The 61,760-nt window shown below is 42.0% G+C and overlaps 1 protein-coding gene across 2 annotated transcripts; it reads right to left on the reverse strand.

Moving 5' to 3' along the window:
• Positions 1–24,886: 24,886 nt before the first annotated feature.
• On the reverse strand, positions 24,887–57,060 carry ARMC1 (armadillo repeat containing 1). 2 transcript variants are annotated; one of them, XM_005563431.4, is made up of 7 exons: positions 56,884–57,060; positions 46,320–46,537; positions 42,090–42,181; positions 35,687–35,876; positions 27,843–27,959; positions 27,684–27,758; positions 24,887–27,006 (listed from the first exon to the last, which is right to left on the reverse strand). In XM_005563431.4, exons 2-7 carry the CDS (start codon positions 46,500–46,502, stop codon positions 26,815–26,817), a joined length of 849 nt encoding a protein of 282 aa, XP_005563488.1. In that variant the 5' UTR covers positions 46,503–46,537; positions 56,884–57,060; the 3' UTR covers positions 24,887–26,814. The 2 variants fall into 2 exon arrangements, with proteins under 2 accessions (XP_005563488.1, XP_045254270.1); XM_045398335.3 differs by having other exon boundaries at positions 56,606–57,060.
• Positions 57,061–61,760: the final 4,700 nt, after the last annotated feature.

The raw sequence follows: 61,760 nt of genomic DNA on the forward strand, positions 1-61,760 counted from the left end.
TGGGAGGCAGAGGTGGGCGGATCACGAGGTCAGGAGATCAAGACCATCCTGGCTAACACGGAGAAACCCCGTCTCTAACTAAAAATACAAAAAAGAAATAGCCGGGTGTGGTGGCGGGCACCTGTAGTCCAAGCTACTCCGGAGGCTGAGGCAGGAGAATGGCATGAACCTGGAAGGAGGAGCTTGCAGTGAGCTGAGATCGCACCACTGCACTCCAGGCTGGGTGACAGAGCGAGCCTCCGTCTCAAAAAAAAAAAAAAAATCTGCACATCTGGTGTATTAGCCGCTTCTTTCAATTTTTTGAATTTGCTTTCATATGGGGAGGACTTTCTCCTGAGGATGAATCCATGATGACAGTTGGGTAAAACACTTTGACTTTTATTCTGGGTCTGTGCAATAATGTAGTCTCTGTATGATTTCTTTGGCTGTAAACAGTATCGGAGTAGTCAAGATTTCTTTGGTGGCTTATAGTGTGGTATTTGTGGAGGCTGTGTGCAGTTTTATTAGGGACTGGGATGTCAGGTAGCCCAGTTTTTGGGCTCTAGTGGTGGGAGCCATGGGCTGATCATGTCTGTCCTTTGGTGGCATATGCTGGTACCAGTGTTAGCAGTGTTAGCAGGTACATGTGGATCAATTTTTGGGCCTCCACATGGCTTACACAGATGCTGGTAGTGGCATCCATGGACCAGGCAGGTAGGCAGGTTCTCAGGCACCTGGGCAACCAGTGTGGTGTGGGTTGTGGCAGTGACAGGATGACCCTCCATGTCTCATGCCATGCAATGTGCACTGATGTTGGTGGTGGCTGCAATGGGCTGGGCAAGCCAGTCCCCAGGCCCACAGGTGACACATGCAGGTAAGTGCCAGCTGTGGTTTTAGTGGCCAGGTGGGTAGGCCCAATTCAGACCCTCAGGAGAGTGTTCAGGTACCAATGATGGTGGGTTGGGCTGGTTAATAACCTGGCTCTGATTGGGTGCTCTGGTATGAGGTGGGATGAATTGTTCTCAAAACCCCCAATCATGTGTACAGGAGCTGGATGTGGTAGGTAAGGACAAGGCAATCTCCAAGCCACCAGCAGAATGCTCGAGTGGCGGACAGCAGCAGCTCTGCTATTGCTCTGCCACAGAGTGTGAGGGAGTGCTACCTTTGGTGATAGCAGCCTAGGCCAGCAGCTGGGGAGCACACATGCCATTCATGCCTCAGCTCCTGGTGCAGCAGCCCACAGTGGCTTGTACTTAAGCACCAGGGTTAACAGCCAGCTCTTCTCGTACGCCTCAGTCCCAGCACCAGAGGGCTCCAGAACAGTGAGGAGTTTGTTGGAGATGGGGCTCTAGAATGGCACCTCACTTGCACCTCTGTCCTAAAGGCAGCTGCACACCTCAGCCATGCCTTCACCCCCAGTGCAGTAGCTACAGTTGCTTGCACCTAAGCCCCAAAGCCACAGCCTGTGTTTCTCTCGCACTTTAGACCTGGCACCACTGGGTTCCAGGCAGTCTACTGAGGATAGAGTTCTAAAATGGTACCTCGCAAAAAACATCCCATGCTCTGTTCTCACTCACAAGTGGGAGTTGTACAGTGAGAACACGTGGGCATATGGAGGGGAACATCACACACTGGGGCCTGTCAGCAGGTAGGGGGAAAGGGGAGGGGTAGCATTAGGAGAAATACCTAATGTAGATGACGGGTTGATGGGTGCAGCAAACCACCATGGCACATGTATACCTATGTAACAAACCTGCACATTCTGCATATGTATCCCAGAACTTAAGTATAATTTTTAAAATCTCAAATTTTAATTGGAAAGAAAATCCCGTGCTCATAATTAGAATAATTAACATCATTTCAATGACCATACTGCCCAAAGCAATCTATAGGTTCAATGCAATCCCCATCAAAATACCAATGTCATTTTTCTTTTTTTTTTGAGACGTAGTTTTGTTCTTGTCACCCAGGATGGAGCGCATTGGTGCCATCTCAGCTGACTGCAACCTCCACCTCCAGGGTTCAAGTGATTCTCCTGCCTCAGCCTCCCCAGTAGCTGGGATTACAGATGCCCACCATCACACCTGGCTAGTTTTTTTTTTTTTTTTTTTTTTTTTTGTATTTTTATTAAAGATGGGGTTTAACTATGTTGGCCAGGCTTGTCTCGAACTTCTGATCTTAGGTGATCCACCCGCCTTGGCCTCCCAAAGTGCTGGGATTACAGGCATGAGCCACGGTGCCCAGCCCAGTGTCATTTTTCATAGAATTAGAAATAACAATCTTAAAATTCACATGGAATCAGAAAAGAGTCCAAATAGCCAAAGTAATGTTGAACAAAAAGAACAAAGCAAGAGGCATCACATTGCCCAACCTCAAATTATACTCCAAGGATATAGCAACCCAAACAGCATAGTACTGGCATAAAAATAGACACATAGATCAATGGAATAGAATAGAGAACCCAGAAATAAAGCCACATATTTACAGCCAACTGATTTTAGACAAAGGTGCCAAGAACACACACTGGGGAAAGGACACCCTCTTCAATAAATGGTGCTGAGAAAATTGGATATCCATATGCAGAAGAATTAAACTAAATCCCTATCTGTCACCATATACAAAAGTCTACTCAAGATGGATTGAAGACTTAAATGTAAGACCTGAAACTATTTAAAAATACTAAGGGAAAACTTTTCTGGACATTGGTCTAGGCAAAGAATTGCCTTTGGAGGTCTTAGAGTACCTAAGACCTCAAAAGAATAAACAACAAAAACAAGGCACAAATGGGACTTGATTAAACTAAAGAGCTTCTGCACAGCAAAAGAAACCATCAACGGAGTGAACAGACAACATGCAGAATGGAAGAACTTTGCATTCAATAGAGGACTAATATTCAGAATATACTCAACTCGATAACAACAAAAAACAAATAACACCATTATAAGTGGGTAAAGGACATGAATAAACATTTTTCAAAAGAAGACACACAAATAGCCAACATGCATATGAAAAAATATGCAACATCACTAACCATCAGAGGAATGCAAATTTAAACCACAAAGAGATATCATCATACATCAGTGAGAATGACCATTATTAAAAAGTCAAGAAATAACAAATGTTGGCAAGTGTATTAGTCCGTTTTCATGCTGCTGATAATGACATACCCAAGACTGGGAAAAAAAATAAGTTGAATTGGACTTGCAGTTCCACGTGACTGGGAAGGCCTCAGAATCATGGTGGGAGGCGAAAGGCACTTCTTACATGGTGGCAGCAAGAGAAAAATCAGGAAGGAAAAAAAAAGCAGAAACCCCTGATAAACCCATCGGATCTCATAAGACTTATTCACTATCACAAGAATAGCATGGGAAAGAACAGCCCCCATGATTTAATTACCTCCCCCTGGGTCCCTCCCACAACATGTGGGAATTCTGGGAGAAACGATTCAAATTGAGATTTGGGTGGGGACAGAGCCAAACCATATCAGTGAGGATGTTGAGTACAGGGAACGCTTATAGACTGTTGGTGGGAATGTAAATTAGTACAATCTCTATCAAAAGCAGTAGGGAGATTTCTGAAAAAAAAAATAAAAATAGAACTACTATTTGATCCAGCAATCACACTAGCCAATGGAAAATCATTATATCAAAAAGATACCTGTATTTGTATGTGTATCAGTACTATTCACAACAGCAAAGGTATGTAATCCACCTAACAGTTCATCAACAAATTATTGGATAAAGAAATATGCCAGGCAGCTGGGTACAGTGAGTGGCTCATGCCTTTAATCACAGCACTTTGGGAAGCTGAGGCAGGTGGATCACTTGTGATCAGAAGTTCAAAACCAGCCTGGCAAACATGGTGAAACCCTGTAATCCTAGCTACTCAGTTGGCTTAGGCAGAAGGATCACTTGAGCCTAGAAGGCAAAGGCTGCACTCCAGCCTGGGTGACAGAATAAGAGTCTGTGGAGAAGAAGAAGAAGAAGAAGAAGAAGAAGAAGAAGAAGAAGAAGAAGAAGAAGAAGAAGAAGAAGAAGAAGAAGGAGAAGGAGAAGGAGAAGGAGAAGGAGAAGGAGAAGGAGAAGGAGAAGGAGAAGGAGAAGGAGAAGGAGAAGGAGAAGGAGAAGGAGAAGGAGAAGGAGAAGGAGAAGGAGAAGGAGAAGGAGAAGGAGAAGGAGAAGGAGAAGGAGGAAGAAAGAAGAAAGGAGAAAGGAAAAGGAGAAGGAGGAGAAGAAGAAGAAAGAAGAAGAGGAGGAGGAGGAGGAAGAAGGAGAAGAAGAAGGGGGGGAGGAGAGGAGGAGGAGGGGGGAGAGGCAGAGGGAAGGGGGAGGGGGAGGGAGAGAAAGGAGGAGAAGGAGGAGGACAAAGAGGAGGAGGAGAAGGAGGACAAGAAGGGGAAGAGGGGGAAGAAGAAGAGGAGGAGGAGGAGAAGAAGGGGGAGGGGGAGGAGGAGGAAGGTGCAGGGGAAGGGGGAAGAGAGAAGAGAGGAAAGAAGAGGAAGAAGAGGAAGAAGAACTATGCAAAGGTTGCACTTCAGTCTGGGTGACAGAATGAGACAAGAAGAAGAAGAGGAAGAAGAGGAAGAAGAAGAAGAAGGAGACGGAGAATAAGAAGGGGAGGAGGAGGAGGAGGCAGGGGAATGGGAAGAAGAAGAAGGAGGAGGAGGAGATGGAGAAGGAAGTGGAGGGGGAGGGGAGAGGGAGGGAGAGAGGGAGGGGGAGAGGAAAGAAAGAAGAAGAGAAAGAGGAAGAACTATGCTGGGCACACTTGTAATCCCAGCACTTTGGGAGGCCAAGGCAAGAGGATCACTTAAGTCCAGGGATTCGAGATCAGCCTGGGCAACATAGTGGGATCCCTATCTCTACAAAAAATAAAAAATGAAAAAATTATCCAGGTGTGGTGGCACATGCCTGTAGTCCCAGCTACTTGGGAGGCTTGAGGTGGGAGAATTACTCAAGGCCAGGAGGTCGAGGCTGTAGTGAGCTGTGACCACACCACTGCACTCCAGCCTGGGCAATAGAATGAGATCCCCATCTTAAAAAAATAAAAATTAAAAAATTACTAAAAGAAATACACATATATTTATTATACACACATACACACACACAATGAAATACTATTCAGTCATTTAAAAAAATAAATCATGTATTTCGCAGCAACATGGATGGAACTGGAGGCCATTAACTTAAGTGAAAAAAACTCAGAAAGCCAAATACTACATTTTCTCACTTGCAAGTGGGAGCTAAATAATATGTAAACATGGACATAAAGTGTAGAATAATAGACATTGGAGTCTTGGGAGGGTGGAAGGGCAGGAGGAGGTGAGAGATGAAAAGTTAGTTAGTGGGTACAATGTACACTGTTCAAGTGACAGTTATGCTAAAAGCCCAGACTTCACCACTGTGCAGTATATCCATTTAACAAAACTGCACTTGTACTCTGTAAATGTATACACAATTTAACATTTAACCCTTCATTTTAAAAAATTGAGGCTGGGCACAGTGGCTTACACCTGTAATGCCAGCACTTTTGGAGGCCAAGGTAGGTGGATTGCATGAGCTCAGGAGTTTGAGACCGGCCTGGGCAACAAGATGAAACCCTGGCTCTACAAAAAATACAAAACTTAGCCAAGTGTGGTGGTGTGCACCTGTAGTCCCAGCTACTTGGGAGGCTGAGACAGGAGGATGGCTTGAGCCTGGGAGGCGGAGGTTGCAGTGAGCCAAGATCACACCACTGCACTCCAGCCTGGGTGACAGAGTGAGACCCTCTCTCAAAAAAAAAAAAAAAAGAAAGAAAGAGTGGGCAAAAAGTAATCAATTGAGCAATAAAAAATAGATTTAAAAAGGGGGGAATCCCCAAAACAGAAGAATAAAATGACACCTTGCTGTAGCTGTTTAGACCTCAGGCATGTGAAGGACCCATTGCAAGCTTCCTCCCTGAGGAAGGGGCAGTGCAAGTTTTTTAGGGCTCTAGAATCAACTTGGCATTAACTGCCAAATATAGTCAACCCTCTAGAGGGTTTGTTTTTCCAGGCTTCTTTATGGATTATAAGGCTGTCACATTTCACTTTTTTCATGAGCATCATCTAAAACCCACACTAGAAGTTAATTCGCAAAACAGAAGCCTCACTGTGATGATAGGACACAGAGAGTCTAGAATCAGGAACGTACTGTTTGCCATTGAATTATCTGGCTGGGCCACGCATGTGGACAGGATGAGATTCTGACCATAAGAGGACAATTAATCAAAGATGCTCCCAAGGCCAGGCACAGTGGCTCACGCCTGTAGTCCCAACACTTTGGGAAGCCGAGATAGGCGGATCACTTGAGGTTAGGAGTTTGACAGTAGCCTGGCCAACATGATGAAAACCCATCTCTACTAAAAATACAAAAATTAGCCTGGCGTGGTGGTGGGTGCCTGTAATCCTAGGTACTCAGGAGGCTGAAGCAGAAGAAACACTTGAACTCGGAAGGCAGAGGTTGCAGTGAGCTGAGATCATGCCATTGTTTCAAAGAATAGAAATAAAAACTAACAAAGATGCCCCTAAAAAACTATTCTGGGGTCAGCCCACCTAAAAGAGGAAGTTCTTCAAGGCATAGTCACAGCAAAGCACACCTCCAAACAAAGTGATACTACTATAGAAACAAGGGTAGAGAGGCCAATCTAATGCGTCAGTCAGACACATAGCAACTAATTCTAAACCCAGGAAAATTATACAGGCAAGGATCCTTGACTGCAGATATAGACAGGGCCTAAGAATCCCACATTATTCCTAACTAAAGGACGCTTGTCCTTTTACCAGAGAGCAGTGAGGAGCAGTGGCACAGATGCGATCCTGGGTGATTGCTGGCGGCTGGCCCAGTTTGTCCCCAGTGTGTACACACAGGGTCGCATCTGCGTGCTGCTCCTCACTGCTCTCTGGTAAAAAGATCTTGCCTCTCCCTGGCTCCAGAGATGGGTACATGGTTAGGTTAATCCCAGAGCCCCTCTGCATCCCAGCCACATTGCTGGGTAGGGTTGGACAATGGCCAACCTGTAGCTAGGAAGCAGACATCCTATTGCCTCCCAGATTGCAGCCCTAGATGGGGAGTTCTGGAGTGGCCTGAGCATTGGTCCCCATCACTTGGGAAAAGCCCTTCCACAGTAGTCTATGGAGGCAAAAATGAAGCCAACATGTGCACAAGTTCCAATGGCGTTTAAATCTCTAGATCCAGTGGACCCTAGGGCAGGTTCTATGCCTGCCCTTTCTGCAGTTTATCTATAGGAACTGATGCATTCTTTTTGGCTTTAACTAAAGTTGGGTGAAAGAGCACTAATGCCTATCATCTGCTTAACAATTTTATTGAAGATACTCACCTCTTTGGGGAAATAAATGTAACATAATCTTTTTTTTTCTTCAAATGACTGCCTCAAGCACAACATTGAGTATCCCTCTCATCTTTTAAAAATATGCACAGATTAAATGCCTTTCAGTTGTTAAAGGGTCAGCAAAGTTTTTCTGTAAAGAGCTAGATAGTAAATATTTTAAGCTTTTTGGGCCACATATGATCTCTATTGCATATTCTTGTTTATTTTACAATCCTCTAAAAATGTCAGAACCATGAGCTGGGCTGCATCTGGCCCATGGGTTATTAAAACAGCTCAGCTTTGGGCTTCAATCTCATTGTTAGGATAGGCGCTTTGGGCCCTGAGAGCCCCAACATGTTCCTGCTAAGTGGACTGGACTGCCAGGACTACATGTCCTTTGACACTGAGAAAATTCTGTAGCCAGTCCCACAGGCAGCTGAATAAGTCAGTAAGTCAGTGGGAAGTACAGTATGACCAGCAGAGCTAGGAAGAGGGTAGGGCAAGCAAGTCCCCCAGGGCGTAAGATTTAAGGAAGCTCTCCCTCTCAGGTGCCAATTCTGCATTTGCACAAACCTGAGAGTGAGTACCACCTTACATTGTCTGCCTTGGGCACCATCCCTTGCCTCATCCTTATCCCAGAGCGGATGACCACCACCTAAGTGCTCATTCTCAAGGCCAGGAGAACCAGCTTGCCTGCTGTTTGCTACAATGTGTGCTGCTTGATCAAAAAGCACTGGGCTCTTGGCCCTGGCTTCTCCTGGAACAAAACCCACTGACAATGTTTGTGTTATCTCAGCCCATGAAATCACCCTCATGGGACTTGGGAACAAGAAAAACCAACACAAATACACTGAGGCTCATGCTTTCATCGTGCTGTGAGTATGAAAAGCCACTTGTTTCTGACCCAGGAGTCTGACATCTTCTGCTAGCAGATACAAAATCATAGCAGGCTAGTAAGTTGGGTAAAATCATACCCTTCATACGTATCAGCCCTCATATCTGATGCAAAATCTCCACCCATCCCTACTCCTATGACCATCTCAATCACAGGCTGGATGCCAACTACAGGGGCTCGTAGCAGGGTTGTCTGTCTTTGTAACACCTTCTCTCCTTTCATCTTAAGGCTGGAGTTGCGGGAAGGCAGGAAGGATTAGGGAGACCAAAATGTGATGTACTTGCCTGCCTGCCTCATCATGGTAGGAAGGGGCCCTCATGATTGGACTTGGTTCTCCTTGATGCTGGTGGTCTCCAAACAGCTATCTGTTTGTTCTTGGGTTACTGTAAGCTTCACCATGGCTCCTTTCATTGCTGAGAAGCCCCTCAGGGAGGAAAAGCCTAGTCCCCTTTGACCCTGAGAGTGGTAATATCCTAATCCCTTCTTGAGGTGGGTTGCCTTCTCACTTGACCTAGGTGACTCTACAGTTCCTGCCCTTCCTTAAACCTCCAAGCTCCTTCACAAGGAGCCCAAAGAACCTCTGGATACCTCTTCTAGAGCCTCTGAGGACTATGGACACTTAGCATGGGGTGGCAGTTGCCACCTTCTATCCAGGCATGCCACATCAAGGTCCTTTAAAGCTCTCCTGACACAGCCTACTTTTATTGATCATCATCAGAAGCTTCTGGATAGACACACGGGTATTGGTTTCTATGTACACATTAGTGCCCCAGATTCTTTTTTTTTTTTTTTTTTTTTTTTTTTTGAGACGGAGTCTCGCTCTGTCGCCCAGGCTGGAGTGCAGTGGCCGGATCTCAGCTCACTGCAAGCTCCGCCTCCCGGGTTCACGCCATTCTCCTGCCTCAGCCTCCCGAGTAGCTGGGACTACAGGCGCTGCCACCTCGCCCGGCTAGTTTTTTGTATTTTTTAGTAGAGACGGGGTTTCACCGTGTTAGCCAGGATGGTCTCGATCTCCTGACCTCGTGATCCGCCCGTCTCGGCCTCCCAAAGTGCTGGGATTACAGGCTTGAGCCACCGCGCCCGGCCCAGTGCCCCAGATTCTTATGCGATATATTGCAAACTCTCTCTAGGCTCTGTCCAGCTCCACTGAAGTGACAATACAGGAAGGGCCTGTAAGCACTCTTGGTCTCAGATTGATTCTCTTGAAGCCACCCTCCCCACTCCCTGGGTTTGGGGAAAACCCTCACTCTTCTCCCCATGAAGAGAGGAAGTGGCCTTCTGCTACAGAAACTGTTTTCCCGAAAGGCCAAGGTGTCACTCCTCCTTCCCAAGACTTTCCTTATATACACCTGGGGGTGAAGGAAGTGGTTGCTAATGTAAATTTGGAATTTGGCAGAGCTGAGCAACAGAAATGAGAGAATCTAGAGTGCTTTGCTCTCCGCTTTGGGCCTTGCCTGCAATTCCAGGATAGTAAGAAAGGCCCATCTTAGTTCATTTTCTGTAGCTATAACAGAGTACCACAGATTGGGTAATTTATAAAGAAAAGAAATTGATTTCCTACAGTTCTGGAGGTTGGGAAGTCCAAGGTGAAGAAGCTGTATCTGGTGAGGGCCCTCTTACTGTGCCATAACAGGGCACGATATCACATGGTGAGAGAAGAAGCAAGAGCATGCCAGCTCAAGGTCTCTCTTCCTTTCTCATAAAGCCACCAGTACCATCATGGAGACCCAATCTCGATAACTTTACCTAATTCTAGTTACCTCACATAGACTTCACCTCCTAATGCCATCAGTATATAAATTTGAGGATTAAGTTTTCAACACATGAAATTTGGGAGACATATTCCAACCATAGCAGGCCCCATTGAATATCCTGACACAGGTATTTGTAAGACATGTGTCTTTTGTCTTTTTGTTTTTGGTTTTGTTTTTTTTTTTTTTGGAGATGGAGTCTCACTCTGTCACCTAGGCTGGAGTGCAATGGCACAATCTTGAATCACTGCAACCTCCACCTACCGGGTTCAAGCAATTCTCCCACCTCAGCCACCCAAGTAGCTGAGATTACAGGCGTGCACCACCACACCTGGTTAATTTTTGTATTTTTAGTAGAGGTGGAGTTTTGCCATGTTGGCCAGGCTGGTCTTGTACTCCTGACTTCAAGTGATCCACCTGCCTCGGCCTTCCAAAGTGCTGGGATTAGAGGCGTGAGTCACCATGCCCAGCCAGACATAGGTCTTTTAAAACCACACTTGAAATGCTCATAGGCAACAATGCTGCATTGTTAGGTCTCACTCTAACAACAGGAAACCTCACGCTATTTTCTACATTCTCTTTTTTTTTTTTTTTTCCTTTCAAGAGTCTCGCTCTGTCACCCAGGCTAGAGTGCAGTGGTGCAATCTTGGCTTACTGCAACCTCCGCCTCCTGGGTTCAAATGATTCTCCTGCCTCAGCCTCCGAAGTGGCTGGAATTACAGGCATGCACCACAACGCCTGGCTAATTTTTGTAATTTTAGTAGAGACAGGGTTTAGCCATATTGGTTAGGCTGGTCTCAAACTCCTGACCTCAAGTGATCCACCCGCCTCAGCCTCCCAAAGTGCAGGGATTACAGGTGTGAGCCACCATGCCCGGCCACGCTGTTTTCATAGTTTTTAGTATATGTGTTAATAGCACAAATGAAAGCTGGTCTCAAATTTAAGGAGAAATTTTCAAGAGAAATTTAGGATACATTCAAACATAGTAAATGAAAAAGTCAACTTCAGAAATTGGAAAAGCAAACATTTCCTTACTAGAAGTGTTAAAACTATTTTCTGACTCAATAGAGTGCTTACAGCTATTTCATTGCTCAAATTACTATCATGTGCACCAATGGGAACATTGCCAAAAGTAGCTATTTGTATAGTTTGGGGTTGGCCTTAAAGGCGTCTAGATTTTTAGAGCAGCGGTTCTCAAACTTCAGCACTACATACATAAGAGTCCCCTGGGGCACTTGTTAAAACACCAAATGCTGGGTCCTGTCCTGAGTTTCTGACTCAGTAGCAACTGTCAAGTGGGGTCTGACAATTTGCATTGCTAATAAGTTTCCAGTGACGCCATGCTGCTGGTCCGGGAATTACCCTTTGAGAAGAATTGCTTAGGGCATCATTTTCTAGCTCTGAAAAGCCAGTCAACCAAATCCAATCTGTCACATGCTTGTATAAATAAAGTTTTATTGTAACAATGAAATAATAATATGCATATTGGTCTCTTCTCCCAGTTCCTGACAGAGCTCCTAAATCTCTTGGAATTTCCTGGATGATAGGACCATCTTTTGTTCTAATGCAGTGACTCCTGGTGGGCTCCTGGATAGCCTCAAAACGAGGGATTGGTTGCCAGGTGAATTATGTGATCAGAGGTTTTGAACTTTCAGCCCCACTCCCTGACCCTCTGGGGAGGGGAGAGGCACAAAGGTTGAGTTGATCACCAATGGCCTGTACTCAATCATGGCTATGTAATGAAGCCTCCATCAAAACCCTCCAAAAAATGGAATCAGGAGAGCTTTGGATTGATGAACACATCCACATGTTGAAGGGTGAACAACTACATGAGGACAGAAGCTCCTGCTCTTGGGACCCTTCCAAAGCTCACCCTATGCATCTCTTTATCAGGCTGTTGATCTATATCCTTTGTTATATCCAGTATTAATATGATAAGCTGATAAAATGTGTTTCCCTGAGTTCTGTGAGCTGTCCAGGGTAAATTAATCAAATTTGCTAAGAGGGGGTCATGGGAATCCCAACTTATGGCCAGTTGATCAGAAATACAGGCTAAAACCTGGGACTTACAAATGGTATCTAATGTTGGGGCAGTCTTGTGGGCTTGAGGCTTAACCGGTGGGATCCAATACTATCTCTAGGTATAGTGTCAGAACTGAACTGAATTATAGGACACCAAGTTGGTGTCCACTGGAGAACTGGTTGTTGGTGGAAGAAATCCCCGCACATTTTGGTGAGCAAAGGTGAAGTGGTGAGTGATGTTTCTACTGTCTCACACACAGCCACACTTACTTGTTTACATATTGTCTGTGACTGCTTTCTCAGTACAACTATAGAACTGAGTAGCTGCAATAAACTTTACGGCCTGCAAAGCCTTTTTGATCCTTCACAGAAAAAGTGTGCTGATCCCTGCTCCAGAGCATCATCTTCTAGTCCACAGCCAGTCCTGCCAACATAGCCTCCTGGAATGGACAGTTACAGATGATAGCTCTATAAGGCTGCTGCCATGACTAGGGCTTATTTTGTTAATTTTATAAATGACTTTGTATGAGTCATTTATAGTTACATGTAATTTTTTAAATGCTTGCACAAAGCCCTACTTTATATTCAGATCATTTAATTCTCTTAATGAATTTTTTTTTTTTGAGATGGAGTCCCGTTCTGTCACCCAGGCTGGAGTGCAGTGGCATGATCTCGGCTAACTGCAACCTCCGCCTCCCGGGTTCAAGCGATTCTCCTGCCTCAGCCTCCCGAGTCACTGGGATTACAGGTGCCTGCCTCCACGCCCAGCTAATTTTTGTATTTTTGGTAGAGATGGGGTTTCACCATATTGTCCAGGCTGGTCTCGAACTCCTGACCTCATGATCCACTTGCCTTGGCCTCCCAAAGTGCTATGATTACAGGCATGAGTGACTGCACCCGGCCCATGAAAAGGTTTTTTAAAGAGGTTTCCATACACCTTGGAAGATAAAGAGCTTTTGTGATTGTCTATGTTAACTGGTAACAAAGGAAAATTGGAAGGATGCAGCATTTATTATAGTGGTTGCATCTCATAGAGTTGTACACACAAGAAAAAAAAATCTCATGGAGTCCAAATTATGCTTGAAAATCTAAGTCACCTTTAAAATACAGTATACAACATTTACAGACTATGTTGGAGGCAGATTCTCAATATGTCCAACACAGCCAGTTTTTCTTTCAGTGTTCAAACAGATGGCTCATTCTTTGGGTGAGCACCAGATGAAGTAGTTGGCTTGCTTTTGAGGCCATCTTGTATAAAAAATACTTATCTTTAAACACTAGAATCACACTCTGCACAGTGAGAAGCTCATGCTGCAAGCCACAAAGAATCTATGACCATTTGAGGGAACAGCAGATTAATGTCTCCCTTTTAACATTTACGCTGGGGAATACTCTTCAGAGAGATAGGCAGGGAGAAGTGACTGCTTAAAGTCTCAACCTTTCTCTCTGCCCCAGCACATATAGTTGGATTCCAAAACCTTGAATATGCCTCAGATGGGACTACACTATAATCATAAACTAGTAACAAAGATCTTAAAATAGTTTATTATATCCCATTCCTGGTGCCAAATTCCGTCACTGACATGCTCAGATTACAAATAAAAGCCAAGGCAAATTTATAAGCAAAAATATTTATTTTTAAGATATGTCAGGGCCAGGGGCAGCGGCTCATGCCTGTAATCCCAGCACTTTGGGAGGCCAAGGTGGGCAGATCGCTTGAGCCCAGGAGTTTGAGATCAGATTGAGCAACATGGTGAAACCCCGTAACTACAAAAAATACAAAAATTAGCCAGCTACTTGGGAGGCTGAGGGAGGAGGTTCGCTTGAGCCCAGGAGGCACAGGTTGCAATAAGCCAAAATGGTACCACTGCATTCCAGCCTGGGCAACAGAGCCAGACAACATCTCAAAACAAAAAGAGGTAAAATTTTATAAACAACTTTCAAATCTTTAAGTGAAATAGAAACTATTCCTTATAGAGCACACAGGCATCTTTGTTTTATATAAGTTTGTATTGAAAATAAACCAATATTCATTACACTTACATATTTGATAGTGACAAATTAAAATGTACATTATACATACTTGCACCTACATATGCACATAAACTGGCTATAATTTCTTTAACAATGAGATTGCCTCTGTAGAGTAAATGACACAATAAATGTTCAACTATTTTGAATGGTTGCTATTTCCATTTTATGGTCAGTAATATGTCTTCATTGTTTTGAAAATGTAGGCATTTGAAATTAAGTAGTCAACAGCATTCATCTGTAGTAAGTGCTAAGTATGTTATACGTAAACAAAAACACTTATAAAAGCATCTTATGCGTTCCTTTGAAACAGGTGAAAAATAACAGACATAACTTGCTTTAAAAAGTCATAAAATAGCTGCTTTTCTACTGATAACATTTTTGCTTTTAGCATTTCAGATTAGTATTTTTCATTTGGAGAATTTATAAATGTACAGGAAGCATGTACATTTAACCAATATTTATAGGCCAACATAATTTTATTTGTGTAAGTTGTAATTTGTAAGATACCAAGTAGCAATGCAAAGTTATTACGACTATCAATGGCTTCTTCATACTAAAGCATTTATGTTCATGCCTTTTGATTAGTTGCTAGTGCTAAATTTTTTATATTCATTTTGTTAAGTATTTGACTACTCAAGCATTCTGGCCAGGATTGTCTTGAGAAAACTTTGAAGTATATTCTTGCCTTTTTACTCTGATGATGGTTTAGATTCTAGATATCTGGAGAATCTAAACATTTTTGGATATATGTATTGCTAAACCACCTATTTTAAAATAATACTAGTTGGAGCTAAAATAGAGTTTCAAGGTTAAGAAACTTCAAATCTATGGTCCGAGTGCAGTGATGTTTACACCTCACAACCAGTTACGGATTTCTTTGTTCCTTCTGCACTCCCACTGCTTCACTTAACTAGACTTAAAAAAAAAGAAAGATTGAAAGAAATTTCAAATCTAGGAAGAATATCTGTCATCAAATAGCTGATCAGACATAAGCACAAGGGTAAAATGAGCATACTAAAAGCCATACAAAGCCTAGTAAATAATGAAATAGCAAAGATATCCAACTAACAATCAAAGGTTTTGTATACAAGTTTTTGTTCTAATTCATGATTTGTGTAGTTTCTAAAACCAGCTGGCTGGAAGAAGGTGCTTTACTAAACGGAGCAAAAGTTTAAGGTAGCAGGTCTCAGAAGACCTTTAAATCTTAGATGTGCACTGTATGTTAACACAATGTTGAAAAGAATACAAAAAGAAAAAGTCAAAATAAAAATATTTGATGTGCAAGAACTACGTCGTGCTTTTCAACCTGGACTGCGTATAAGCATAACCACAACATGGTTACAAAATACCCAAGCCCTTGCCCCATCCTTAGAAACTCTGGTTCAGTTGTCTTCAGTGGGAACACAGACTGCTGTTTATTAAAAATATGCTGGCCAGGTGTGTTGGCTCATGCTTGTAATCCCAACACTTCTGGAGTCCAAGGCAGGAGGATTGCTTGAGCCCAGGAGTTCAAGACCAGCCTGGGCAATGTAGTGAGATTCTATCTACATAAAAAATACAAAAATTAGCCAGGCATGGCCATTTGCACCTGTAGTTCCAGCCACTCAGGAGGCTAAAGCAAGAGGATTGCTTGAGCCCGGGAGGTTGGGGCTGCAGTAAGCCATGGTTGTGCCACTGCACTCTAGCCTAGGCAACAGAGACAGACCCCGTCTCAAAAAAAAAAAAAAAAAAAAAAAAGCCACACACACGCGCACACACACACAAAGCATTTAGGAAATTCTAATGTATCAACAGGGCTGAGACCCACTGAACTAGATGAAAGGATTAAATGAAAAGATAAGAGAAAGGCCGGGCACTGTGGCTCAAGCCTGTAATCCCAGCACTTTGGGAGACTGAGGTGGGTGGATCACTTGAGGTCAGGAGTTTGAAGTCAGCCTGGCCAACATGGTGAAAACCCATCTCTACTAAAAATAGAAAAATTAGCTAGGTGTGGGGGCGCACACCTGTAATCCCAGCTACTGAGGAGGCTAAGGTGAGAGAATTGCTTGAACCCAGGAGGTGGAGGTTAGTAAGCTGAGATCGCACTACCTGCACTCCAGCCTGGGTGGCAGACCGAGACCCTGTCTCAAAAATTTAAAAAATAAAAAATAAAAAAATTAGCTGGGCATGGTGGCACACACCTGTAATCCCAGCTACTCGCGAGGCTGAGGCAAGAGAACCACTTGAACCTGGAAGGCGAAGATTGCAGTGAGCTGAGATCGCACCATTGCACTCCAGCCTGGGCGACAGAATGAGACTCTGTCTCAAAGAAAAGGTTAAGCAGATGACAATCTAGAAATCTGAAGCTCTATCATGGAAATTACCTCATTCATGCTAATATAAAAAATATTAGTGACTAAATTATTAAGACTGAGCACATTCTCACTGTGCTTAATTTTTTGTTTTTGTTTTTTTTTGAGATAGAGTTTTGCTCCTGTTCCCCAAGCTGGAGTGCAATGGTGTGATGTTGGCTCACTGCAACCTCTGCCTCCCAGGTTCAAGCAATTCTCCTGCCTCAGCCTCTGGAGTAGCTGGGATTACAGGCATGTGCCACCATACCCAGCTAATTTTGTATTTTAAGTAGAGATGGGGTTTCGCCATGTTGGTCAGGCTGGTCTCGAACTCCTGACTTCATGTGATCCACCCACTTCGGCCTCCAAAAGTTCTGGGATTACAGGCATAAGCCACTGTGCCCGGCCAAACATTCTCTTCTATATCTGATCTATCTCCTGAATCCATCCCACCAGCATTTAAATACTTGTCTCTCCCCCATCTTAAAACATGCATCCCTGGACCCCCTATTGGTATCCTTGCCCACAATCCTATCCTAACAGTGTCTCCTTGCTCAGTGCGCAACAAGACCATCAGCGCAGCTACTAAGAATCCTGGGAGTCTTCCCTCACAACAAATCATCACATTCTTCTGCGATACAGCCTTAAAGTATAATCTCCCAAACATGTCACCTCTCTCCATGTTCACTGCTACTTACCATCCAGCATTGCCCCTGTACTGTATGTGTTAGTAAAAGCCTTGTAACTTTGTAGCCTCATATCCACTTTTCTCCTTTCCAATCCACTCTCCACACTGTAACCTGACTAGTCTCATCTTAGGCAAGTACTGAACCATGCTCCATGTTTCCCATATGTGAAGTCCACTTTTTTTTCAAACAGAGCTCATAGGATTGTTAAGATCAAAAACTAGACAAAACCACTTAGCAACTACAAAGCATAATAAATGGTAGCTATTATTAGTTTAACATACAAAGATTTAATACCAGTTGAACTACTGACATTAGGAGAAGAAATACTATAATATTCAGGGACTCAAAGAGCCTGCAAAATCTTGTTCAATCTGGTCTCCACCAACATTTCAATATAATCTTAGATTTGACCCAGCAGCCTCACTCGAAGCTGTCACAATGGGGGTCCCTTTGGCTGGAATGCTCTCCCTGTCCCCCCTGGGCCAACTAACTCCTGCTCATCTTTCAAGTTCTGGCTTAAACCACAATTTATCCAGAAAGCCTACCCTGACTTTCCCACTGCCCAACCCCACAAACACTAGGTCTTCCAAACCTACTGTGCAACTTCCTGATACAACACATTTGTGGTTATCTGTCCTATGACCTTCCTTCCCATAAGACTATGAATCCTGTGAAGATCCTGTCTATAATTCCACCAAGTAGCACCATGAATGGAACAATGTAGGTTTTCAAATATTTGGTAACCGACTTTAATGACATAACTGAAAAAAAAAAGTACCCTTTAAGTGCTATACTCAGGTAGAAGGCTGTGACTCCCTTTAGCATGAGTCGGGAATTGTTGGCATTTCTCTTTCTCTGTGTCTTCCCTGAATTTCACCAACCAGAAAGGCCATACCATATAGCATAAAAAAGTACCTTCATTTTTTGTTTCTAATAAAACTTTGGTGGAGGTGATAAGACATCGCTTGGCCTATTTTTTTTTTTTTGAAACGGAGTGTCAATCTTGTCACCCAGGCTGGACTGCAGTGGCAAAATCTCGGCTCGTTGTAACCTCCATCTCCCAGGTTCAATCGATTCTCCTGCCTCAGCCTCCCAAGTAGCTGGGATTATAGGCATCTGCCACCACGCCCAGCTAATTTTTGTATTTTTAGTAGAGACAGGGTTTCACCATGTTGGCCAGGCTGGTCTCGAATTCCCGACCTTAAGTGATCCACTTGCCTCGGCCTCCCAAAGTGCTGGGATTACAGGCGTGAGCCACTGCGCCCAGCCCTTGGCCTATTTTATTATAACATTAGGAAACTTTATAGTGAAGGAAAAATACTGATTTTCTTTCCTATCTTAGACTGTAATTAATTGATCAGGATCTCAATTTTTCTTTAACTCATTAACTTACAGTTGCCTATACTTGTTATTTACTATTCAATCACAGGAGAAAAATTCCTGTAGATTTCCATCTCCACGAGTTTTACTATATATACTACTTCCATTAAAAGTCAAATAAAAGGGCTGGGGAGCAGTGGCTCATGCCTGTAATCCCAGCACTTTGGGAGGCTGAGGCGGATGGATCACCTGAGGTCAGGAGTTCGAGACTAGCCTGGCCAACATGGTGAAACCCTGTCTCTACTAAAAATATAAAAATTAGCTGGGCGTGGTGGCGGGCGCCTGTAATTCCAGCTACTCAGGAGGACTGAGGCAGGGGAATCGCTTCAACCCGGGAGGTGGAGGTTGCAGTGATCCGAGATCGTGCCATTGCACTCCAGCCTGACCAACAAGAGCAAAACTCTATCTAAAAAAAAAAAAAAAAAAAAGTTAAGTAAAAGATCAGGCCGGGCAGTGGCTCACACCTGTAATCCCAGCACTTTCGGAGGCCAAGGCGAGTGGATCACGAGGTCAGGAGTTAGAGACCAACCTGGCCAACATGGTGAAACCCCATCTCCACTAAAGATACAAATAATTAGCTGGGCATGGTGGCGTGCACCTGCAATCCGAAATACTCGGGACGCTGAGACAGGAGAATCACTTGAACCTAGGAGGCGGAGGTTACAGTGAGCTGAGATCATGCTATTGCACTCCAGGATGGACACAAGGCGAGAGTCTATCTCAAAAAAAAAAAAAAAAAAAAAAGTAAAATCAAAACTAAAAGCGTAAACACCCATATAAGCAAAAGTTTTACTGTATACATCTTTATTTTACATACAAGTTATCTTAAAGCAGTGTACTTTTTCTCTGAGCTTCTGCACTGACAGGTGATGACTCATTTTTCCCTTGAAGTTTATTTCCTAAAACTGAGTCTGGCTTCTGACTCAGCTCTTTCTCAGTCTGCTTTATGGTGTCATCCACATTTGCTTTAACTCTGTTTTAAGGTAGGTAAAGTTGATTTTCCGTGTATTTCTTTTTCCATCTTCTTTTATTCCCTACTATCATCTTCAATTCATTCTATGCCACTTTCTTACCATTCAGTTTTCTAATTCATTTCTAAAGTAAAATTTTTCCTTTTCAACCAATCACATAAATACTTTTCCCCTGAAAGTGCATTTTCCATTGCCCAATTTTGTTCCTTCTGCATAATTGGAATATTTCTATTTGCTACAGATCACACACAGAGTATTAGTGTTAATGTGTCCTAATGTACTATCTTCCACCTGAAATAATTAAACATGAGAAAAATAGTACTTACACAACTTATTAAACTTCTTACCAGAGGAGAATTGGTTAGAAAAGGACTTCAGAGTCAGTAAGGGCCAGAAAGAACCTCAGGATACAGGCTGCTCCTGAAGCCACGAGTAAAGAGGAGGCTTGGGGTTAGGCTTCAATTTGGCTTGATAAGGAAGGGGGCAGTGCAAAAGGGGAAGCACAAGGTTTGAAAGAGATCTCTGCTGTCATAATCTACATAATGAACCCATTAAGGAATGAAGATACAAATGACACAAAATCAGTGGCTAAATATACAGCAGACTGTTTAAGTGCTGAAAAAGTTTGAACAACTGGGAAATAAATCAGCAAGAACCAAAACAAATGTGGACAGCTTCATGGAATAGCCAGTTCTTGAAGAACAGATAGAATTTTTTAAGTTGAGGAGAAGAGAATGAGTGGACTCCCAAGCACACAATGCAAGTTTTACTGAAGTTTAAAGATGTCAATTTAAGTAAAAATAACAGTGTCAGGTCAATTCACAGGAAAGGAGAGCAGGTTATGGTGATTCCTGAAAACATAAGAATTTAGACTTGACACAGTAAGCCATTAAATGCTTATAAGCAGAAGAGTAGAAAAAATCAAATGGCTGATGTTGAAAAATGCTGAAAATGTTGAAAAGAATACAAAAAGAAAAAAAAAACAATAAAAATCTTAAATGTGCAAGAACTAAATCATGCTTCTCAACCTGGGCTCACTCTCATTCACAGCAATTATTTGGGCAATAGACTAAAAGGTCAGTAAGAAGGACCTCTGAGATTTAAATACCAGCCCTGCCACTGATTAGTTTTTAAGTGTACTTAAGACCAGTTACTTTATTTCAGACAAGATCAGGCACATTCAGGGTGATATGACCAGTTACCTTATTTCTAAGCTTTAGTTTCCTGTGTAAAACGGGTAAGAAAAAGCCCAGCTCACTGGACCACTGTAATAATTAAAGGAAATAACACAAGTAAAGGTCCAATAGATAGTGTGGGATATAGTAAGTGCTCAAGTAGTGTTAAAAGTTATTAAGGCTGGGCACAGTGGCTCCCGCCTATAATCCCAGCACTTTGGGAGTCTGAGGCGGGTGGATCACCTGAGGTCAAGAATTTGAGACCAGCCTGGCCAACATGGGATAACACAGTGAGAAGTTGAGGGGAACCACTCTCACACCTTGCTGGAATACTCTCTGAGGAGGCAAGAACTATCAAAATTAAAAACCTAGCCTTTGGCCCATTTCCACATCAAGGAATCATTCCTACAGCTATACTTATACAGCACTATTTTTTTAAGAGTAAAAGATTACAAAGCACTAAATAAATCATGGAACATTAATACAGTGTAATACTTTGAAGCTGTAAAAGAAGGGAGCTGCTTTATACATGAATATACAGTAACTTCTAAGATACACTTTAAGGGAAAAAAAGTAGGTGCAGGATATCACACTACCATTTGCATGGGGAAAAAATATGAAAAAGTTAGTAAATTTGTAGAATCTCTCTGATGGGCATAAAAAATTAGTAAAAATGGCTGTCCCTGGTTAGAGGAACCAATAACTAAGGTTCAAAAGAAGACAAGCAGGACTTTCTGTTGGATGCCTTTTTTTTTTTTTTTTTTTTTTTTTTGAGACAGAGTTTCACTCTTGTTGCCCAGGCTGGAGTGCAATGGCGCAATCTCGGCTCACTGCAACCTCCGCCCCCCTGGGTTCAAGCAATTCTCCTGCCTCAACCTCCCGATAGCTGGGATTACAGGCATGTGCCACCACGCCTGGCTAATTTTGTAGCAGAGATGGAGTTTTACCACGTTGGTCAGGCTGGTCTCGAACTCCTGACCTCAGATGATCTGCCCAATTCAGTCTCCCAAACTGCTGGAATTACAGGTGTGAGCCACCACGCCCGACCCTGGATGCCTATTTTTACAAGATGGAGTCTTGCCATGTTGCCCAGGCTGAACTTGAACTCCTGTACTCAAGCAATCCTTCTGCCTCAGCCTTCTGAGTAGCTAGGACTCCAGGTACATGTCACCACACCCAGTTCTGGATGCCTATTTTGAAAATGTTGCCAATGTAAAAAAAATTGTAAAAAGATAAATGAAAATAAAATGAAACAAGATGTTCACAGTTACCTAGACCATCTATGTTGTGACATGACAGGTGGTTTGTGCTTTCTTATGCATTTCTGTAATATATTGAGCTTATTTTCATAACAAAATATTTTAAAGAAGAGTATAAAGGAGGAAATTCCCGAAAAGATTACAAAAAAGATCTAGAGGGTAGGATGAATATGGAATATTTATGCTATAATAGGCAAGGCTAAATAAAGCAGACTGTTATTCTAACAATGAGATATACAACTGTGCCTTCCATAGTCTGAACTAATCCTAGCAAAACTGTGAAAGGCTAGGCTGGCGACTAAACTCTCAGGGTATTTTTGACGCTGCACAAAGCAGTCTAAACTTCAGTCCATAGGCTTTTGTTGACATTAGAGCTGAAAATGATGAAAATACTATTAAGATGAAACTGATATAACAGAATGGGCGATTCTAGGAGGAAGAGTAGCCTATTTCTGGCCAACAGGCATATCTTATATGGCTCTGGTAGTGTCTGATGGGTCTGGAAGAGCCTTAAAGTCCAAAAGCTGTGCATTCTCAAAGCCAGCCACCCATATGAGGATAATGTGGTTTCCTTTAGACAGGTGCTGTGTTTTCCTGTGCTGTCACCTGACTAGGCTTATTGCTTTTATATACTTAACTTTTCTGGTCTCCAGACACTGAGTTTCTGACTGCTAACAGGTACCTGAATTAAGTCCCCAGACCAGATACAAGCCAAAGGGTCTGGACTAGAAGGGTGGTGGTAAATCTGGAAAGGCACAGAGGGGGAACAGAAGATGCAGGCTGCCTTCTGGGGGAGTACAGACTCAGGAGCCAAAATGCCCAGGTTTGAGTCCTGGCTTCCCCACTTACTAGGTCCATAACCTGGCACCAATGAGTTACTTAATCTGTCTCATTTTTCCCCATCTGTAAAACTGTGATTTAAGAGTACCTACCTCATAGTGGTTTAGGGTTCAGTGAATAAATATTTGTAAAGCATTAGCATAGTACATGGCACAGAATTCATTTTTGTTAAAATTTATTGCATGCCTACCATGAGCTCAGTTCTAACAAAAATTAAAATTCAGACTTTATATTTGATAGGTACTGCAAAGGAAAAAAAGTGCAATCAAAGTTGACAGTACAGTGGAGGTTTAGCAATTATCTACAAAAAGGTAATTAAAATCCTGACAATAAATGAATTATCCAAGGGAGAAAATTTAGATAAAAATCAAAGAGCAGATGCCTAAGCCTAAAAAAAATAAAAATAAGTAAAAATTTCAAAAAACAAAAACTCTCTGATTGGATGTGTGAAGACGGGAAGATGAGGAGTCAGATAAAGCATGATTAGAATAGTGTTTGAAGGCCAGGCGAGGTAGCGCACATCTGTAATCCCAGCACTTTGGAAGGCCAAGGAGGGCAAAGCACTTGAGGCCAGAAGTTCAAGACTAGCCTGGCCAACAGGCTGGAACCCTGTCTCTACTAAAAATACAAAAATTAGCCAGGCTTGGTGGCAGGTGCCTGTAATCCCAGCTACCGGGGAGGCTAAGACATGAGAATCGCTTGAACCCTGGAGGCGGAGGTTGCAGTGAGCCAAAATCACACCACTGCACTCCAGCCTGGGCAACAGAACAAGACTGTCTTAAAAAAAAAAAAAAAAAAAAAAAACCAAAAAAAAAGGGTTACCACTTGAGAAACTTCCAGTAACAATAAATCCACTGCACACCGGTACATTTTTAGTTTTCAAAACACTCATTTCTCACTGGATCCTAATAATGGCCCCATGAGGCAGAGGAATCATCTCCATTTTACTAATGAAAAAAGTTTAGAAGTTAAAATATTGCCTAGGATCACACAGCTTATCAGTTATAAAACAGAAAATAAAAACCACTATTTTATGTATATCATTTTCTCCTGTAAAAATTCTGTAAGAATCAGGATAATTCTAGCTCCATTCAATGCAGCAAATATTATGCCCCCTCCCATTTTTTAAAAATAAAAACCAAATGACAAAATAAATGAAGACATTTGCTTTTTTATTTGAGATAGGGTCTCGCTGTGTCATCCAGGCTGGCATTATCACGGCTCACTGCAGCCTCAATCTTCTAGGCCCAATCAATCCTCCCACCTCAGCCTCCCAAGTAGCTGGGACTACAGGTACTTGTCACCACAGCTAGCTAATTTTTTTTTTTTTTGTACAGTCAAGGTTTCACCATGTTCCCCAGGCTGGTCTCAAACTCCTGGGCTCAAGCAATCCTCCCCACCTTGGCCTCCCAAAATGCAGGGATTACAGGTACGAGCCACTGTGTCTGGCTGAAATGTGTTAAATATTGATGTCAGAAATAAGCATGCCCAGAAAAAAAACATATGACATTTTTCCTTTTGCCCAACAAGTATGTTTATGTTTTACTGATTTTTTAAAAAACTTTGCTCATTTCCCCTAAAAAATATCTGAGCATTTACTATAAGTCAGGCACAGCTACAATGTTAATGTGAAGACTCACATCATTATTGTACCCCATAAATATGCACAAATATTATGTGTCAATGCAAAGCAAAACTTAAAAAAGAAAGATTCTCTTCTCAGAGAGCTTAGTAGGGAAGAGACACTGGTAAATATGCAATTTTGATATAATGTGATAGATGCTACAATGAGTATATGCACAGGAGCAGTGATCCAATCTGGGGAGAGGCAGGTGTGGTGTCAGGAAGGAAACAAATGGAGGATGCGTGGGAATTAGTCAGGTGGCACAACTGCAGGGAACTGGGAAAGTGTGCCAGGCAATGTGTGTACACACAGGCTTAAGAGTAATCAACATAGGGAAACATCACACACCAGGGCCTGTAGGGGGGTGGGGGGAAGGGGAGGGAGAGCATTAGGAAATATACCTAATGTATGAGGGGCTTGAAACATACATGACGGGTTGACAGGTACAGCAAACCACCATGGCACATGTATACCTATGATACATTCTGCACATGTATCCCAGAACTTAAAATAAAATTTAAAAATAATCAATACTTATACCACAAGTATATAATATCCACTCATACCACAAGTATATAATATCCACTCAATTTTAATTATGTTACCTTTTATTATTTTACAATGTATTTCAAAAAATGCTGTTACAGTTGCCTTAACTGCTCTATATGATCTGGAATAAAGAACTCTTAGAATTAGAACACACAAACATCAAGCAGTAATACCTACTTGTCCTGAAACATTACTACCAAAGGGATGTAGTTTTTAAATAAGCAGATGTGTGGCAATGCAAAATAAAATACAAATTTGTTAGAACAGTAAACTTTGCTTTAATGGCTATAGAAAGAAGGTGGTTTTATTTTCTTTTTTCAATACATCTGGTTCTGGCAGCAAGTTATATTATGCATTTAGAGCAATAGGTGCCCTGAAAGTTGTGGGGTTTTTTTTTGGGTTTTTTTGTGTGTTTTTTTTTGTTTGTGCGTGTCACTTGAACAAGAAACCAAATACATGAAAAAAAATATCATCCTCAATGCCTCCAGTAACTCTCTCTCCAGAAGGTGATAATGTTAGTGACCTCAAGACTCTCACTGATGATGGTATTTTACAATGAAAACACAAGGAAACCTTTTGGGGTCCAATTTTCACATCATATTCTCCAAATAGTAAAATAGCAGCTCTACATGTTGATGAAAAGAAATTTCAGTTTCTTCTTGTTTTTAGTCATATCAACATTAATATGTATCTAGATTTATTAATTTCCAAAAAAGAAAATTTTAGTTACCAAATATTTCAGAAATTTAATAAAGTATTACATATATGTAATTAGCACTTAACTACCAAAAAAAGTATTATATGTGTATTATTTATTTATCTTACCTTCACTGAAGTTCTTTTTTTCTGGCTGGACATGAGAAACAGGATTAAGTGATCAATCCTGGCTTTATTTCTTCATAAGCTATAATTTGGGTCTTTTCATTCAACACAACTGCAGCATTTTCATAAAAAATTCACAAAAGGCAATACAAAGAAACACCTACTGAATAGAATTCTGTCGAGCAATTCATGTTTTAAAGTTAGACTCTATACCAAAGTGGCATTAGGGTATTATAGGCATTTGATTTTTGTTTCTTTTTTTCAGTTTGTCAGTTCTTTACTACATTATCTTTTTCTAGCAGGAGATAACGTATAATCACAAAGTAAGGCCTAGAGACCATTTACAGTTGTTTGCAATATCATGATCAGACTTAACTCTCAAGAGCTGATATAAGCCAAAGTGAAAAGAAGTCAACCAGAACCACATTTGGTCACATTTAAATAGTCTCCAAAAACACTTCGCTAATATACATGTTTCCTTCTTCTTGACTGATTTTGTGTTAATTTTATTAAAATTATAATGAATAAGGCTGCAAAATTTTTGTAGAGTTGTTTTTCTAGGGGACTGTGTTCAAATGAATGTTTTTACTTTGCAAAATGTCATTAGTAATGTCCTTTCTATAAACATGGTTGGCAAAATAAAAAGGCACAAAAGAGGGTAACAAGAAATGTTTCCAGCTTTCAGTGAAGAGTACAAAGTATGTATCCTTCATGAAGAAAAGCACAGTAAAATATTCAGTAATTCATGCACAACTTGAGCTACAAGAAAACTTCTCTTCAGGCAGGTCCTGAGGCTTGAGGAGAAAACGAGTTTTCCTAATCACGTGCTTCATGTAAAATAAAATGTAAAGCTGCACATACACGTGTGTTTTAACAGTGGACCCATGGTTTTTAAATATGAGGCAATTAAATGAAAGAAAACAAAACCAAAATACTTTCATAATAAAGCAACTCCATCCGTAGCCTCTGTCCTTTTTACCACTCAGTGGGGTAAAATGTCCAATAAAATGTAAAATGCAGCATACGCAATCATGTAATCTAAAAACTTTTCATGATAACTTATTGCAAATTGCACTTGACAGTTCACCACAACAATGGAAAACTGGCCCCTTGTTGGTTCACACAGTCCTTGAGCCCCAAAGTGAAGTCACCAATAAAATGATCTGGATAAAAAGTTTGCAGCTGTGCTCAGCCAGCTAGCTCCACCTTCTGGGTGTGAGCCAACCCGGGACACCGCTTTGTCCTGTTCCTTTGTGGGACTCTCATCCTCAGGCAGGTAGTCAGGTAGCTCTGTGTTCTGTTCTACTTCCACAGGAGTATCTTGGAATGGGACCAACATCTGATACAGAAAATATTAACAGTTATTACAAAATCAACTTTACTCCTTATTCTAATTACCATGGTTATTCTCAGGGTAAACTTTCCTCTTCCATGACAGTAGGCCCAATTGCTGAGCAGCGTCAATACAGAAAGGAGTAAGCAGAGTACAAGTAAGAACTCAGAAGCTGATCTGCTGAAATTCTAGGAGTAAATGAGCAACCTTTCTCGGTGTAATAATGACTAAAGCAAGTGTCTAGCCACTGCAGGCCACTGGATAGCCATGGAACCTCCCATCTATGAGATGGGAACCCAAATGAGCTCAAGGCATATTTGTTTCCCCCATCACAAAGCTAGTGAAGAGAGTAGCAAGATACAAGGATTTTCACCCTATTTACTTGCTCAGTGGATACACCTTTATTTTTTGGATTGTCAAAATTAGTTAAGGTTATGAAGAAAGTATTTAAAAATAAATGCAAGGAAGACACATATCCTTTATTTCTATGTAAAAATCGGCAAGAGCAGACTCTGATATCCACAAAAGATCTCTCTATATTTCTAAAATAGTTAACTGTTAACCAAGAAACAGCACATCCTTACATACTTGGCACTATTAATTTAGAAATACTGGCAATCTGCTAGCCATAAAAAATAACTGAGAGTGAGTTAGATATAAAGAAAATTAAATACAAGTTTTACCTCTTCTCCACTTTCACTTTTCACAACTTGCTGAGCTTTCATAACCTTGGTTGATGCTATTGCTGATGCCAAAGCCTAAGTCAAGAAAAAAAGGAACGACTTTGAAACTGAATTGTTTACCTGTAATCTCAAACATATTAAGCATTTTAAAATACTTACCTCAGCTTTCAAATCTGAACGGATTCGCACCACACACCTTTGAACAGCCATTTGAAAAGTAAAGCTAATAACACCTTTAATTTTTAACAAAGCCTCTTCACATAGATTTCTCCGAGACTGAAAAAGTAAAAGCAAATTGTTATGAAAATAGGTAAATAAAAGGTAATAAATCAGCTAAAACCAAGTTATATTTTGGAGGCGGGAAGGCAGCAAATGACCTATTTCAGTTTTACCATCTTATTTCAGGGCACAGAGTGGGGGAGTGCTTAGTCAAATTTTTTAAATTTTACAACATCAACAGAATAGTAATTCCTAAATTTTTAAAGCTTCAATACTAATATGCAGTTTTAATAATTTTTTTAATCAGAAAGAAGTTAGCCAAGGTTAATTTACATCTTAAATAAAGCAGAACACAATACAGGGGAAAAAATGCCAAAAAGCAGAAAAGCAGAGGTTCTTCTAGCTCACGGGTGGGGAAAACCATAGTACACCAGCTGTTTTTGTAAATAAAGTTTTATTGGAACACAAGCACACCCATTTGTTTACATATTATCTGAGGCTAGTTTCATGCTAATACAGCATTAGTAGTTATGACAGAGCCCATCGTGGTCTACAAAGCCAAAAATATTTACTTTCTGGTCCTATAAAGAAAAGGTTTGGCCAGGCGTAGTGGCTCACGCCTGTAATCCTAGCACTTTGGGAGGCTGAGGCGGGTAGATTACGAGGTCAGGAGTTAAAGAACAGCCTGGCCAATATGGTAAAACCCCATCTCTACTAAAAATACAAAAATCAGCTGGGCATGGTGATGTGTGCCTGTAGTCCCAGCTGCTCGGGAGGCTGAGGCAGGAGAATCACTTGAATCCGGGAGGCGGAGGTTGCAATGAGCTGAGATTGTGCCACTGCACTCCGGCCTGGGTGACAGAGTGAGACTCCATCTCAAAAAAAAAAAAAAAAAAAAAAAAAAGAAAAGAAAAGGTTTATGATCCACACTCTAGCCTAAAAATCTCCAGGGATAAATTCTAATAGACTGAAGTTAGAATTAGTGAGCATTCACTGTTTAAGTCCCTATTCCTTAAATCACCTGGTATTATAAATATCACTGCATCATTCATTTATGGCATTCTTATGGTTACCATTGCATTCTCAAGGGTTAGACATACTTTATGTGGTTCTCATTTTCCTAATACTCTTCAAAACACAATATAACATGTACCCTTCAATGCTTCAATGCAGGGTACTACATTATCCTGGCCTTCCACTTCCCCACTGATTATTCCAGCTCTGTCTCACCTTAACTCCAAAGTCCAGTGCCTACACTGACTTTCTTTCTGCTTCAACCCTCAGGAGACTATTCTCATCACTTTAGCCATCACTAACATTACTAACTCCAATATGACTTTCTTATTTTCATTTGTCTGTCAGACATATCCACTTGACCATCAAGTGGTCATCTCAACACAAGATCCAAAGAGAAAATGGAAAAAGTAACTGCATTTTCTCCTCATAGCTCCCTCCACCTCTGGCCCACATACACCAAATCACACACTCTACATTTTCTGATTTCTGTATTGAGAACAGGTTTTCATTTATATTTCTGAGGGGTCAATCTGCAATTGACCCATGTGCCAAGTCTGTAGACTATATCCAGTTTTCAAACTTATTTCCACATCCTTCAGAACAACTGCTCACATCATTGCTCATCTCCCTACTTCCGCATTTCAACCCTACTCAGGGAGGCCTGGGACGCGACACTCTGTGGCACAGCACGGACCCACAGTGGGCTCATCTAGAGCACTGTGTCTGGACCCTGCTCTGCAGGGGCCTGCATTTGGTGAAGCCCTCTTACAGGATTGGTGTCAAATAGCACCATGTTTGTCTCATCCACATATTCAACACCAGGTAAACTTAAAAGTGAAGTAAAGCTCGCACAATATATGTAAGTTAGGATATTATTAATCTGATCTCTTCTTTCAAATGTGAGTAAAGTAAAAAGTAGAAAAACAACTTGCCTAATTTACCACAGGTAGAGTCTGGTACTAAATGCCAACCACATGCCACAGTGAGAAACGAGATTCGTAAGTCTAATTTATCTTTATTTCAACATAAATTAACACACTTTTTTAGCAAGCTTATTGTCTGCCTCCTCCAACTATGCTAGCTCCAAGAGAGGAGAAAGTTTTGCTTTTTGGTCATCACTGTATCCCTGGTATCTAAAATAATGCCTAACATTAGGTGCTCCCTTTTATTGTAAAAATTAGTACATTCTACCATGTGAACTTTTAGAGTGGGAAATAAACTTCCAAAATCATCAGACTGATTGGCATTATTTTAAGTCTACAAATTTAGGAAGAACTGACATCCTTACAAACTTTCAGAAACAGGCATTTCATTCCACTTATTCCAGTCTTCTTATAACACTGAGGACATTTAATTTTTTTTATTGAGTCTCTTATGTTCTTATTAAGAATAGCCTTGCTACTATCACACTGATCATTAAGTTTAAAAAAACAAAAAACAAAAAAGAAAAAATACCCCTGCACTCTTCCTAGCTGTTTGTTTTGTTTGGGAGAGTAAAACTACTTTTCTCCTTTTAAGAAGTGACTGATTTCCATATATTTAATAATGTCACTGGATTTTTAAAATATTTTTAAGAAATTTCAGATCATTCTCCTGGATTTTCTGTATTTACAGCAGTATCAATAGCAAATTATCAAATTATTGACTTACTAATATTATACTAAAATATTTCATTATGTTAAATAATATTTACAACTCCAGGATAAAACTAGATTTTTAGGAAATTATAATATTGTGATTAAAAGTTCAATTCTGGGCCAGGAGCAGTGGCTCATGCTTGTAATCCTAGCACTTTGCAAGGACGAGGCAGGTGGATCACCTGAGGTCAGGAGTTCAAGACCAGCCTGACCAACAAGGCAAAACCCTGTCTCTACTAAAAATACAAAAAAATTAGCCGGGTGTGGTGGCGGGTGCCTGTAACCCCAGCTACTTGGGAGGCTGAGGCACGAGAATCACTTGAACCCAGGGGCTGGAGGCTGCAGTGAGCTGAGATCGTGCCACTTCACTCCAGCCTGGGCAAAAGAGCAAAACTCTGTCTGGAAAAAAAAAAAAAAAAAGTTCAATTCTGAAGTCACACTACCTAGTAGTCCAAAAAATGTTGACTAAGCTAAAGTTACATAGGTGGAGCAAACAGTTAAGTTATTGACCATTCTAAACTCAACTTCCCCTTCTATTATAACCTAGCACTTTGGGAGGCCGAGGGAGGCAGATCACTTGAGGTCAGGAGTTCAAAACCAGACTGGGCAACAGAGTGAAACCCCGTCTCTATAAAATACAAAAAAATTGGCGGGCCATGGTGGTGGGCATCTTTAATCCCAGCTACTTGGGAGGTTGAGGGAGGAGAATTGCTTGAACCCGGGAGGTGGAGGTTGCAGTGAGCCAAGATTGTGTCACACTGAACTCCAGCCTGGGCGACAGAGTGAGACTGTCTCAAAAACAAATAAAGAAAGAAAAAAGATATACATCTCTCTGTGCTGCTTGTCAGAACTGAATGAGAGAATCGATGGAATAAACTTATCACTAGTGCTAGGCTATGTCACCAAAAACATGTTAACACGATAGTACAGTACTAGAGTTAACTTGCTAATATTTCATTTTGGACTTTGACAATCATGTTTTTACTATACATTGGCCTATATGTTTGTTTGTTTGCTTTCTGCTGTTTCTTTTTTTTGAGACAGATTCACTCACTATGTTGACTAGGCTGGTCTTGAAATCTTAGGCTCTAGCGATCTTCCTGCCTTAGCCTCCCATATAGCTGAGATTACAGGCATGTGCCACTACACCTGGCTAGCCTATATTTTTGTGTGTGCTTTGCTGGGTTTTATTATTTGATTTGTGCTAGCTTTAAAAAGAAACTGTATTATTCTTATTCATTAAAATTAAATACATGGTATTGGAGATATTTTATATATTTTAAGATCTTCCAGTGAATCAATTTATCTTTATCAGAACTTGCTTTCTAGAAATTGTCTCGTGATCCCACTTTCAGTAAGATAGCTGTGGACTGATTTGGCTCTGATAATATGCATATGGAAGGTTTCTTCTCAAGCTTATTTACTAAACCCCAAATCCTGAGCCTAAGCACCTAAAACACAACTAGAAAAAGCTGTGGGCCAGGCACGATGGCTCACGCCTGCAATCCCAACACTTTGGGAGGCCAAGGCAGGTGGATCACATGGTCAGGAGTTCAAGACCAGCCTGGCCAATATGGTGAAACCATGTCTCTACTAAAAACACAAAAATTAGATGGGCATGGTGGTGGGCGCCTGTAGTCTCAGCTACTCGGGAGACTGAGGCAGGAGAATCATTTGAACCTGGGAGGCAAAGGTTGCAGTGAGCCAAGATCACGCCACTGCACTCCAGCCTGGGGGACAGAGTGAGACTCTTGTCTCAAAAAAAAAAAAAAAAAAAACAGAAAAAAGCTGTGAATAATCTAATGTAACCTACCTGGCATTGCTAAAGAGGTAAGTGGTAATCTACCAACTGCTACCCCTAAATACGTAAAGTTATATAATCTCTGTGCAAGGTAACTTCAGGGGAACTTCCAGTTGCAGTCCAGATGGATTAACAGGGACCAGATTTAGCCTCTAAACAACTAAAAATATAGACAAAATAAACATTTTTGTGTGTGTGTGACAGGATCTCGCCCTGTTGCCCAGGCTGGAGTACAATGGCACAATCTCAGCTCACTGCAACCTCTACCTCCCAGGTTCAAGGGATTCTCCTGCCTCAACCTCCTGAGTAGCTGGGATTACAGGCGTGCACCACCACGCCCCACTAATTTTTTGTATCTTTAGTAGAGACGAGGTTTCACCATGTTGGCCAGGCTGGTCTTGAACTCCTGACCTCGTGATCCACCTGCTTCAGCCTCCCAAAGCGCTGGGATTATAGGTTTGAGCCACTGCACCAGGCTGACAAAATAAAATTTAAGGCCGGCCGCAGTGGATCATGCCTGTAATCCCAGCACTTTGGGAGACCAAGGCAGATGGATTACCTGAGGTCAGGAGTTCGAGACCAACCTGGCCAACATGGCGAAACCCCGTCTCTACTAAATAAAAAATAGCTGGGTGTGGTGGTGGGCACCTGTAATCCCAGCTACTTGGGAGGCTGAGGCAGGAGAAAGGCTTGAACCCAGGAGGTGGAGGTTGCAGCGAGCCGAGATTGTGCCATTGCACTCCAGCCTGGGCAACAAGAGCAAAACCCTGTCTCAAACAAAAATAAAAAAAATTTTAAAACCAATGACACTAGAAACCATGCTTCTATCCGGGCTTGAAGTTTTATTTATGGCATGATTTTTAGCTACAAATTCAATTTATTTAGTAGATATACAATTAATCAGGTCATCTGTTTCTTCTTGAGTGAGCTTCAGTCATCTGTGTCTTTCATGAAACCTGTTTCATCTACATTATGAAATTTATTGGCATAAAGGTATTTAAAATATTCACTTACCCTTTTTTTTTTTTTTTTTTTTTTGACATGGAGTCTTGCTGTCGCCCAGGCTGGAGTGCAGTGGCATGATCTCCACTCACTGCAACCTCTGCCTCCTGGGTTCAAGCGATTCTCCTGCCTCAGCCTCCCATGTAGCTGAGATTACAGGCCTGCACCATGACACCTGGCTAATTTTTGTATTTTTAGTAGAGATGGGGTTTCACCATGTTGGCCAGGCTGGTCTCAAACTCCTGACCTCAAGTGATCCGCCTGCCTCAGCCTCCCAAAGTGCTGGCATTACGGAAGCGTGAGCCACCGTGCCCGGCCCCTTACTTATCCTTTTGATGTTTGTAGGATCTATAGTGGCATCCTTTCTCATTTCTGATATTGATAATTTATGACTTTTTTACTCTTGATCTGTTCGACTAGAGGCTTACCAATTTTAACAATCATGTCAAACACCAGCTTTTGATTTCATTGGTTTTTCTCTATTGTTTTTCATTTCCCGGATCTTTCTTGTTTCTTTTCTTCTGCTTGTTGTGGCTTTAATTTGCTCTTCTTTTTCTAGTTTCTTTTTTTTTTCTGAGACAGGGTTTTTGTTGCCTACACAGGAGTGTGTAGTGACACGATCATAGACCACCATAACCTTGAACTCTTGGGATCCAGTGATTCCCTTCAGTTTCTTCTATTTTTTTAAGATAGAAGCTTAAGTCACTGACTTGATACCCTTTCTTTTTTGTATATAAACAGTTATGCATCTGGAGCTAATGAATTTCCACTTTAAACATCGTTTAACTACTTCCAACAAATTTCAGCTACACTTTCATGTATGTATCACTTTCATTTTTATTACACTTTCTTCACTTTTTTTTTTTTTTTTTTTTTTTTTTTTTTGAGACGGAGTCTCACTCTGTTGCCCAGGCTGGAGTGCAGTGGCGTGATCTCAGCTCACCACAACCTCCACCTCCTGGGTTCAAGCGATTCTCCTGCCTCAGCCTCCCGAGTAGCTGGGACTACAGGTGTACCACCATGCCCAGCTAATTTTTGTATTTTTAGTAGAGACGGGGTTTCACTATGTTGGCCAGGCTGGTCTCAAACTCCTGGCCTCATGATCCGTCTGCCTTGGCCTCCCAAAGTGCTGGGATTACAGGTGTGAGCCACCGCGCCTGGCCTACACTTTTTTATTCAGTTCACTTTCCTTTTTATTCAGTTCAAAATGCTAATTTCTCTTTTATTTACTGACTCATAGATTACTTTAGAAATGTGCTATTTAGCTAGGTGCAGTGGTTCATGCCTGTAATCCGAGCTCTTTGCAGGGTTGAGGCAGGAGGACTGGTTGAGGCCAGGAGTCTAAGACCTGGCAACACAGCAAGACTCCATCTCTGCAAAAACTTAAAAATTAGCCAGACATGGTGGCACATGTCTGCAGTCCCAGCTACTCAGGAGATTGAGGCAGAAAGATTATTTGAGCCCAGGAGTTTGAGGCTGCAGTAGACTATGATTGTGCCACTGCACTCCAGCCTGGGCCACAGAACGAGACCCTGTCCCTGAAAAAAGAAAAGGAAAAAAAAAGAAATGTGTCACTTAGTTTCACAAATTTGGGGGAAATTTTTCAGATACCTTTCTGTTATTGATTTCTAATTTGCATTCACCGTGTTCAAAGAACATGCTTTGGGCTGGGCACGGTGGCTCATCCCTGTTATCAAGCACTTTGGGAGGCTGCGGCGGGCAGACTACCTGAGGTCAGGAGTTGAGACCAGCTTGGCCAACATGGTGAAACCCCATCTTTACTAAAAATACAAAAATTAGCTGGGCATGGTGGCGCACATTTGTAATTCCAGCCATTCGGGAGGCCAAGGCAGGAGAGACACCTGAACCCGGGAGGCAGAGGTTGCAATAAGCCAAGATTGCACCACTGTGCTCTAGCCTAGGTGACAGAGTAAGACTCCATCTCAAAAAATATATAAAAAATAAATAAATAAAATAAAAATTAGGTTAAATTGGTTGATAGTATTATTTGAGTCTTCTATATCTTAACTGATTTTCTGTATGCTTCCTGTATTAATTGAGAGAGCTGTGTTAAAAATCTCTGTTTCTAACTGTGGATTTTTCTATTTCTCCCCATTTCTGTAAGTTTTACTTCACATATTTCGATGTTCTATTATTAGGGACATAAATATTTTAAATTCTTATATCCTATGATTGACCTCTTTAGCACAAAATGACCCTTTGTATTAGTAAAATACTGATAGCGAGATTTATTCTCAAAGACTGTTAGCAAGGGACACTGAAGAAACAAGTAACATGATTTCTCTTTCCCATCTAACAGACCTTACCGTATCATCAAGGCCATCTATATGCAAAACCACTGTTTTGGCACGTTTGTTTGTAGTTCCCAGAAAAAACTGAGCTTTCCTTCGACGTGAATTCATTTCATTAAAACTATCACCATCTGCCATATTGGAGGACTGAAGAATGTCATAGATTTCAGAGGCCAGAAGTTTTGTTTCTCCTGGAGTTGTAGTTCTTGAAAAGAAACACATATATAATTAGTCTTGTCACTTCTACTGATTCTGTAATTTTATTTCTCCACTAAAAGGAGCCTTGTTTCTTTCACTCTAATGCTTTGTTCAATTTAAAAGCAATAGCAGTGAATCCTAGAAAATTCAATAATGTAGAAAAAGCATCTTGTCTATAACAATCTTCTAATTTCATTTTAAACTCGTGGTTCATTGAGATTCAAAATCCATCACTATAGAGGTATAAAAACACATTTGGCTGGCGCGGTGGCTCATGCCTGTAATCCCAGCACTTTGGGAGGCCAAGGTAGGTGGATCACTGAGGTCAGGAGTTCAAGCATGACCAACATAGTGAAACCCCATCTCTACTAAAATACAAAAATTAGCTGGGTGTGGTGGCGCACGCATGTAATCCCAGCTACTCAGGAGTCTGAGAGAGGAGAATTGCTTGAACTCGCGAGGCAGAAGTTGCAGCGAGCTCGGATCACACCACTGGAATCCAGCCTGGGCGACAGAGGGAGACTCCATCTCAAAAAAAAAAAAAAAAGCCTAATAAAAATAATTAAATACAAAATCAACTAACAAGATCAGGCTGTAATATGTTCCTGTATTATCACTAACATTCAACTCTCAATTTGAAAGTACCTTGACTTTTAAGAAAATACAACATATAAAAATCCAAAAGGAGAAACCAAATTGGAATAGGATCATTCATACTATCAACTAATTTCAAGATTTCTTTGTATGTTGAAACCAATTGTTTTTTAATTTACTTTTTTTTAACATATTACAAATTATGTATTTATCATAAAACCACAGCTCTAACAAAAATTTTCATTCTTAAGCTTTTAAATCCTACTAGAGATCCTCACATCAACATCTAGGGGGCCGTACTGTCCAATAATCTTTCTGCAGTGATAGAAATGTTCTATAGCTGCACTCTCCGCTCACATGCATAGAAATGTTCTATAGCTGCACTCTCCGCTCACATGAGACTACTGAGCCCTTGAAATGTGGCCAGTGCAACTAAAAAAATTTTATAGACCTTTAATTAATTTGCCAAACAGAGTGAGTAGCTAACCACACTGGACTGAGTAAGTACATGTAACCATAAGAAAAGAATCCTCATTTCACCTATCAATGGGCTCAACTAAGCCCAAACCCTTTAATGTACACTCAAGGCCTTAAAATCTGACTATCTCCACCAGCTCATTTTGTCCTTCTATTATTCTTTGGGTTGACTATGACACTTGGCCATCTCCTACAAAGACCATGCACTTTTATATGTTCTTTGCTCTCGAGTGCTTTCTACCCTTAAGTTTTGTTCAGGCCTTTCCTTAGCTGGAAGAGCTTCACCCAGACTGCAGGCTTTCCAACTCTTATTTCAACGTTTGAAGGCTCAGCTTAACCAACACCTTCCATATAATGCCTCTACCTAATAACCCAATTCTCCCTTTGCATTCAGAGTACTATGTTTATACTTATACTACTGATCTTAATTTTCTATTTCTTTTATAAGTATATGAACTCTTTAAGAGGAGGAAGGTATCCTTTTTGTACCTTCCATAGAACTTAACAAAAATGTTTGCAAGTTATTTATTGAATGAGTAAGAATACTTCATTTTCTGATATTCAGATTGTATATGTTCTAGCTATTGAGAGCTTTAATTCCAGGGGTGATAATCTGACAGTATTCCAGACGCTCAATTACTATATCAGGTGCTTTTCTGGGCCACTGTTGACCAGAGATAAGTTACTTTTGGTGACTTTAACTGTGTGTTACAGGAAGCTATCAAAAAGACTAATTTGTATTAGTTGTCTCAGCATTTTTATTGATAGTTATTTTAGAGTTTATTGAAAAGTCACTGAAGTTCTCAGATATTTTAAATATCAGCCAAGAACAAGTTATAAAGGGCATGAAAAGACAATGATTAGAGAAACTTATGAATTTAAGTTTAAAAAAACAACAACAAAAAAAACAAGGCCGGGTGCAGTGACTCATGTCTGTAATCCCAACACTTTGTGGGGTTGAGGTGGGTGGATCACTTGAGGTTAGGAGCTTGAGCCGGGGTTTCAGCATGTTGGTCAGGCTGGTCTCGAACTCCTGACCTCGTGATATGCCCACCTTGGCCTCCCAAAGTGCTGAGATTACAGGCATGAGCCACAGCGCCCAGCCATTAATCCCTTTAAGAACCTAATTTAAAGTGTCTCACCAGAAAAATCCAAGTAAAAAGTTTTCCAAATCAATTTCAGTGGAATTATGTCCCCACCCAAACCATCCATTTTCTATCAGTCTCAACGGAGATGTTTAAATTGTTTTTAAAGTTGATTTCAAATTAAACAGGATAGGAGAACTATGATGTGAAGAAACTATTCCAATGTTTGGAAAAATCTAATAAAAAGGGAACTGTCAGGCCAGGCACAGTGGTTCACACCTGTAATCCCAGCACTTTGGGAGGCCGAGGTGGGCGGATCATGAGGTCAGGAGATCAAGACCATCCTGGCTAACACGGTGAAATCCCGTTTCTACTAAAAACACAAAAAATTAGCCAGGTGTGGCGGGCACCTGTAGTCCCAGTTTCTTGGGAGACTGAGGCAGGAGAATCGCTTGAACCCAGGAGGCAGAGGTTGCAGTGAGCTGAGATCACGCCACTGCACTCCAGCCTGGGCTACAGAGCAAGACTCCATCTCAAAAAAAAAAAAAAGTAACTGCTGGTAAAAGCATCATTGGTATTACTTGAAAACAATTAACAGGGATACAAAGACAAAGATATTTACATCTTTGACTTAGTAATTCGCCAGTAAATAGTCCATGAAACAAAAATAATCTAAAACACAAAAAAAGCCCTAGATGCAGTTAAGCAAAGAAATTTTAGAGCAGGCTGGGGGTGGTGATTCATGCCTATAATCCCAGCACTTACAGGGAGGCCGAGTGCAGGTGGATCACCTGAGGCCAGGAGTTCGAGACTAGCCTGGCCAAAATGGTGAGACTCCATCTCTACTAAAAATTAGCCGGGTGTGGCGTCATGCACCTGTAGTCCCAGGTACTTGGGAGGCTGAGACAGGAGAATTGCTTGAAACCAAGAGGAAGAGGTTGCAATGAGCTGAGATCACAGCCATTGCACTCAAGCCTGGGTGACAGAGTGAGAGTTTGTCTCGAAAAGAAAAAAAAAAAAATTTAGAGCAGTTGGGCATGGTGGCTCACACCTGTAATCCCAGCATGTTGGGAGGCTGAGATAGGAGGATCACTTGAGTCCAGGAGTTCGAAACCAGTCTAGACAACATGCCGAGACCCCATCTCTACAAAAAACAAAACAAAACATAAAAAAAAGGCCAGGAGCAGTGGCTCACGCCTGTAATCCCAATACTTTGGGAGGCTGAGACAGGCAGATCACCTGAGGTCAGGAGTTCGAAATCAGCCTGGCCAACATGGTGAAATACTGTCTCTACTAAAAGTACAAAAATTAGCCAGGCATGGTGGTGGGTGCCTGTAATCCCAGGTACTTGGGAGGCTGAGGCAGGAGAACTGCTTGAGCCCAGGAGGCAGACGTTGCAGTGAGCCAAGATCACGATATTGCACTCCAGCCTGGGCAACAGAATGAAACCCACAACAAAACAAAAAAAAAATTAGCAGGACATGATGGCCTAACTCCCTGCTACTCAGGAGGCTGAGGCAGGAGGATTACTTGAGCCTGTAAGGCAGAAGTTGCACTGAGCTAACGTCGCACCAGCCAAGGCGACATAGTGAGACCCAGTCTCAAAAAAAAAAAAAGACAAGAAAAGAAAAATTTCAGAGCAGCACTGTACATCAGAACTTTCCGAGATGATGGAAATAGTGTCACTAGTGACATGACTAAACACTTGGAATATGGCTGATATGACTGAGGAGCTGAGTTTTTAATTTTAATTATTATTATTATTATTATTATTTTTGAGAGGGAGTCTCATTCTCTCGCCCAGGCTAGAGTGTAGTGGCGCGATCTTAGCTCACTGCAACCTCTGCCTCCTGGGTTCAGGAGGAGAATTCTTGGAGGAGGTTCAGGCGATTCTCTTGCTTCAGCCTCCTGAGTAGCTGGGATTACAGGTGCCCGCCACCACACTTGGCTAATTTTTAAATTTTTATATTTTTGGAAGAGATGGGGTTTCACTATGTTGGCCAGGCTGGGCTTGAATTCCTTACCTCAGGTGATCTACCCGCCTCCCAAAGTGCTGGGATTACAGGTGTGAGCCACCACACCCTGCCATTAATTATAATTAATTTAAATTGCCACATGTTGCTATTGATTACCATACTAGACCCGCTTCAGGAAAAAAAGGAAGATGCTTCTGCTGTCATCATCCTTAAACCAGCCCTCCTCTTCCTGGTTAATCACTGCTTCTATCCTTCTGACCACTTCTCTAGCACCCTTTCTGAACTGAGGTCCTGTAAAAGAATTTTGTTCGATTAAAAAAAAAAAACAACAGGCTGGGCGCGGTGGCTCAAGCCTGTAATCCCAGCACTTTGGGAGGCCGAGGCGGGCGGATCACGAGGTCAGGAGATCGAGACCATCCTGGCTAACACGGTGAAACCCCGTCTCTACTAAAAATACAAAAAGAAATTAGCCGGGCGTGGTGGCGGGCGCCTGTAGTCCCAGCTACTCCGGAGGCTAAGGCAGGAGAATGGCGTGAACCCGGGAGGCGGAGCTTGCAGTGAGCCGAGATCGCGCCACTGCACTCCAGTCTGGGCGACAGAGCGAGACTCCGTCTCAAAAAAAAAAAAAAAAAAAAAAAACAACAACAACTATCTGGGCAGGGTGTGATGGCTCATGCCTGTAATTCCAGCACTTTGGGAGGCTGACGCAGAAGGACTGCTTGATCCCAGGAGAGCAGCCTAGGCAACATAGTGAGACCATGTCTCTACAAAATAATTTAAAAATTAGCCAGGTATAATGGCACATGTCTGTAGTCCCAGCTACTTGGGAGGATGAGGTAGGAGAAGAGCTGGAGCTTGGGAGGTTGAGGCTGCAGTGAGCCATGATCATACCACTGCACTCCAGCCTCGGCAACACAGTGAGACCCTGTCTCAAAAAACCAACCAACCAAACAAAAAAACCCTGAGTTATTATTTTTTCAATTACTCCAAGGATAGCATAGAGGTGAAACCATTCCAGATACACTGCACAGAAGATAATCCATTATATCCAATGGATTCCTTAGGGCTTTAGGGCTTCTCTTACAAACCAGTTCTAGTGGCTTCCACATTAGCAGCAACAGGATGAGGGGAGAAATAGCCAAGTATTCATATTCATATGAACAATGTGCAAAGTGGGGGTATGCATGCTTATAATTGCCAGTATAGCTACTGGGGCTACTCTCACTATTTTAATTACAAACAAACAAAAAAAAAGAATTTACTACAAAACTGTATCTAGAGAGTCACACAAGTTTCTGTCTACTTAAACAAAGCAATTACAGATGAGAGATTAGCAACAATGGTTATATACATTTTTTTTTTTTTGGGACACAGTGTTGCTCTGTTGCCCAGGCTAGAGTGCAGTGGCAGGATCTCAGCTCACTGCAATATCCACCTCCCAGGTTCAAGTGATCCTCCTGCCTCAGCCTCCCGCGTAGCTGGGATTACAGGCACATGCCACCACACCAAGCTAATTTTTGTATTTTTAGTAGAAACGAGATTTCACCACGTTGGCCAGGCTGGTCTTGAGCTCCTGGCCACAAGTGATCCGCCTGCCTTGGCCTCCCAAATTGCTGGGATTTCAGGCATAAGCCACCATGTCCTGCATGTATGAAATATTAAATGCCCCACCAGCACCATTTTATAGTTCCGCAGTTTTACCATTTTCCTACAGTAATAAACTACTTCCTGAATAATTTGTAATTTTTCTCTACCTAAAATTGAAATTTTTTTTTTTTTTTTTTGAGATGGAGTCTTGTTCTATCGCCCAGGCTAGAATGCAATGGCGCGATCTCAGCTCACTGCAACCTCCACCTCCCAGGTTCAAGCAATTCTCCCTCAGCCAGCTAAATGATTAAAAACAGTTAACTATAGGACATTAAAACATAGTAATCCAATAATAGTAGTAATCATGCCTGTAATTCTAGCACTTTGGAAAGCCAAGGTGGGAAGATCGCTTGAGCCCAGCCTGGGCAACACAGTGAGGGCCTTTAAGTAAGTAACATAAGTATGTATGTAAATAAATGAGACACTGTCTATTGTACTTACTTCTGTATAACATTTTGTAAGCTCAACATCATACCCAGTTCTCCTTTCATCTTTTCTCTGTTTGCACGGCATTCTGCCAAGTATCGAAGAGCCTACAGTAGAAACAGTAATAAGTTAATTAGTCTGTCCAGACTATTCAAAATTGAAATTACTACCAACTTATTGCAAGAAAAAAAAAAAAAAAAGAGAAAATAGGTTTTTGTTTTTAGAATAAAATCCTTTAAATGTGATGATTCAGAATTATTCCCTAGGGAAGAAATGATCCTTTGAGCTATAACAGCCGACCTACTCTTTGAAATGAAGGCTCCTAACTTATTCACAAGTCTCAAAAAAAATTAAAAAAAAAAAAAAAGGTGGGCACTGGGTGGCTCACGCCTGTAATCCCGGCATTTTGGGAGGCTAAGGCAGGTGGATCACTTGAGGTCAGGAATTTGAGACCAGCCTGGCCAACACGGCAAAACCCTGTTTCTACTAAAAATACAAAAATTAGCTGGGCATGATGGCACGCATCCCAGCTACTCGGGAGGCTGAGGCAGGAGAATGGCTTGAACCCAGGAGGTGGAGGTTGCAGTGAACCGAGATCGCACCACTGCACTCCAGGCTGAGCGACAGAACAAGACTGCATCTCAAAAAAAAAAAAAAAACCACCATCCATATCAAAGACATCATAATTATTTGCTGAAAATCACTAATAAAGTTCCAGAAGAAGCCAGAAAAAGGCATTATATAAGAGAAGAACAAGAATTACGGCAGTTTTCTTATTAGAAACCATACATGCCAGAAGACAAAAGAGCAAAATCTTTTTCTTCTTTTTTTTTTTTTTTTGTGATGGGGTTTTTGTTCTTTCACCCAGGCTGGAGTGAAGTGGCACAAACTCGACCTACCACAACCTCCGCCCCCCAGGTCCAAGGGATTCTCTTGCCTTAGCCTCCTGCTGGGATTACAGGCACTGGCCACCACGCCTGGCTAATTTTTGTATTTTTAGTGGAGACGGGTTTTCGCCATGTTGGTCAGGCTGATCTCGAATTCCTGACCTTAGGTGATCTCCCAAAGTGCTGGGATCACAGGCATGAGTCACCACACCCAGCCGAGACCCTGTTTCAAAACAAAAGCAAAAACAAAACCCAAACAACAAAAATGAATCTATATTGGGGAATAAAGAACACCAGAAACATAAAGATGAAGGTAAATATAAAAGACCTTTTTTTGCTAGGCATGGTGGCTCACACCTGTAATCCCAGTACTTTGGGAAGCTGAGGCGGGCAGATCACATGAGCTCAGGAGTCAAGACCAGCCTGGCCAACATGGCAAAACCCCGTCTCTACTAAAAGTACAAAAATTAGCCAGGCATGCTGACGTGCACCTGTAATCTCAGCTGTTAGGGAGGCTGAGGCAGAAGAAACACTTGAACCCGGGAGGCAGAGGTTGCAGTGAGCTGAGATTGTGCCACTGCACTCCAGCCTGGGTGACAGAGTAAGACTCCGTCTCAAAAAAAAAAAAGGTGTTTTTAAATTTTTAATCTCTTTAAAAGATAATTGACTGTTTAAAGCAAAAATATATACACTGTAGGTTTTTAAACATGTAGAAGTAAAATGTATGACAAAAATAGCACAAAAGATGGGAGGAAGAAATGGAAATATACTCTTGTGCGATTCTTACACTACATGTTAAGGGTAGGATTCATTTAAAGGTAGGCTGTAATAAGTTAAAGATGCATATTGTAAAACCTACAGCAACCACTAAATAAAATAAAAACAAAAGTGTACACTAATAAGCTAACAGTGACAAAAAAAAGGAAATCACAAAAACAAAACAACACACCTGATGGCCAGGCGTGGTGGCTCATGCCTATAATCTCAGCACTTTGAGAGGCCAAGATGGGCAGATCGCCTGAGGTCATGAGTTCGAGACTAGCTTGGCCAACGTGGTGAAAAACCATCTCTACTAAAAATATAAAAATTAGCCATGTGTGATGGTGCGGGTCTGTAATTCTAGCTATTCAGAAGGCTGAGGGAGAAGAATCACTTGAACCTAGGAGGCGGAGGTTGCAGTGAGCCAAGATCGCGCCATTGCTTTCTAGCCTGGGCGGCAAGAGCAAAACTCTGTCTCAAAAACAGAAAAAACAACAACAACAAAATCTTTTCTTCAGCCTCTTGGCAACTTTCACCCATAGATCCCTCTCCTTAGCTCAGTCCCTCCATGACTTTATACTTCCCTTCCTTATTCAGCCTAGTACCTACTGTATATCATTTCAAACAATCCTGCCAAGACCCTAAACTCCCTTGCACAATCATTCTGCCCAACTTAACCTGGCCAAGTAACAACTCTGCACAAATCCAACTACTTGGCTCTCCGAGCCTATAGTAGGCCTGAATCATACCGATTCAGTATTACCAAACTAATCAGCCCCTCAACACTGCTGAACTACTTTATTATTAGCAAATCTTTCCTATTTTCTGCAATTATGAGAGTCTTCCCCTCAAACCTCTCCCATTCTAGTAGCCCTTGCCCTCTGAATTTAGACATGTTCTAGTCTATTTAAAAAAAAAAAAAAAAAAAGACTTCCTTTAGCCCCAAGTCCCTATCTATAGACCAACCCCCTCTTTCTTCTCATCCTTATTGCATTTCTTATTGAAATAGAACCCAGACTGGGGGCTGTGCCATTTTTCCCATTTGTTACTACTGTTCTTTTATACCAATGTCTTTTTTGACTGCTAAACTTCATTCTGTAAAGGCAAAATAGAAAAACTTTTCCAAAAGGAAAAGCCTATATGCCTTCTGTACAAACTTATGAAATTAGACTAAATGGGGAATTTATCATGAGTCCTTAAGTAAAGGACAATAGATTAAATTTCCATAACATTAATTTCCCATAACATTAATTTTAACAACTTTTTTTTTTTTAATGGAGTTTCACTCTTGCTGCCCACGCTGGAATGCAACGGCACAATCTTGGCTCACTGCAACCTCTGCCTCCTGGATTCAAGGGATTCTCCTGCCTCAGCCTCCTGAGTAGCTGGGATTTCAGGTACCCACCACCACGCCCGGCTAATTTTTTTGTATTTTTAGTAGAGACGGGGTTTTACCATGTTGGCCAAGCTAGTGTCAAACTCCTGACCTCAGGTGATCCACCCACCTCGGCCTCCCAAAGTGCTGGGATTACAGGCGTGAGCCACCATGCTTGGCCCTATTCATATGCAAAATATATAGGCATTTTTGCCAGAATAGGCAAATATAAACATACAAAAAGTAGATTAATAGTTTGCTTAGGGATAGGGAGTTGGGGGGTCTGGGAAGCAATAGGTAAAAAGTTGTGGTGGTCCAGGCACAGTGGCTCACATCTGTAATCTAAGCACTTTGAGAGGTCGAGGTAGAAGAATCACCTGAGGCCAGGAGTTTGAGACGAGCCTAGCTAACACAGCTACATCCTATCGCTACTAAAAAAAAAAAAATTTAGTTACAAAAAATAAATAAAAATAAAAAGTTGTGGTGATGGTGACACAACGCTGTGAATATACTAGAACTACTTAATTGTATACTTTAAATGAGTGAATTGTATGATGCTGTGTGCTTACATCTTAAAAAGCTGTTATAAAATAAAAACAAAGTAAGTGCCTCTTTGGGTGTCTATGTGTATGATATGATCCAATCCTCAAGATTGTTAAATGAAAAGGAAGTGGTAGAACATTCCATGCATGGAGTATGCTACAGTTTGTATTAAAGAATAAAAATAGGGCCAGCCATGGTGACTCACAGCTGTAATCCCAACATTTTGGAAGGTAAAAGTGGAAGGATCACTTGAGCCCAGGAGTTTGAGACCAGCCTGGCCAACATAGCGAAATCCTATCTCTACAAAAATATCAAAAATGTGCCTGGCATGGTGGTATGCATCTATCATCCCAGCTACTCAGGAGGCTGAGGTGGGGGAGGATGGTTTAAATCCAGGAGGTGGAGACTGCAGTGAACTAAGATCCTGCCACATTGTACTCCAGGCCTGGATGACAGAGGGAGACTCTGTCTCAAACAAACAAACAAACAAAAGAATAAAAACAATGTAGCATGTTACTATTGGTGTAAACAGACCACACATACATATGTTTGTACATACATAAATACAAACTATTAATTGCTCTCTTTCAGTTTTTTTACCATGTCATCTAGCACTTTTTCCAAATTATCTCCTTAATTGCAAAAATAAAACAGAGATTGAAATTACTAAAGGTAACTTACAAGCAAAGCAGAGTGGACGACTGGAGGGTTGGGATGGTCCATAAATAAAATAAGGCCAGGCAGACATCCCTGATCCTGGACGATGGCTCTTCTGTTTAATGGATCTGCTGCTAGATCCCGTAACTGGTTAACTACTGATAGAGCATCAGGCTCTTCACTCATGGTGGAGGTGGAAGAATTCATCTTCTATGCCATGCACATGAATAAAACCTTAAATTCTGTAGAAAAGGTTTGCAGAATTAGTTCTAAGTTGCTGAGGTATATTATGGCACTTGTGAAATAACCAGGATTACAACACGTTTAGAAAGAATCAGGTAACTACAACTAAATCACACAAAAACTTAGAAATCAGCAACTCTACAGTTTGAGAAAAGTAAAATGAACATAAGATGACTGAAAAAACTTGGGTGCACAATATTTAAAGAACATATGTTAACCTCCATATTCCAACAAATTACTTTTTAGCATACATATTTTAACAATAAAGTCACAATAAACATCTCTATAGTTCAAGCTTGTAACCTTTGCTATACTTCTAAAACTTAATATTGCCAGTGCTTTTTTTCCTCTGGACTATTTCTACCCCTAAAACTAGTGCCTGAGGGAAGAGTGGCTAGCTTACAGCTTGCTTATTCATCAATGAACAAAAACCTAGCATACTCTGTCTACAAAGAATAAAATGCCCTTGGAAAACGGAGGCAGAAGTCTGTAAATCAAGAAGACAGGAAAGGTATTTAGCCTGCAGCTCAGGCCAGTAGTGTGAAAGATTATAGTGAATCTAGACTGAATCTAAACACATCTGTTCATCTGATTATGCCATATTCTACTGCCTAACAGAAAAGGAAGAATAGGAAGAATGAAACAGAATTTGACGTAATTCACTTGCCAGATGAGGAGACAGTCATAGAGAAGTTCAATAATTTGCCCCACATAACAAAATCTAGTTAGCATAGAACTGGCCTAAAATATTACTTATTATTTCCTAAACTCGTCAGCAGTCTTGCCACTTTGCATACTTCGTTTTCGTTGTTTGTTTTTTTCTGAGACAGAGTCTCATTCTGTCACACGGGCTGGAGTGCAGTGGCGCAACCTCAACTCACTACCATCTCTGCCTCCCGGTTCAAGCAATTCTCTTGCCTCAGCCTCCTAAGTAGCTGGGATTACGTACACAGACCACCATGCCCGGCTTTTTTTGTGTGTGTGTATTTTTAGTAGAGACTAGGTTTCACCATGTTGGTTAGGCTGGTCTCAAACTCCTGACCTCAAATGATCTGCCCACCTCAACCTCCCAAAATGCTGGGATTACAGGCATGAGCCACAGTGTCTGGCCTCATGCCTCATACTTTCGTTTTAAAATCAGCATTTCGGCCAGGCACAGTGGCTCATGCCTGTAATCCCAGCACTTTGGGAGGCTGAGGCAGACAGATCTCCTGAGGTCAGGAGTTTGAGATGAGCCTGGTTGACATGGTGAAACCCCATCTCTACTAAAAATACAAAATTAGCTGGGCGTGGTGGCACGCGCCTGTAATCCTAGCTACTCGGGAGGCTAAGGCAGGAGAATTGATTGAACCCAGAAGGCAGAGGTTGCAATGAGCTGAGATCACGCCATTGCAGAAGCAAAACTCTGTCTCCAAAAAAAAAAAAAAATTCAGCATATCGGCTGGGTGCAGTGGCTCACGCCTGTAATCCCAGCACTTTGGGAGGCCGAGGTGGGTGGATCACCTGAGGTCAGGAGTTTCAGACCAGCCTGGTCAACATGGTGAAACCCTGTCTCTACTAAAAATACAAAAATTAGCCAGGCGTGATGACATGCGCCTGTAATCCCAGCCACTCAGGAGGCTGAGGCAGGGGAATCACTTGAATCCGGGAGGCAGAGGTTGCAGTGAGCCAAGATCGCACCACTGCACTCCAGCCTGGACGACATGGCAAGACTCCGTCTCTAAAAAAAAAACACAAATAAATAGACCAGACTGGCCAAGATGGTGGAGGCTCATCTCTAGTAGAAACACAACAATTAGCCAGAAGTGGTGGCATGCGCCTGTAGTCCCAGCAACTCAGGAGCCTGAGATAGGAGAATAGCTGGAACCCAGGAGGCAGTGAGCCAAGATTGCACCATTGCACTCCAGCCTGGGCAACAGAGCGAGACTCTTGTCTCAAAAAAATAAATAAAGTCAGCATATCTTTTTCCCATAAAAGTAAACAGGGTATTGTAGAAAAGGCAACATGCTGGACATATGAAGAATCAAAATGTCAAGAAATGATCTTCATATATGCAGCAAATTAAAAATAGTAACTTCAATTAACTTACATAGTATATTCCTTATTAGGAAGAATATAAAGGTGTAAATACTTTCCATAAATTAATGAGTTTAATGTTAACATCAGTAACAATGCCAACTGTCAGGGCAACAGGACAAGATTATTCTGTAAGTCCACAAAGACTACTGAAGTTATCTGAAGGAAAAAGGTAATAAGGCAAAACTGGCCTTCCTATGTATTGAAATATACAAAGCTATAAGCAACAGTACTAATTGGGGGAAAGTGGAGAGATAAAGATACTTCCTCCCAGAAAGTTATTTATGCATTTGATATAAGGAAGAAGGATCAACTGAGTCAGACCCAGGCCCCCATCACTGGGTAACTTTGTGAGTTTAGGAAAATCCGTTAAACTCTGTCTCAGTTTCTTCATCTCTAAAATGGGGTCAATTATAGCAGCTACCAAATAGCATTACTCTCCAGATGAAATGACAATACGCATAAACACAATACATACTAGTGCCTGGCACACAATAAATGCTCAATAAAGTTATATCATGTCAAAAATCAATAAAAAATAGTAAGATTATTCAATAAATGGTATTGGAATAACTTCTTAGCAATTTTAAAACCACTGCTAAGATCCTTAACTCACATCACATGGCCAAAAAATATATTTAGTGTTAAAATACACTAATAATTTTAATTTGCAGGTCAGGAGTTTGAGCCAGCCTGGTCAACATGGTGAAACCCTGTCTCTACTAAAAATACAAAAAGCAGCTGAGCATGGTGGCAGGCGCCTGTAATCCCAGCAACTCAGGAGGCTGAGGCAGGGAGAACTGATTGAACCAGGGAAGCGGAGGTTGCAGTGAGCCAAGCAAATGCAAAAATAAAAAACTCAGAGAAAAGACGGCTTCGGTAGGACAGTATTTGGCAAGTAATTTTCTCAAAAGGAAAATAGTTACTACTGCAATTTTTTAAAAGTCAAGACACAACAAAAAGTCACACACTGAACACACAGCAACACAACTAAGGGATTTGACAGCATTTTGCCTCTTAGGTGCCTCTATTATCGTATTATCAGCATCCTGAATATCCCCATTTACCAACCAGCTTACCCATAAGCTTTTTTTTTTTTTCTTTTTTTTCTTTTGAGATGGAGTCTTACTCCGTTACCCAGGCTGGAAGGAGTGCAGTGGCACAATCTCGGTTCACTGCAACCTCGCTCTCCCAGGTTCAAGCAATTCTCCTGCCTCAGCCTCCTGAGTAGCTGGGATTACAGGTGCACGCCACTATGCCTGGGTAATTTTTGTATTTTTAGTACAGACAGGGTTTCACCACGTTGGCCAGGCTGGTCTCAAACTCCTGACCTCAGGTGATTCACCCACCTTGGCCTCCCAAAGTGCTTGGATCACAGGTGTGAGCCATGGTGCCCAGCCACCCATAAACTTTAAGTGCTGTTACTAGCACAAATTCTTTCCAAAATGGAACCTGCAGAACCAGTCATTGGCATAAAGACCCCAGAGGCAAGTCACAGCTAAAGCACCAGATACACAATCCAGCAATCCCACTTCTGGGTATTTACCCACAAGACTGGAAATCAATTTGTCTAATAGATGTCTGCCCCCCATGTTCATTACAGCAACATTCACAGCAGCCAAGTTATAGAATCAACATGAGTATCCATCAACAGATGAATGGGTAAAGAAAATGTGGTACACTGGCCATGCGCAGTGGCTCACGCCTATAATCCCAGCATTTTGGGAGGCCAAGGCAGGCAGATCATAAGGTCAGGAGTTGTTTTTTTTTTTTTTTTTTTTTGAGACGGAGTCTCGCTCTGTCGCCCAGGCTGGAGTGCAGTGGCGCGATCTCGGCTCACTGCAAGCTCCGCCTCCCGGGTTCACGCCATTCTCCTGCCTCAGCCTCCCGAGTAGCTGGGACTACAGGCGCCCACAACCGCGCCCGGCTAATTTTTTTTTTGTATTTTTAGTAAAGACGGGGTTTCACCGTGGTCTCGATCTCCTGACCTTGTGATCCGCCCGCCTCGGCCTCCCAAAGTGCTGGGATTACAGGCGTGAGCCACCGCGCCCGGCCAAGGTCAGGAGTTTGAGACCAGCCTGGTCAACATGGTGAAACCCCGTCTCTACTAAAAATACAAAAATAGCTGAGCATGGTGGTGGGTGTCTGTAATCCCAGCTACTCAGGAGGCTGAGGCAGGGAGAACTGATTGAACCAGGGAAGTGGAGGTTGCAGTGAGCCGAGATCGCGCCTTTGCACTACAGCCTGGGTGACAGGACGAGACTCCAACTCAAAAAAAAAAAAAAAAAGAAGGAAAGAAAATGTGATATACATACACAATGACACAATGGAATATTATTCAGCCTTAAAAAAGAAGGAAATTCTGTCACTTGTGACAACATGGACAGAACTGGAGAACATTAAATGAAGTACTAAATATAGTAAAGGAGGCACAGAAAGAGAAATGCTGCATGTTGTTGCTTAACTGTTGAAACTAAAACAACAGAACTCAGCAGCAGAGAATAGAATGGTGGTAAGAGGCTGGGGGATAGGCAAAATGAGGAGATGAGGATCAAAGGATACAAAGTCATAGTAGGAATAAGTGAGGGTTTTTTTTGACATCTATTGCACAACATGGTGAATATAGTTAATAATAGTGTATTCCGGATGGGCGCGGTGGCTCATGCCTGTAATCCCAGCACTTTGGGAGGCTGAGGCAGGCGGATCATGAGGTCAGGAGGTCAAGACCAGCCTGACCAACATGGTGAAACCCCGTCTCTACTAAAAGTACAAAAATTAGCTGGATGTGGTGGCAGGCGCCTGTAATCCCTGCTACTCGGGAGGCTGAAGCAGGAGAATCGCTTAAATCTGGGAGACAGAAGTTACAGTGAGCCGAGATCATACCACTGTACTCCAGCCTGGGCAACAGAGTGACACTCCGTCTCAAAAAAAAAACCAAAATCAAAACAAAATAGTGTATTCCAGGTTTTAAAAAGGCTATGAGTTGCCAGGCGTAGTGACTTATGCCTGTAATGCCAGCACTTTGGGAGGACAAGGTGGGTGGATCACCTGAAGTCAGAAGTTTGAGACCAGCCTGACCAATATGGTGAAATGTCATCTCTACTAAAAATACAAAAATTAATCGGGCGTGGTGGCGCAAACCTGGAATCCCAGCTACTCGGGAGGCTGAGGCCAAAGAATTGCTTGAATTCGGGAGGTGGAGGTTGCAGTGAGCTGAGATCATGCCACTGCACTCTAGCCTGGGCAATAAAGCTAGACTCCGTCTCAAAAGCAAAACAGAGAAGAACTGTTGTGAGTAAATTTCAAGTGGTCTCACCACAAAAAATAAGTATGAGGTGATAGATGTTAACTAGCTTGATTTAATTGCTCCACTTTGTATTCATGAATCATAACATCATTTTGTACCCCATAAATATATACAACTATAAATTACCAATTTACAACCAAATTTTTTACAATAAATCAGGGAAAAAAGAACCAAACACTCTGAGTGTTGGCCTTTTGCATACAATGCTGGCCTTGAAACTGGAGAGTTCCATTCTCATTCAAGGAGCCATTAGACAACTATTCAGTAGGAACTATACTGAAAAAAAGTTATATAGTTTTACTGTTCTTTTGGGATGAACAAAAATCGAAACGACTAAAACTTCCAATCTTTGGCAGGGTGCAGTGGCTCATGCCTGTAATCCCAACACTTTGGGAGGCCAAGGTGGGTCGATCACCTGAGGTCAGGAGTTTGTGACCAGCCTGGCCAACATGGTGAAACTCTGTCTCTACTAAAAATACAAAAATTAGCTGGGCATGGTGGCAGGCGCCTGTAATCTCAACTATTTGGGAAGCTGAGGCAGGAGAATCGCTTGAACCCGGGAGGCAGAGATTGCAGTGAGCAGAGATAGCGCCATTGCACTCCAACCTGGGCAAAAGCGTGATACTCCATCAAAAATAAATAAATAAATAAATAAAATAAACAACAACAAAAAAACCTTCCAATCTTCAAATAGCACTGATAAGGAGTGGGCTCAATCAGCATCTGCACAGGATCCATCAAAGACCTTAGCTAATGCAGCTGGTGCTCTATATCCATAGATTTCAAATCCTGAGAATACTGTACAATATTTTCGATTCATGCTTGGTTGAATCCGACAATGTCATGGGTTTACTGTATAACAGAGGCAGAAGCTGTGGTCACTGCATTTCCCATGGCATTTAAAGGAAGGCAAGAAAAGCTGACAGAAGCTGTGATTTGTCCCTCAAATTACAAGGGTTTTATGTAAAACTTCAGGAGAGAATTCCTCATAGTTAAGACTCATTTTTCTTACTTTAACATTCTTGATGATAGCAAGTCACTCTGACATCCATTTCTAACTACCACATTGCTTGAAATTTTTTTTTTTTTTTTTTTTGAGACAGGGTCTCACTCTCACCCAGGCTGTAGTGGCGTGGCGCAATTTTGGCTTATTGCAACCTCCGCCTCTCAGGTACAAGTGATTCTCCTGCCTCAGCCTCCCAAGTAGCTGGGACTACAGGTGCCTGTCACCATGCCCGGCTAATTTTTGATTTTTAGTAGAGACAGGTTTTCACCATATTGGCCAGGCTGGTCTTGAACTCCTGACCTCAGGTGATCTGCCCTCCTTGGCCTCCCAAAGTGCTGAGATTACAGGCGTGAGCCACCGCGCCTGGCCATTGCTTAAATTCTGTTAAATGATCAGTATTTCTGTGGATTGCAGAGTTCACAAAGCAGATTTTATGAGATAGCAATAGAACAGTTAGGAAATTGAAAACAGATAAACAAAAGTTACAACTCTAACCCCAATTCATGTATTAGATACATATTATGTTTCTGTGTTAATTTTATCAACTTCACACAAACACTCAAGCTGTTTGATAAAAATGTCTGCCTTTGCTGGGTGCAGTAACTCGGGAGGCTAAAGCAGGATGACTGCTTGAGGCCAGAGTTCAAGGTTGCAGTGTGCTCTGATCTTGCCTGTGAACAGCCACTTTACCACAGCATGGCCAACATAGCAAGACCCTGTCTCTTAAAAAAAAAAAAAAAAAAAAAAAAGGCTATCTTCATAGGTTGGAAAAAATGATTTTAAATGAATATTTCAGGATTCAGTCTATCCTACCCACTATATGCCCAATTTGGCAAAGTGCAAAATAATTTTTATTTTATTTTTGAGATAGGGTCTCGTTCTGTTGCCCAGGCTGGATGGCAGTGGCAGAGCCACTAAAACTTTATGCTGGTGTATAAAGGCATGTCTTTCAAACATGGCTATGAACATATGAATAGAATGCTAAGCTCTAAAACTCTGTAAGATGGCCAGGTGCCATGGCTCATGCTGGTAATCCAAGCACTTTGAGGGAGGCCCAGTGGGGTGGATCGTTTGAGCCCAGAAGTTCAAGACCAGTCTGGGCAACATGGCAAAACCCCATCTCTACTAAAAATACAAAAACTGAGGTGGGAGGATCACCTGAGCCTGGGAGTTCGACAGAGTGAGCTGCAGCCTCCACCTCCCAGGCTCAAGCTATCCTCCCACCTCAGCCTCCCGAGTAGCTGAGACTATAGGCATATGCACCATAACCAGTTAATTTCTGTATTTTTTGTAGAGACAGGATTTCGCTGTGTTGCCTGGGCAGGTCTCAAACTCCTGGGCTCAAGCAATCTGTGTACCTCAGGTTCCCAAAGTGCTGGGATTACAGGCATAAGCCACTGCACTGGCCAAAAGAATTGATTTTTTACTTTTTTTTAAATCGAGACAGAGTCTCACTCTGTCACCCAGGCAGTACACTGGTATGATCCTAGCTCTCTGCAACCTCTGCTGCCCAGGTTCAAGCTATTCTCATGCCTCACCCTCCCAAGTATCTGGGACTACAGGCATGCACCACCATATCCAGCTAATTTTTATATTTTTTAGTAGAGAGGGGGTTTTGCCACGTTGGTCAGGCTGGTCTCAAACTCCTGACTTCAGGTGATCCGCCCACCTCAGCCTCCCAAAGTGCTGGGATTACAGGCGTGAGAATTATTAAATAATCTGAAATATACCGACCTGAGCAATTTTATAGTAACCAATAAACCATAATGTAACTTAAAAAAAAAAAAAAAAACCTTCCTATCTTCTTCTACAATGAGTACTGCATTAAGTTCAAAAGAAAATAAGTTTTTCTCTAGTTGTGTTTTATCTAAAATGCTAACACCAAGAAGTGGGGACCTGAACAGAATAAACTGGGATTATTGTTAAAATGCAAAGACCTAGGCTCTATCCCCATCCTAAATAGGAGTATTTGGAGAGAGAGCCCAATACTCATTTTAATAAATATACCACGTGATTTCTGCTGCCAAAATAAAGAGCCACTAAAACTTTATGCTGGTGTATAAATGCATCTCTTTTAAACATGGCTATGAACATATGAATAAAATGCTAAGCTCTAAAACTCTGTGAGATGGCCCGGTGCCATGGCTCAGGCCAGTAATCCACGCACTTCGGGAGGCCCAGAGGGGTGGATCTCTTGCGCCTAGAAGTTCAAGACCAGCCTGGGAAACATGGCAAAACCCCATCTCTACTAAAAATACAAAAGCTGAGGTGGCAGGATCACCCGAGCCTGGGAGCTCGACAGAGTGACAGCTCATCTCAAAATAATAAAATTTGGGAGGCCGAGACGGGCGGATCACGAGGTCAGGAGATCACGACCATCCTGGCTCACACGGTAAAACCCCACCTCTACTAAAAATACAAAAAATTAGCCGGGCGTGATGGCGGGTGCCTGCAGTCCCAGCTACTTGAGAGGCTGGGTCAGGAGAATGGCGTGAAACCGGGAGGCGGAACTTGCAGTGAGCCGAGATTGCGGCACTGCACTCCAGCCTGGGCAACAGAGCGATATTCCGTCTCAAAATAATAATAATAATAATAATAATAAACTCTATAAGAGGCCGGGCACAGTGGCTCACGCCTGTAATCCCAGCACTTCGGGAGGCCAAGGCCTCTGCTACTCCAGAGGTTGAGGCAGGAGAATCGCTTGAACCCGGAAGGCAGACGTTGCAGTGAGCCGAGATCGCGCCACTGATCCAGCCTGAGCCACAGAGCGATACTCCATCTCAAAAAAATAAAAATAAAAATAAAGGCCATAGCCTCACTAACAAATGATGAAAATGTGAAAAAACTTTTTATACCTTTACTTTCTCTTTTGTTTAGTTCAACTTGGACAAACAAATCATTCTATGACAAAGAATACTCCTCATCCTTTAATGAGCACTCTGGCAACTTAAAGATTCCTGTTAAAAAGCAAATACTGATTCAGCAGGTGGGAGAGTCTGAGATTCTGCATTTCCAACAAGCTTCCAGGTGAGGCCTAAGCTACTCGTCACACTTTGAGAAGCAAGCAGTTAGATGATACATGTGAGACACCTGTAGTTAGGCAGATGCCTGAAGGAGTTTTCCTTCTCGTACAGTCAAGATTCACCATTCAATTCAAAGATTTAATTCTCACATGCTAAGAGCTGCAGAGGGAATACGTTTAACCTAAATCCTTATTCAGTTAGGTGGGCTTTGATAAAAATAACATAAGCATTGAGATTAAATCTGACTTTCCCCTTACTCGAAGAGTTAACTGTAACTTTGAGAAGTTAAGTTCTCAGAGCCTCAGTTATCTCACATAACAATCCTCAGCGGTTATCAGATTAAAGTAAGAACGCGAAATGGTAAAATCAAACACCAGCAATTACCAAACCAGAATATTACTTGCTCATGTGGGGACATCTGTCCTGCCAGGTGTTGGAGGTACCTTCTGCACCGCCCTGACACTTCAGTGCACTAAGTACCACCAAAGGAGTTGCTAACTTCACGAGTACCTACCCCCGCCCTCCCAAAATACAGTCTTAAATATAAAAATGGGAACACTGGTCTCTCTTGAATTAAGCCTAACACAACTATGTCTTTCCGCTCTTAGGAGACATGCAGGTGCACAAAACTAACAGAAAGTTACCAAAGAATAACCTGGAGAGATGAAAAGATGAGATGACACCCATCAATAATGCTGGGGTTAGTAAAAGTCGGATGTGAGGGGGACAGAGAAGAAGTGAGCAAAGCTAACAGATTCACGGGACACGTGGAGGTAGAGCGTGCTAAAGCGCCTCACTGGGACGCACTACTGGATCTGACAAGAGGCAGGCGGGGCGCCCCTCCCAGGCGGATTCGCTGCCTCGGTGCAGGGGCCGCTTCCCGCGGCCTTCCCGGCTCCACTGCTTTGTCTGTCGCCCGTGGACCCCACATACCGCTCCAGAGCTTTAGGAGTCCAGAGCCTGCCGCACCATCAGGGCCACACCTACGGATGAGGTAGAGACCTAGGAGGCGCTGAGCGCCTTGGGTTCGCAGCCCCGGCCGCCGCGATCGCAAACAACCGGACTAACTCAGGAACCCAAAGAGCCAAGGCGCTGGCGGGCAAAGGCTCTGCAGACTCTTCCCAGGTGACCTGACGCCTCTGTCGCTTTTGCCCTCCTATTGGCTGATAATAAGTCCTACGTGAGGATAAAGTATCCAATCAGTGAAGGTCTTTTTAGAGTGAAGCGCTCATAGGTGGTTTAGGGAAATACACTAAGTGTTCGAGGAACGGATCCAATGAGGATCCAGGAACACTATATTGGCCCTAACTACTCGCCGTCCACCAAGCCCTAACCGAAGAAATTTGATTCCGGCTGGGAAACTGTCGCACTTTGACAACCTCAATTCCCAGCCTTCCGGGGCCGGTAGGACTTCACCGGTACTGCATTCGGTAATTCAAATTGAGTATTTCTTCTTTAGCAACTCTTGCAATTCTAATAAAGGCAATACCTAATATTTTATTCGGTTCTGTGAGTCTTAATTCATAATTTTTTTTTGTTTTGTGTTTTACTGTGGACGTTAGCACTACATTAGGCATTCCTTGGATTTTCGTTTATTTCTTTTTGGTGTCCACTGTCTCCCTAGCAGCTTGAAAGACGCAAAGTACAGTTTTCGTTTAAGTAGCAATTTATTTTGGAGAAGTTTTCGTTTTTTTTTTTTTTTTGTAAGGAATTTATGATCAGAATCTTCTCATTCACATTTTAAAATGTCTTCTATGTAGTTTATATACTTGTAAGGATTTATATACTTGTTTTATGGATGGCAGTCACTTGAAGTTTTTGTTTTCTTTTGGCATAGATTTTATTTTATTTTTTAATTTATCTAAATATTAACCTACTCTTAACCCGCAGGCAGATCTTTGAGAATAATGTATCCATTTGCAATCAATAACCCCAATGAACAGATTCTGGATTCGCTCTATAAGAGTTTGATTCGGCCACGTAGCTCATGTGTTAAAGTCAGAAGGAATATGAGAGGCCTCTAATAGGAAAGGAGTGTAAATAACAATAAATATCCCAGATTGTATTCAATGCTAGTATCTCCTACACTTCGTAAGTGAATTTAAAAACCAAGCAGCTTCTTGAATTTCTTTCCGTTCCCTTGTTCTCGGTTATCTTCTTGCTTCCAATGAACTCAAAAGGGGAGCAAAATAAGCTAAGTAGAAAACAAATAGGCCTGGAGCGGTGGCTCACACGTGTAATTCTAGCACTTTGGGAGGCCGAGGCGGGTGGATCACTTGAGGTCAGGGTTTCGACACCAGCCTGGCCAACATGGTGAAACTCTGTCTCTACAAAAAATAAATAAATAAATAAAATTAACCGGGCGTCGTTGCGGACGCCTGTAATACCAGCTACTTGGGAGGCTGAGGCAGGAGAATCAATTGAACCTGAGAGGCTGAGGTTGCAGTGAGCCGAGATTGCGCCACTGCACTCCAGCCTGGGCAACAGAGCGAGACTGTCGCCAAAAAAAAAAAAAAAAAAAAAAAGTCCAAAGGGTACAGCCAGGTTAAACATAACCCATTTGGTTGAGTAAGTTTCTTCAGTATAGTTATTAAAAACAACTAAAAAAAAGGGAAATTAAACTTGCTATTTTTGTTAATGTTAATATATTAGGACGGCAGGTGTGGTGGCTCATGTCTGTAATCTCAGCACTTTGGGAGGCCGAAGTGGGTGGATAACTTGAGTTCAGGAGTTCGAGACTAGCCTGGCCAACATGGTGAAACCCCATCTCTATTTTTTTTTTTTTTTTTTTTTAAACAAGAGTTTCCATCATCTTGCCCCGGCTGGAGTACAATGGCGTGATCTCGGCTCACCGCAACCTCCGCCTCCCGGATTACAGGCATGAGCCACCACACCTGGCTAATTTTTGTATTTTTAGTAGAGACCGGGTTTCTCCATTTTGGTCAGGCTGGCCTCGAACTCCGGACCTCAGGTGATCCACCCGCCTCAGCCTCCCAAAGTGCTGGGATTACAGGCGTGAGCCACCGCACCTGGCCAGCTGTCTCTACTAAAAATACAAAAAATTAGCTGGGCGTTGTGGCAGGCGCCTGTAATCCCAGCTACTCCGGAGACTGAGGCAGGAGAATTGCTTGAACCCGAGAGGCGGAGGTTGTAAGTCGAGGTCGCGCCACTGTACTCCAATCTGGGAGACAGAGCAAGACTCCGTCTCAAAATAAATAAATAAATAAATATTAAATATAATCATGCTTCTGCCGTTAAAGTATTGAGAAAGCTAATTCTTCCTGCACACTGCCATTACAGAATAGATGACTGCTATTAAGAAGCAGGGGGTGTATTCACAAAAAAAAAAAATTACCAGTTTCCTAAGCACATATGGATTATAAGCCATAGGGAGGTATTTAAAAATTTTAAGAATTTGTATTATTGTATTAAAATGTCTAAACTTGACACCAGTGAAGTTATACTACCTTCCATTGTGAGTCATTGCTTGTTCCTAGCCTCAGGTATCTTCCCACAGGACACTGGAATGTCATTTCTCAATAGCTGTGTTGCTTAAGACATGATTCAGATACTGGCAGTTTCATTCATTTAATTATTTTGAACACTACAATGTGCCATAGACAATCTTAACTATGGATTCAAAGGTAAGGAAAATCACAAGCCCTGCCCTCAAGGAGTTCATGGTCTAAAGAGCTCAAGAAGCACTGGATTTCAAAACTTTTGGATCAAGCAACACTTTCAGCTTTATACATATGTATTCGAGTACATAGCTCTGACATATTTATGTGTATTTATTCCTAAATTCTATATGTGTACTATCAAACTAATATGTAGTTTTGAAAATGTCAAAGTAGAAATTTTTGAAGAAAGAGAAATAATTATAAATTGAAGCTCTCACTATACATCCAGATGAAAATAAAATTGGATCCATATATTACATCATTTACCAAAAAAATTAATTCCAGGTGTATTAAAAACTCAAACCTTGAAGACTACATATATGACCTAGAAGCAGAGGGAAACCTTGAACAAAACTGGAAACCCAAAAGTCAAACAAGAAAAAAATGGATACATTTGACTTGTTTTAAAAAGCAGCTGGCCAGGCACAGTGGCTCACGCCTGTGATCTCAGCACTTTGGGAGGCCAAGGTGAGTGGATCACTTGAGGTCAGGAGTTCCAGACAAGCCTGGCCAACAATGGCCAAACCCAGTCTCTGCTAAAAATATAAAAATTAGCCAGGTGTGGTGGTGTACGCCTGTAGTCCCAGCTATTCGGGAGGCTGAGGCAGGAGAATCACTTTAACCTGGGTGGCAGAGGCTGTAGTGAGCAGAGATCACACCACTGCACTCTAGCCTGGGCGACAGAGTGAGACTCTGTCTCAAAAAAAAGAAAAACAGCTCTATAGGTCAGGGTCAATCCCAAGAGCTGGTTTATAGAAAAGAATGTCACAATCTCTGGAGGTGATCTTTTAACCTATTTGGATATAGAGGTTTTTTTTTCTGGTCACTATGCGCTGATCTAAGAAGAATTAAACTGTTTCAAGGCTCAGAATAACCAAATATACCCCAGAGTCTATGACTGAATCAAAATAGCTCAACAATTTGTCATTGGGCACCATGGTAAAAACATTCATTCAATTGAGATTTAGATAATAAATGCAGATTAAAATGTTATCTTTTCCCAACAATATGTGCTTTTTTTTTTCTTCTTCTTCTTTGAGGTGGAGTCTGCTCTGTTGCCCAGGCTGGAGTGCACTGGAGTGCAGTGGCATGATCATGGCTCACTGCAACCTCTGCATTCTGGATTCAAGTGATTCTCCTGCCTCAACCTCCCAAGTAGCTGGGATTACAGGCATGCACCACCACACCTGGCTACTTTTTTATATTTTTAGTAGGGATGGAGTTTCACCATATTGGCCAAGCTGGTCTCAAACTCCTGACCTCAGGTGATCTGCCCACCTCAGCCTCCCAAAGTGCTGGGATTACAGGCGTGAGCCACCTCGCCCAGCCCAATATGTGCTTTTATTACTAATTAAAGGAGCTTTGAAGCCAATAGGCACTGCATGCATCACTGACTCTTTCCTCAGGTGAGATGAAGTTGGCCCACTAACCGGTCTTGACCAGCTCTCCTGTAGCCCAACCTGTCCCAGACACATCTAGCCTCACTGTGTCTCAAAGCACTTCACCGTCCTACCCTGTGATCTTTTACCATCCATTCCTATATTCTAATGCAGAACCTCCTGAAGCTTATTTCAGTGTGTTACATTTTCTCCAGGGAGGCAATTAGAGCTGGGGGGGGGGGTGGAAAACACAACTAGAGGAAAAGGGTCTCAACTTCCAGGAAAGATCCTTTGTAAGCTTTGCAGATTATTCAACTTGTCTCAACAAATGGGGCTGTCATTAAGCCTTATGTAAGAAACAGGCTGACACAGACATTGGTCTGTTCCTACTTTACTAACCACTGGATCACAACCACCCAAGCTGACTATATATCCTACATGGTTATTATTTATTGGGCCCTTGAGATAAACCAGGCACTCCCCTGAGCATTTGGCAGATGTTACGTAATCGATCCTCAAGGCTTCTCTTTGAGCTGTCTACTATTGCCACTGTGAAAGGGAAGAAATTGAGACCCTGGAAGGCTGTCTTGCTCAAGACCACACTGCTGGTCATTGGCAGAGGCATATTTCCAACAAGGGTCTGTCTGCCTCTGAAGCCCATATTCTTTCTACTACAGTATACAGCTTCATTGTCTACCAACATTAATGGGAATCTGATATTTTGTTAAATCTCTATGATGAAGGAAGCTCA

This window comes from Macaca fascicularis, chromosome 8 (genome assembly GCF_037993035.2).
Source record: "Macaca fascicularis isolate 582-1 chromosome 8, T2T-MFA8v1.1".
NCBI classification, from domain to species: domain Eukaryota; kingdom Metazoa; phylum Chordata; class Mammalia; order Primates; family Cercopithecidae; genus Macaca; species Macaca fascicularis.

Excerpts from the sequence above, each read along its gene's own strand:
- ARMC1 (XM_005563431.4), bottom strand. The coding sequence starts at position 46,502 with ATGAATTCTTCCACCTCCACCATGAGTGAAGAGCCTGATGCTCTATCA. Across the intron at positions 35,877-42,089 it reads TTACAAAATGTTATACAGAA|AACTACAACTCCAGGAGAAA; the intron begins GTAAGTACAATA and ends TTTCTTTTCAAG. Across the intron at positions 27,759-27,842 it reads GTTCAGATTTGAAAGCTGAG|GCTTTGGCATCAGCAATAGC; the intron begins GTAAGTATTTTA and ends TTCTTGACTTAG.